Source organism: Triturus cristatus, chromosome 4_1 (assembly GCF_964204655.1).
Source record: "Triturus cristatus chromosome 4_1, aTriCri1.1, whole genome shotgun sequence".
In the NCBI taxonomy this organism is placed as follows: Eukaryota; Metazoa; Chordata; class Amphibia; order Caudata; family Salamandridae; genus Triturus; species Triturus cristatus.
In genome coordinates, this window is record NC_140585.1 from 683,649,274 (window position 1) to 683,721,362 (window position 72,089).

The following is a 72,089-nucleotide window of genomic DNA, read 5'->3' on the forward strand; positions in this document are numbered from 1 at the left end:
GATCACATAAATTCTCTTATAGATAAAATGACGAGACTACAAAGAGGTGAATCTCCACCAAACAAGGGTACTTACTCTTAACCATATAAAGTAAGTGCTTCTTTGTATGGTGGAGATATCCTCATATTCATTGCATCAAGGTGTCACCAAAATCAGCGGGAAACATGTTGGGAGACCTTTTACTAACCTGTCCATCATCCTGGCAAAAGGCAGGAAGTCCCTTGCATACTAAGGTGGATAGTGTGGGGCCAAATGGGCGAGGCTTTCAAGTTGTTTTGTACATTTGCATACTCATAGTAATTTAAGAGGACCATGCACTCTGCTCTCACCAGAATAGGAGAAGAAAGAATCCACTTGTTACAGTCACTACAGATTGCATTCCAGTAGATCAACAATACATTCACCTCCACCAAGGATTTCAGATAATTTTTCAATGTGGAATTGCAAAAAAAAAAAAACACTTTCTTTGTGTTCACCAATCCCAGGAAGTTTCTTTACAGGAGGGGGTGGGGGGGGGGGGCTTGTGGCCCCTCTCCTGGACTAATTTTGGCCCCAGGGACCCTATCCCCCGGACCTGGTCACTTGTTGCTGGGTACCCTAGAACCAACCCTGGGCGCCCAGTGTGTCCTGTTGGGGACTGTGGGGGGGGGGGGCAAAACCCCGCAGTCCCTGTCAGCTTTCAGAATCCATTTGAAGCCGGCATTGCTCTTGCATGCAGGGAGTAGCAAAACATGCTGCTTCCTGTGTGTGTGAGCAATATTTTCATCTGTTTTCCTGCCCGCTTGACAGGGGTAAGGAAAACCGATGAAGAGTCCACTCCCAGCGAGCAGAAGCAGTTCTCCTGTTCTCTCCCGTTGGGAGCGGCTTATTGTTTGCTCTTGCTTGGCGGGATAAGCAAAAGAAAACATCTATGTCCTGAGGGGGTGAGCACCTTGTGGAGTAGATTAGAGTGGTGTGGAGTAGAATGGCGTAGAGTGAAGTTGAGTAGATTAGAGTGGCGTAGAGTAGAGTTGAGTGGTATAGAGTGGTATAGAGTATAGTGGCATAGGGTGGAGCAGAGTGGAGTAAAGTAGCCTAGAGTGGCATAGCGTGGAGTAGAATAGAGTAGAGTGGCATGGAATAGAATGGGATCATGTGGAATGGAGTGGGTGTGGCGTAGAGGGGCATAGAGTGGCTTGGGATAGAGTGCCATTGAGTAGAGTGTTGTAGAATAGAGTGGTGTAGAGTAGAGTGGCATAGAGGGGGGTGGCGAGGGTAGGGTGGAGTGGTGCAAAGTGGAGTGGAATACAGTGGCGAGCCGTAGAGTAGAATGGCAAAGAGTAGGGTAGAGTGGAGTGGTGTAGAGTGGCATAGAGTGGTGTAGAGTGGTATAGAGTGGCATAGAGTAGAGTGGTATATAGAGGCATTCTATGGAGTGGAGTGGCAAAGAGTGGAGTGGCATATAGTAAAATGGCGTAGGGTGGAGTGCAGGGGCATGGAGCGGTGTAGAGTAGAATAGCACAGAGTAGAGCAGCATAGAGTGGCACGGAAAAGAGTCAGTGGAGTAGAGTAGAGTGGAGTAGCATAGAGTACAGTAGAGTGGAACAGAGTAGAGTGGAGTGGCATAGAGTAGAGTAGCAGAAAGTAGAGTGGCATAGAGTAGAGTGGCTTAAAGTGGCATATAATAGAGTGGCATAGAGTGGAGTGGCATAGATTGAAGTGGTGTAAAGTGCAACAGAGTGGCATTTAATGGAGTGGAATGGCATAGAATAGAATGGAGTGGCATAGAGTAGAGTGGCGTAGAGCGAAGTGGAGTGGTGTAGAGTGAAGTGGTGTAGAGTAGAGTGGAGTGGCATAGAGCAACGAAAAGTAGAGTGGAGTGGCATAGACTAAAGTGGAATGGAGTGGCATGGAGTGGCATACAGTAGAGTGGAGTGGCAAAGAGTGGAAAGCAGAGTGGTGTGGCAGAGAGAGTAGAGTGGAGTGGAGTGGTGGCAGAGTGGAGTGGCAGAGAGTAGAGTGGCATAGACTGTGGTGGAGTATTGTGCTGTGGCATAGAATGACAACGAGTAGAGTGGCACAGAGTGGCCTGGAGTGGCATAGAGTAAAGTCGAGTGGCATAGAGTACAGTGGCATAGAGTGGAGAGGCATAGAGCAGAGAGGCATAGAGTAGAGTAGGGTGGTGTAGAGTGGTGTAGAGTGGCGTAGGTAGAGTGGAGTGGCATAGAGTAGAGTGACAGAGTGGGGTGGAATGGAGTAGAGTGGTGTGGAGTAAAGTGGTATGTCATAGAGTTGTATTGTGTTGAATGGAGTGGCATAGAGTGGCATAGAGTAGAGTGGCATAGAGTGCCATACAATGTTATAGAATAGAGTGGCATAGAGTAGAGTGGCACAAAATGGGGTGGAGTCGAATAGAATGGCATGGATTAGAGTGGAGGAGAATAAAGTTGAGTGGCGTAGTGTAGAGTGACATAGAGTAGAGTTGAGCAGAGTGGAGAAATGTAGAGTGGTAGAGAGTGACATAGAGTAGAGTTGCATGGACGGGAATAACCTAGAGTTCAGCAGAGTGGCATTTTATGTAGAGAGGCATAGGATAAAGTATAATGGAGTGGCATAGAGATGAGTGGCACAAAGTAGAGTGGGCGGCGTAGAGTGGCATGGCGTATAATGACAAAGAGTAGAGTGGCTTGGAGTGGAATGGAGCAACGTGGATTGTCATAGAGTTGAGTGGTGTAGAGTAGAGTGGTGCAGAATGGCATAGAGTGGAAGGATGTGGAGTAGCATAGAGTGGGGTGTGTGGAGTACAGTGGCGTGAAGTAAAGTGGTAGGGAGTAGATTGGTATTGTGTTGAATGGAATGGCATAGAGTAGAGTGGAGTAGAATGGAATGTCATAGAGTGACGTAGAATATTGTAGAACAGAGTGGCATAGAGTAGAGTGGCACAGACTAGAGTTGAGTAGAGTAGAGTGGCATGTAGTTGATCAGCATAGAATGGCATAGAGTGGTGTGTCATAGAGTGGAGTGGCAAAGAGTGGGGTGGAGCGAAATAGAGTAGAGTGGAGTAGACTGGTGTAGAGTGGAGTAGACTGGAATGGTGTAGAGTAGAGTGGAGTGGCATAGAGTAAGCTAGACTGGAGTGGCATAGAGTGGCACAGAGTGGCATAGAGTAGAGTGGCATAGGCTAGCATAGTGGCATTGTGTGAAGTGGAGTGGCACAGAGTGGAGTGGCATAGAATAGGGTGCCATAGAGTGAAGTGTAGTGGTGTAGAATGGTGTGCAGTACAGTGGCATGTAGTAGAGTGGAGTGGCATAGAATGACATAAAGTAGATTGGCATAGGGTGGCCTGGAGTGGCATACAGTAAAGCAGAGTGGTGTCTAGTAGAACGAGTGGCATTGAGTGGGGTAAAAAGGAGTAGAGTGTTATGGAGTAGAATTGTATGGAGTAGAGTGGTATTGTATGGAGTGGAGTGGTGCAGAGTAGAGTGTTGTAGAACACAGTTGCGTAGAGTACAGGTCCCAGAGTGGGGTGAAGAGTTGAGTGGAGTGGCATGGAGAATAGTGGCATAGAGTAGAGTGTGGTTGTGATACATTTGAGTGGCATAGAGTAGAGTGAAATAGAATAGAGGAGAGTGGCAAAGAGTCAAGTGGTGTAGAGGGGCGTTTCAGTAGAGTGCTGTAGAGTCTCATTAAGCATAGAGTGTAGTGGTGTAGAGTAGAATGGAGTAGAGTGGCGTAGAGTGGAGTGGCATAGAGGAGAGTGGCATAGAGTAAAGTGAAGTGGCATAGAGTCGTGAAGAGTAGAGTAGAGTGGTGGAATGTAGAGTTGAGTGGCAGATAATAAGTAGAGTGGAGCAGCATAGAGTAGAGTGGCATAGAATAGAGTGAAGTGGCAGACAGTTGAATGGAGTGGTGTAGAGTAGAGTGGCATAGAGGGGGGTGAAGTAAAGTGTGGTGGAGTAGTGTGATGGGTTGAAGTGGAGTAGAGTGGTATAGAGTGGCAAAGAGTAGAGTATGGTTGAGCATGGCTCCTCTGCTATGGCGGAGGAACATCGCACCCACTGCTAAAACGCAGTAGTAAACGCAGCAGTAAAAATAAAATGAAAATAAAAATATTTTATTGTCATTTTATTTTTACTTCCAGCCCGCCGAGTCAGGGGAGGGGCGGGGCCAGGCAGCAGCATCACACAGCAGAGGGAGTGGTGGCAGGCTGGCACTAAAAGTGTGCATGTGGGTTTGACCGGCCTTCCCTGGCCGGCCAAACCCACATGTGCACTTGGATATCTCCAGGCTGTTCCCTTAGAGATATCCTAGTGCTCAGGGGGACAGGCTCCAAGACCATGCTGGAGCGCAAAAGGAGCTTATTCCGCCCAATCCCAGTGTTTCTTTCATGCCAGAAGAAGCACTGGGTTTGGGAGCCTGTGCACATGGTAATAGTAGTGTTGTCAGGACGGGAACAGTGTAGCAGAGGGGCGCATGAGGAGAAGATCACAGTGACCATTAGGAAAGGTACGTTTCTGTTTTTATTACTATTTTTTTCTTTCACCCCCCCACCTCAGATTGACAGCAGCTGCTCCTGGTTGAGTAGTGTGGAATGGCATTGAGCAAAGTGGAGTTGCATAGCGTGTCATAAAGTAGAGTGGTATTGAGTAGGGTTGTGCAGAGTAGAGTGAAGTGGCACACAGTAGAGTGGCATAGAGTAGAGTGGGGTAGCGTGGCTTAGAGGGAACGAGAGTGGAGTAGACTGGCATAGAGTAGAGTGGCAAAGATTGAATGGTGTAGAGTAGAGAAGTATTGAGTGGCATAGAGTAGAGTGGCGTGGAGTAGAGTGGCATAGAGTAGATTGGTGTAGAGTGGTGTGGAGGGGCGTAAAATGGTGTGGAATGGAATAGAGTGAAGTGGCATAGAGTGGAATGGCATACATAGAGTACAGTGGCATAGAGTGGAGTGGCGTATAGTGATGTGGCATAGAGTAGAGTGGTGTGGAGTGGAGCAGCATGGAGTGGAGTGGCATGGAGGAGAGTGGAATAGCATAGAGTAGAGTTGGCCTGGGCAGTGAATTCTGCTCCGTTGACAGATTTTGAGAAGCGGATTCGTTTTTTCGCTCATGCTCGCCAACGTCAAGTTAATGAGCACAAGCGAGAAAAATCCACCAACCGGTGAGATTTCTCAATGTGTGCGGTGAGATTTCTCAACACGGGCGGTCGCAGATGGTGGCGACTGCTCGCATTGACAAACCTTCTGTTTGCGTTGAGAAAGCTGCCACTTAGGTAGAAGTTAGACTCAAACAGCAAGAAAAAAAGCAGCACCCTCTTGCTCTGCACATGATGCAGTTTGCACTGAGTTTACAGCATGGGACAAACACCCGGCGCTGAATATCAATGCAAACGGCATGACCAGCTGCTCTCCACCGCTTGTTGAACTCAACGTAGCGCGGCAGAGTTTCTTGTTCACTTCACGGAGTTCCTTGTAATGAACTCCGCCCAGGCCTAGTGTAGAGCGACATAGAGTGGAGTGGCTTGAAGTAGAATAGAGTGGCATAGAGCAGTACAGTTGTGGGTGTAAGTAGCTAGGGCGTTAATTGAGGTGGGAGATAAGGTAAAAGCGACACAAATAAGAAACTGTGTGTCTGTGTTTAAAAGTTTGGAACTGGAAGCACATTGTATGTCCAGGAATAATACCAAATGTTTATAAAATAAAATAGTGCATTTCAAAAAGATGAGGAAGAAAAAAGATGAAAAAGAACATAAGTACTTGATCCATGCTCTAGGGAGGAGATAACCCAAGAAAGTAAGAGAAGCCTATGTGCGTTAAGAAAATAAAACATTGCAAATGAGAGTGACAATGAAAACAACCATTGACATGCTGTGGGTGGGTTGCAAGCCCACTGAATAGTAAAAATACATATCACAGAACAGCACATGCGCTGTGAAGGCAAGACCTAAAAAGAAGGACTACTTGGAGGCCAATAATGTTTTAGTGTACGCAAGGTTTTATATATGACCTCCTGTGAGAGTGACAATGAAAACAACCAATGACATGCTGTGGGTGGGTTGTAAGCCCACTGAATAGTAAAAATACATGTAGAGAAAGCTGCAGCTTGGGTAAAAATTCTACTCAAGCAGCAAAAAAAGAAGAACCCTCTTGCTCTACACATGATGCAGTTCATGCTGATTTTACAGCAAGGGACAAACATCCGGTGCTAAAAATCAATGCAAGCGGCATGACCAAATGCTCTCCACCACTTGTGGAACTCCACGTAGTGCGGCAGAGTTTCTTGGTCACTTCACGGCGTTCGTGAAGTGGAACTCTGCCCAGGCCTAGTGTAGAGCGACATAGGGTGGAGTGGCTTGAAGTAGAATAGAGTGGCATAGAGCAGTACAGTTGTGGGTGTAAGTAGCAAGTGCGTTAATTGAGGTGGCAGATAGGGTGAAATCAACATCAATAATAAGCTGTGTGTCTGTGTTTAAAAGTTTGGAAGCACATTTTATGTCCAGGAATAATACCAAATGTTTATAAAATAAAATAGCGCATTTCAAAAAAGATGAAGAAGAAAAAAGATGAGGAAGAACATAAGTACTTGATCCATGCTCTAGGGAGGAGATAACACAAGAAAGTAATGGAAGCCTATGGGAGTTAAGCAAATAAAAGATTGCAAATGAAAGTGACAATGAAAACAACCAATGACATGCTGTGGGTGGGTTGCAAGCCCACTGAATAGTAAAAATACATCTCACAGCACAGCACATGCCTGTGAAGGCAAGACCTAAAAAGAAGGACTACTTGGAGGCCAGTAATATTTTAGTGTACGCAAGGTTTTATATATGACCTCCTGTGAAAGGTAGAGAAAGTGTAAGTTACCATCAAACTGCCACGTCAAAGTACAGAAATGTTGAATGTGATACAGTCTACACATTTGATGTAAAAAGAATATGAGAGATTGCAGTGGGGAGTATATCGTTTAAGAACAGTTTTGTGTTTATTGAAAATATGGATGAATAAAACAGAAATTTGCATATAAGGTGGATATTACAAGTGAGTGAGGAGAAGGTTTATTTCACCAATTTTCCATGTTAAAAAATTGAGTCACGTATATTGTTCTGTTTAACTTATGAAAATGAACACAATAATAAATGGAAAGACATCATAAACAATGTTTATGTGTCCACACCATACATGTGTGGTAATAAGGTATAATATAAATACGTGCTATTCACTCTGGGCATGTGAATGACTGGGATGAGTTAACAATATTGAGAGCAGGGGCATGCATGGAGACACTCGTTTTTTATTTCATTCAATCATGGGGTTTATTGTTACTAGTACACATAAGAGGAAATCATAGACAGATTTGCCTTTACATCTCTGCAAAAAGAGATCTTCTGGTGCTGTGAATCATGCCACAGTCCACAATAGTATATGCTTGTTGCACTGATCCTCTTGCATGCATATTGATGCCGCTGTGTTGTGGCTGGCTAGTTTGTAGAAGGCCCAAGGCTGTGTTTTGAATATTTACAGTAGGGCAAAAGGGACAGGCAAATTCCAGCAAATTTTTATAGTACCATTAAACAAAAATCATTAGAGACATCACATATCATTCCCTCATTAGCATCATCAGCGAAATAACAGAAAGTGGAAGCAATGTATCTTTTCCAGGTCAGTTTGCTGATAGTGAAAATATAGCCTTGTTTCTTCAGGTATATTTTATGATAGTTTATCGGTTTTGAAAGTGATAACACAGCCTCCCGCCCACAATTCATGTATGTAAGCATAATACATATAACTATACAAGCTAGGTGGTGTAATTGTACATTCCTTTATAATTTACAAACACAAATGATATCACAAATGCAATTTTTGGAGAAATTTCAGACATTACATATCAAGTCATCATTCACATCATGAATAGCATCACTGAAATGAAAAATGTTTGCTTGTATTCCACATCAATTAGGTGATGTGGAAGTAGAACCTCCTCTTCATATGTGCCCACTTTAATATCATCTGGTAATAAAGTACAATCATGATCTATGTGGGTATGCCTTGATAGGAATATAATTGGTACTAACGACTACCCTTTCACAAGTGCCAATTTTAAATGTGCCATTTCTTTTCGGTTCTGTAAGCTCCATGTTAATATACTGGTTCCGTGAGTACTTTGGAAACCTCACAATGGCTTGACCGATAGTGACCTTACAGTGTACTGTTATGTTTTTGTTGAAAAAGAAGCCTGAGAGTTTGTTGTAGAGGACCTGTGAGGGAGTGACATTGTTAGAGTACCTGCAGGGGTGGCAAAATCTTTGAAGATGGCAAGAATCTCCTTACTTTTGCTGGAGATGGCGTCAATGCGGTTGGCAAGTGCAAACAGAACCTCCTATTCATTAGGTGGATGGAACTCATGGAGTTTCACTCCTCAGAATGTGCGGAGTTAATGAGATTGCGTGGAGTTCTATGAGAGGGTGGAATTCAGCTAGTTGCACTGCTCGCTCTGATTTTTAACACAGAGAGCTTGTTCTACATTGTAAAATCAATGCAAATGGCACCACTCAGCATGCCAGAGGACACTACTTCTTTCTTCCACTAGAGTAGATTTCCTACTCGAGCTGCAACTTTCTCAATGCGAACGGTCATGACCTGTCGCGACTGCCCGCATTGAGACAATCTTGCTGGGTGGCGTTCTAGCACCCGAGAATCCCACTAGGGGAACGCAAATTCTCGCTTGCCAACTTAATGTTGGTGAGCCACATGCGAGAAAAAACTCTACATGGCAGTTGGCAGAGTTTTGCAGGAACTCCGTGTTACAAGCTTAACTCTGAGTGGGGAAAACTCAACAAAATCTGCTGGTAGAGCAGAATTTATCACTCACCCCTACCTACTCTTCATATGTGCTGATATCACCTACATACTAAAGTAACTATAGTTCCAGTCTGTGAGGATATTTATTTATCATTAAGTGCAATTACAACAACCTTTACTCTCTCCATATTCTTTACAAGAATATGTTACATAGTGAGTGAGGTCATGTGAAGCATCATGTTGTAGTTGTGTATCTCACTGCACATTGGAAATTTCTGTTTGTTTATACATTGAGGAGATGTGGCAATTTTTCATCACACACTCTAATATTACGTCAAATGATGGTAGTCACAGAGCCCTTGTTGAGATGGGTGTTACTGGACGGGATGGAGTTGAAGTGAAGAGAAAGTCTTATACTTTTTCTATAACGCCAACAAATTATTTTCGAGTCACTTTATTGGAGAATATTCCTAAGATTTGTAAAAACATCCAGAAGTTATTTTCTAATATCCAATGGGGTTTCGTTCAGTGTGTCCAAGCGGGTGACACCATCTCACATAAGAGGTTAATATAGTGCAACTCTGAAACCTCCCATATTTGTCTCTGCATAATTGTGAAATACTCGATTACTCGTGTTGGATGAATGCACCCTGCAAGGGGTCTGTTAAACTAAAAGTTGGAGCATAATTGAAGTGGCAAAGCATGGTTTTTTTGCTATAGCATTTATGAACTCTGCTTGGGTAGGCATATACATTCTATTCGTTCCTAGTAATGTATTACAGAAGGGTCTCATTTTTTAGGTCTCGCGAGCCAAAGGCTCGAAGAGACATTTTATATCTGGGCTTTGAAAGTGCTGCCGTGGCCTAAAGCTACAGTGCATGTGCGCGGGCGCGCGCGCCGCGCTTACTTTCACTTTCGCGGCCGCTTTGATCGCGATCGCGATCACTTTCCATTTCGCGCAGACCCAGCCTCCTCTGCCGGCACACCCACAACTGGCAACATTACTAGCGCTTGTTTCCTCGCCCTTTCATGTTGACATCTTCCACGCTGCTCTGACTTGAGGCAGGTCCTAGAGTGGCTGCACTAGCTCCTGGATGCGTGTGCCCGACGGTCCATGCAGTGCGCGTGGTGACAGATTTTATATGCAAAATTACCGCAGGCCGTCGATCTTGTCCGCATTGGCACCCGACTACACCCGCCTGCCTCGTTTATCTCGCCTGTTTACCAGTGCATAAGCCCCGCCCCTGTAAGGGAGATGGTCTGGAATCAAAGTAGGTATTCTGGCGTAATACGAATGTAGTGATGAAAGTCTTCAGTCCCTTACACGCCTCTATTCCCTTATTCACAGCCGCCTCAATTGGATTCGCAAACAGAATGCCGTTTCATCCATATTTAATAAAGCAGCATACCTCCGATCCTACAAATGGCTATTCAGTACTGTACACGAGAAGTACATCCGTTCCAGCAGCAAAGCAGAAAACCTCTGATCGTAGGGCACTTGGTGTGAAAAAACACCTTCTGCTTTTTGACCGGACCGTTATGCCGTTGTTTCTTTCGACTTTTAACACCAGAGCTCAACAAGCTAGGACAGCCTTATCAAACAGGTTTTCAAAACCATCTCATGCTTACATAGAAACGGCTTCTTGAAGGGATGCTTTTAAAACACGAGGAGATGGCAATATTGAACCATATCCACCCAAACACAGAAGGTACCCCCTATAAATCTTAATTCTAGGTCTGGACTAAGGGGTAAAAACAATTAAGCAAGACAAAAATACCACCTGACCTGAATTTTTCGATTGTGTCTAAATATGTGTTCTGATCCGGAGAAGCGCTACACAATATACATGCTTTGTAGAAAAGATATTTTATTTAAAACCTTTTCAAACACATTCTTTTTTAATTCTGCCTAGTATCCTCAATAGATGTATTACTCTCATATATCTATTGACTGCCATATTATTCCATCAACATGTAGCACTTATTTAGCAAAACTTACACATGAAACCTACTCCACAGAACATACAAAAACAAGCATTGGCATAACCAATAGGTCTCGCCTTTGGGACCTTATAAGTGTTTAGCTATGCAACAGTTGCATAACTAAATACTTATAAGGTTCCAAAAGCGAGACCTATTGGCTATGCAAAGCGGCCGCAATCGCGATCAAACAACAAAGCGGCCGCGAAAGTGAAAGTAATCGCGGTAAAGCGCGGCGCGCGCGCCCGCGCACATGCACTGTAGCTCTAGGCTGGCCTGGCAGCACTTTTTGGAGCCCTTTCAATAAGTCTCGCCATTCTGCGAGGCTCCTCTGAAGCTCATTGAATCCTGCGCTCTATTCTAGACTCGTTCATGTAGTTTGATGTTTTGCTATACATTTAATGCAGCGTTATGAATATGAATTGCATGTAAGTGGCCCTAATACTTAGTGAGTTATGTGGAAAAGAACAATGGTTCGGGTTGGCCTGAGAAGGTCCAGTGACATGAACAAGCCCTTAGGAGGGCGAAATGATTTGGTATAGGTACAAGGACTCACAATTGGAGAATGATACTTAATATAGAGGAACAAGGGACAAGGGGGGTCAGTGTATGACACTTATTTATTGAATAAAGATTGAATTCAAAGTGCTCACATATTTAGTGACAAGAAAGCGTGACATGCAGGTGAGGGTGGGGTCTTTAAAAGAGAACATCGCATTGGCAACAATTGAGAACCATTTTAAATTAAATTAGTACAAAATAGGTTCGAGTTGCATAGGGTCGACGGCGTTTCGAACTCAGTTATTTGAGTTCATCATCAGGACAAAATGTGAGCATATGAACTCTAAAGGTGAGAAAATTACAGAAAAAACAAATCAATAACAAATAATCAAAACATAAATTAGTCCCTGGACTTTAACAAGCATCACAAGCAATTAATGAGCGTTACATAGTGTTCTCCAAAAAAGTGATGCAATTACACAAAAAATGAAAAAACGGTAACCTGGCAGAGTCAGCAGGGTAATGGAACTGAGCAGTTTATTGCCTTGAAGGAATGCGTAATTACATGAATAGGATGTGAGGAACTCCGAGCTCAAAGTGACGAAGTAACTATTAGCGCTAGGGGCGGAGATGGGGGCATCTTAACGCGCGCATGAAGTGAAACACTTACTGAGTATATGAGCGGTAGAGTGAACGGGTAGTCGTCAGCGAAAAACGAGTTCGTCGCGGGAGTGGACGTCTTGATTTGAAAACATTAGTCTAGAAAAATGGGGCACTTGGTGATTGAAGTAAGAATACCGCGTGGTGTCAGGGTAGTATAGACACTTACTGGAGTGATAGAATGGGTCCAGACTTCTCAATGAATGGAAGCGCGGTGTCAGTGCCGAAACATATTCAAGCAGGTATCAGGAGGAAGGTGCCTGAAGGAAAGGGGGGTTGTTAAGGGGGTGTGTACATGTAGTTACGGGCCGGTGTCAAACTTTTAGAACGAAGACACTTACTTGAGTTAAGATTGTAATCATGCCTGCTCTGCGAGTTTAGGCGAGTTATTTCGTTGCCGAGGAATATAATCTGTAGGGGAGGATGCGGGAGGTTACCTTCAGGCGGATAATAGAGCCGCGAGCAAGTGTAGGGAGGGGGTGTAGTTAGAAAAGTACTTACTTAATCCAAACGGCACTCGGTGCAATCAATGGGGGTCACGGGGAGTGGAGCGAATCCTGTGTGCGTGTGGTTACGCGCAGCGACTGGTCAGGTGGTGGGAGGGGGGAGGTTTTCTAGACTAATGTTTTCAAATCAAGACGTCCACTCCCGCGACGAACTCGTTTTTCGCTGACGACTACCCGTTCACTCTACCGCTCATATACTCAGTAAGTGTTTCACTTCATGCGCGCGTTAAGATGCCCCCATCTCCGCCCCTAGCGCTAATAGTTACTTCGTCACTTTGAGCTCGGAGTTCCTCACATCCTATTCATGTAATTACGCATTCCTTCAAGGCAATAAACTGCTCAGTTCCATTACCCTGCTGACTCTGCCAGGTTACCGTTTTTTCATTTTTTGTGTAATTGCATCACTTTTTTAGAGAACACTATGTAACGCTCATTAATTGCTTGTGATGCTTGTTAAAGTCCAGGGACTAATTTATGTTTTGATTATTTGTTATTGATTTGTTTTTTCTGTAATTTTCTCACCTTTAGAGTTCATATGCTCACATTTTGTCCTGATGATGAACTCAAATAACTGAGTTCGAAACGCCGTCGACCTTATGCAACTCGAACCTATTTTGTACTAATTTAATTTAAAATGGTTCTCAATTGTTGCCAATGCGATGTTCTCTTTTAAAGACCCCACCCTCACCTGCATGTCACGCTTTCTTGTCACTAAATATGTGAGCACTTTGAATTCAATCTTTATTCAATAAATAAGTGTCATACACTGACCCCCCTTGTCCCTTGTTCCTCTATATTAAGTATCATTCTCCAATTGTGAGTCCTTGTACCTATACCAAATCATTTCGCCCTCCTAAGGGCTTGTTCATGTCACTGGACCTTCTCAGGCCAACCCGAACCATTGTTCTTTTCCACATTGTATCACCCCAGGTTCGCATAAGGGGTACCCTTGTTCCTTATAACACCTAATACTTAGTGATGCAGGAACGCTACACAAGTCTGAATAATAGATCAATAAATAATAAAAGCGCTCAGGGCGCTATACTGACCTAGAATTTGCCATTACGCTCTGCGGATCAGTGTGAATGGCTCCTGCCATGTTCTGCTTTCATGCGCAGAAAATATATTTAAATAGACGTGGGGTTAAGCCACGTAGGTGGATAAAAACTCATTAAAAAGCCTTATGGTTAGAGGCCCATTCTTCCTTCTGTAAAGTGATTGTAACGTGAAATCTGCAAGACAGTAAGCAGTGAATTCTAAAGGAAGCGAAACGGGATTCTGGCAACATAAAATTTCTCCTTTGCACTCTGGTACCAAATGTGCAATCGTTAGGAGACTTTTTTCAACTAACAAGTTAAAATGGGCCACATTCGTCTTCACTTTCGCGGTACAGTGCCTGCACGCTCTACCCAGGAGCACACAGTTGCATCAAACAGTATATTGGCATTTGAGCCAAAGCATTGCTCCTCCTAGACAACAACAAATGCATGAGCTGTCCTAGATATATTTGGCTTTAAATATTAAAATGTGTTACTCACCTGGTTGCAAGACTCAGCCGGTCAGACGACTTCAGCGTGCATGTGTTTGTCCTTCCTGTAAACTCAGCGGTCAGATGCACTTTTCACTCCATCCCCTGGCGGGAAGCAAGCGGACTGTGTCCATAATTAATGAAAACAAGCATTGGCATAGCCAATAGGTCTCGCCTTTGGGACCCCATAAGTGTTGAGCCATGCAACAGTTGATGTTGTTGCACCAAGGATATTGTGCTGCATAACTAAACACTTATAAGGTCCCAGAGGCGAGACCTATTGGCTATGCCAATGCTTGTTTGTCTTAAATCCCGTCTTATAACGATTCATAGACAAATCTCTGACTCAGACCTAAGCTGTTAGATTTTCAATCCTGGAGTTGGAAACCAAAGCTTTAATCAAGTTGGACTTTTTATTAACACTGACCACATGTTCATTGTGCAAAACGGTGGTATAAAACTGCAGGTGTTTTGAAACTGTGGGAGATTCTAATACAAGTCATTTTAAATTTGCCCATAATTACTACATATAGCAATGTCATTACTAAAAATTATCTGAAATTGAATGATCTCTCCATTTTGTAATGAGCATACATTTTGTAGGCAAATCTAGACACAAATTCTTAAAATATTCAAATAGGTCCAGGTCTGGCACAAAAGCCAGTAGCATTATTTCTCTACAGCATTAGAACATGTATGTGCCTGTAAGTGGGCCACAGCCTACTGGTTCTTTTTTCTTGTGCCTGAATGACCTGTCCTGTCATGCCCACAAGGGTGGTTGCTGGTTGCTGTGCCTGTCTACATTCCACTTAACAGTAGCTAGTGCAGCAGATGCCAAGAACACAACATTCAAAACAATTGCCCCACATCCTCAGCTACATAGCTAAAACAGTATTCTCTGCACTCGTCCTCGGTAACCCTGCTAACTGCAATAGCCGTCCATTCAGCCTTCCTCAATACCTATTTCTACTACTTTGCATGGTGTGCTAGAAGAACTTTGTATAACCTTCTCATGCATACTCATACATCCTATGTTGTCTCCAAATCAGGCATCATATAAAATATAGCTACATAACTACCATGTCTGCCTTACTGTCTCAATATCTGTCTTCCACCAGCTATGCTTCCTAAGAAGTGTGCTTCCATCCATACACCTCTCTAGAAAAATGTGATCACATTTGTTGTGGCACTGAGTATTTGAACAGAGGCTTTAACACAGGTCTCCCTAGCTAATCAATCTAATCTATCTCCAAACTAGAAGCTGCCAACCTTCAGTTTGTTCCGCATCACTGTGATGGCATCTCACCTGCACTACGGTCCCTCCACTTGTTCCCAGTGAAGGAAACAGCTAATTTCAAACCCCCATTTCTTTTCCGTAGAGCACTGCAATGTTGGTCACTGGACTGTTTGCCTAAGTTGCTTATTCCTTACCGTCTATCCTTGTACAGTTCTTATAGAATAGCTTTGATCAAGGATTAGCACAATCCACTTTAAGTGTCCAAACATCAGTAATCAATGTTAACTGATCTCCTTCAGTGGAAGGGCACCGTGCCAATATGGAGTCACTGGGCAGTAGGCCTCTGAGAGGTTTTCTCTTCTACTTTCTCCAGTCAAGCCACCTTTTGCTACTACAGTCAGTCAAATAATCTTTATAGACCCTAAAAGATACATATATACAAACAATAACATATCTAGTATTTCCACCACTTAAAATTAAGAACACAATACAATTATTATGGTATATAAAAATTATTTGAAGTTAAAAAATATAAAAGAATAAAAAGCACTGATTAACAGTTCTTAATTGATTAATGACAAGAGGGAAATATAAATTAAAATAATTATAAAAAAGATCTTCTCCTGCGCCACATAGCATTAATAAAGCGCAAGACAGAGAAAACAAGAGGGGTGGAAGTATTAGATTTGAGAATTCTAAGCGCATCTTTATAATGACTGAACCCAAGATTTCTACAGAATTGAAGAAGCCAGCGTCGTCGTATAGATTGGTACCCTATGCAGAAAATAAAAACGTGGGACACGGACTCTTCCTTGGCCCCACAGGCTACTACAACAGCAGGCCTGTTCCACCTATGCACCCAGAAACGGGTACAACATTTTCATATCCATCAGGATCTCTCCAATACTGCTCCAATTAGTAAAGTGTTAATGGCTCACCTCTTTAACAAACACTACAATTCATTAGCTATCCTCAACCCAGCTTATCTCCTCTTGCTTGTTAACTTTATGCGTATCTTTGGCCATGTACAGCGCTCCACTGCCTTTTGGTTAGATTTGCACTATAGAAACACAATATATAGATACATAATGCATTCATCATTTCCTTGTATCTGCCTCTAGTCCTCGGGCTGCTACAGTCCCCATCCTTTGAATCTCTTTCAGACATTGACCTTTAACAATTAATGCCTCAAGGTTTTTTCTGGTGACTATCAACTCACCCTGTAGATTGGGGTAACTGCATTCTTTATCAAGTAGAAACACAGATTTATGAATCCTGCCAAACAGAATAGTTTTTCACCTGGGACCTGCATGTCACCACAAGGTGTTGTCCTTCAGGAACAAGAGATTATCCTTCCTTTATTTTCTCCTTCTCATTCTTTCCCCAAAGAAGACTTCAATGTAGCCACAGCTGTCAAGATTAACCTTGGTTGGTCTAAGGACTACAGACAATGTGAAAACTCCTTTGTTAATTTTGGTATCTTTTTGAAAGCATTTAAAACTTCTTTCTCTAGTTTAAATTGATGGATAAGGAATATTATTTCCTGAGGATCTACCCTTCCAGGATCAGTTAAGGGCAGGTCTATTGGAGGGATGGCTACATCTTGGACCGAGGCCTGTAAAGTCACCGCCTGGACCGCCCCATCCACTTATTATAGAATGAAAGTTGGAAGTCAACAATCTTTAAAATTTGGATCTAGATATAGGGGCTGCTATCTCTAGATACGATTTTTGTTTCTCCTGTGCATCTTTGCAAGATTTCTAGTAAATGCTAAACATGTTGCATCAACCAAGAGCTGTGCCTGTTTTGGGAAACAGATCACTATGCACACTCTGGTGAATCCTGATATAATAAATACTGAAATGAGATAAGAGTGGAGAGGTAATCGCCTTCTAACTTACTGATAATCTTCATTACTCCTATTGATTCTTCCAAGCTTGGAGATGACAGCAAGTGTTTGAGGCCTTCCCTCAATTTGTCCCCTGGTGAGAGGTGGGGCCAAGGAGGGGGAGGGGGAGGGATAAGGAAGGAGGTGGCTAGGTAGCTTTTGCTATTCACTGGATTTATTTGCTGCCTAGAAAGGGGAGGTGGAACTCTATATAGTTAGTACTGGTTTGAGTAAAGGGTAATCAGAGTAATGAAGATTACTGATAAGAAATCAGTAAATTCACAAAGACCATGTTTTACAAGTTTGCTCTTATAAAGAATGTCAAACAGTTTCTTCTAGCTAGCAATTTCAGAACTACTGTTTAAGCCTTCATACTCCTGCATCTGGATGATGGTAATGCCCTCCTCCATTGCCTCCACCCACCACATTGGCACCCCTTATGTGCATCCTTCACACCACAGCACGTCTCATTCAGGCCCTGAAGAAATATGATAACATCACCCCCATCCTGATGGAACCCCATTGGCTTCTTTGCCGGCCTGAGTAGAGTGGTGTGGAGTGGAGCAGCATGGAGTGGAGTGGCATGGAGGAGAGTGGAATAGCATAGAGTAGAGTTGGCCTGGGCAGTGAATTCCGCTCCGTTGACAGATTTTGAGAAGCGGATTAGTTTTTTCGCTCATGCTCGCCAACGTCAAGTTAATGAGCACAAGCGAGAAAAATCCACCAACCGGTGAGATTTCTCAATGTGTGCGGTGAGATTTCTCAACACGGGCGGTCGCAGATGGTGGCGACTGCTCGCATTGACAAACCTTCTGTTTGCGTTGAGAAAGCTGCCACTTAGGTAGAAGTTAGACTCAAACAGCAAGAAAAAAAGCAGCACCCTCTTGCTCTGCACATGATGCAGTTTGCACTGAGTTTACAGCATGGGACAAACACCCGGCGCTGAATATCAATGCAAACGGCATGACCAGCTGCTCTCCACCGCTTGTTGAACTCAACGTAGCGCGGCAGAGTTTCTTGTTCACTTCACGGAGTTCCTTGTAATGAACTCCGCCCAGGCCTAGTGTAGAGCGACATAGAGTGGAGTGGAGTGGCTTGAAGTAGAATAGAGTGGCATAGAGCAGTACAGTTGTGAGTGTAAGTAGCTAGGGCGTTAATTGAGGTGGGAGATAAGGTAAAAGCGACACAAATAAGAAACTGTGTGTCTGTGTTTAAAAGTTTGGAACTGGAAGCACATTGTATGTCCAGGAATAATACCAAATGTTTATAAAATAAAATAGTGCATTTCAAAAAGATGAGGAAGAAAAAAGATGAAAAAGAACATAAGTACTTGATCCATGCTCTAGGGAGGAGATAACCCAAGAAAGTAAGAGAAGCCTATGTGCGTTAAGAAAATAAAACATTGCAAATGAGAGTGACAATGAAAACAACCATTGACATGCTGTGGGTGGGTTGCAAGCCCACTGAATAGTAAAAATACATATCACAGAACAGCACATGCGCTGTGAAGGCAAGACCTAAAAAGAAGGACTACTTGGAGGCCAATAATGTTTTAGTGTACGCAAGGTTTTATATATGACCTCCTGTGAGAGTGACAATGAAAACAACCAATGACATGCTGTGGGTGGGTTGTAAGCCCACTGAATAGTAAAAATACATGTAGAGAAAGCTGCAGCTTGGGTAAAAATTCTACTCAAGCAGCAAAAAAAGAAGAACCCTCTTGCTCTACACATGATGCAGTTCATGCTGATTTTACAGCAAGGGACAAACATCCGGTGCTAAAAATCAATGCAAACGGCATGACCAAATGCTCTCCACCACTTGTGGAACTCCACGTAGTGCGGCAGAGTTTCTTGGTCACTTCACGGCGTTCCGTGAAGTGGAACTCTGCCCAGGCCTAGTGTAGAGCGACATAGGGTGGAGTGGCTTGAAGTAGAATAGAGTGGCATAGAGCAGTACAGTTGTGGGTGTAAGTAGCAAGGGCGTTAATTGAGGTGGCAGATATGGTGAAATCAACATCAATAATAAGCTGTGTGTCTGTGTTTAAAAGTTTGGAAGCACATTTTATGTCCAGGAATAATACCAAATGTTTATAAAATAAAATAGCGCATTTCAAAAAAGATGAAGAAGAAAAAAGATGAGGAAGAACATAAGTACTTGATCCATGCTCTAGGGAGGAGATAACACAAGAAAGTAATGGAAGCCTATGGGAGTTAAGCAAATAAAAGATTGCAAATGAAAGTGACAATGAAAACAACCAATGACATGCTGTGGGTGGGTTGCAAGCCCACTGAATAGTAAAAATACATCTCACAGCACAGCACATGCGCTGTGAAGGCAAGACCTAAAAAGAAGGACTACTTGGAGGCCAGTAATATTTTAGTGTACGCAAGGTTTTATATATGACCTCCTGTGAAAGGTAGAGAAAGTGTAAGTTACCATCAAACTGCCACGTCAAAGTACAGAAATGTTGAATGTGATACAGTCTACACATTTGATGTAAAAAGAATATGAGAGATTGCAGTGGGGAGTATATCTTTTGAGAACAGTTTTGTGTTTATTGAACATATGGATGAATAAAACAGAAATTTGCATATGAGGTGGATATTACAAGTGAGTGAGGAGAAGGTTTATTTCACCAATTTTCCATGTTAAAAAATTGAGTCACGTATATTGTTCTGTTTAACTTATGAAAATGAACACAATAATAAATGGAAAGACATCATAAACAATGTTTATGTGTCCACACCATACATGTGTGGTAATAAGGTATAATATAAATACGTGCTATTCACTCTGGGCATGTGAATGACTGGGATGAGTTAACAATATTGAGAGCAGGGGCATGCATGGAGACACTCGTTTTTTATTTCATTCAATCATGGGGTTTATTGTTACTAGTACACATAGGAGGAAACCATAGACAGATTTGCCTTTACATCTCTGCAAAAAGAGATCTTCTGGTGCTGTGAATCATGCCACAGTCCACAATAGTATATGCTTGTTGCACTGATCCTCTTGCATGCATATTGATGCCGCTGTGTTGTGGCTGGCTAGTTTGTAGAAGGCCCAAGGCTGTGTTTTGAATATTTACAGTAGGGCAAAAGGGACAGGCAAATTCCAGCAAATTTTTATAGTACCATTAAACAAAAATCATTAGAGACATCACATATCATTCCCTCATTAGCATCATCAGCGAAATAACAGAAAGTGAAAGCAATTTATCTTTTCCATGTCAGTTTGCTGATAGTGAAAATATAGCCTTGTTTCTTCAGGTATATTTTATGATAGTTTATCGGTTTTGAAAGTGATAACACAGCCTCCCGCCCACAATTCATGTATGTAAGCATAATACATATAACTATACAAGCTAGGTGGTGTAATTGTACATTCCTTTATAATTTACAAACACAAATGATATCACAAATGCAGTTTTTGGAGAAATTTCAGACATTACATATCAAGTCATCATTCACATCATGAATAGCATCACTGAAATGAAAAATGTTTGCTTGTATTCCACATCAATTAGGTGATGTGGAAGTAGAACCTCCTCTTCATATGTGCCCACTTCAATACCATCTGGTAATAAAGTACAATCATGATCTATGTGGGTATGCCTTGATAGGAATATAATTGGTACTAACGACTACCCTTTCACAAGTGCCAATTTTAAATGTCCCATTTCTTTTCGGTTCTGTAAGCTCAATGTTAATATACTGGTTCCGTGAGTACTTTGGAAACCTCACAATGGCTTGACCGATAGTGACCTTACAGTGTACTGTTATGTTTTTGTTGAAAAAGAAGCCTGAGAGTTTGTTGTAGAGGACCTGTGAGGGAGTGACATTGTTAGAGTACCTGCAGGGGTGGCAAAATCTTTGAAGATGGCAAGAATCTCCTTACTTTTGCTGGAGATGGCGTCAATGCGGTTGGCAAGTGCAAACAGAACCTCCTATTCATTAGGTGGATGGAACTCATGGAGTTTCACTCCTCAGAATGTGCGGAGTTAATGAGATTGCGTGGAGTTCTATGAGAGGGTGGAATTCAGCTAGTTGCACTGCTCGCTCTGATTTTTAACACAGAGAGCTTGTTCTACATTGTAAAATCAATGCAAATGGCACCACTCAGCATGCCAGACGACACTACTTCTTTCTTCCACTAGAGTAGATTTCCTACTCGAGCTGCAACTTTCTCAATGCGAACGGTCATGACCTGTCGCGACTGCCCGCATTGAGACAATCTTGCTGGGTGGCGTTCTAGCACCCGAGAATCCCACTAGGGGAACGCAAATTCTCGCTTGCCAACTTAATGTTGGTGAGCCACATGCGAGAAAAAACTCTACATGGCAGTTGGCAGAGTTTTGCAGGAACTCCGTGTTACAAGCTTAACTCTGAGTGGGGAAAACTCAACAAACTCTGCTGGCAGAGCAGAGTTTATCACTCACCCCTACCTACTCTTCATATGTGCTGATATCACCTACATACTAAAGTAACTATAGTTCCAGTCTGTGAGGATATTCTTTTATCATTAAGTGCAATTACAACAACCTTTACTCTCTCCTTATTCTTTACAAGAATATGTTACATAGTGTGTGAGGTCATGTGAAGCATCATGTGGTAGTTGTGTATCTCACTGCACATTGGAAATTTCTGTTTGTTCATACATTGAGGAGATGTGGCAATTTTTCATCACACACTCTAATATTACGTCAAATGATGGCAGTCACAGAGCCCTTGTTGAGATGGGTGTTACTGGACGGGATGGAGTTGAAGTGAAGAGAAAGAAGTTATTTTCTAATATCCAATGGGGTTTCGTTCAGTGTGTCCAAGCGGGTGACACCATCTCACATAAGAGGTTAATATAGTGCTACTCTGAAACCTCCCATATTTGTCTCTGAATAATTGTGAAATACTCGATTACTCGTGTTGGATGAATGCACCCTGCAAGGGGTCTGTTAAACTAAAAGTTGGAGCATAATTGAAGTGGCAAAGCATGGTTTTGTGTGCCACCATTAAATCATTATGTGTACAAATGCCTATCCGTGTAATGCCAAATATTTGCAAAGTGTTGTCTTACTGACCTACAAACCTTTCTACAGAATGCCCTATTCATATGTATATTAAAAAAACAAATAACGACTTGTCTTTCAAGGGTGCCACTTTAAGATGCCCCGTGTTTTTGTCAGGGATTCTGTAAACTCAGTGTTAACATGCTGGTTCTTTGTTTTTAAAACAATCAATGAGTACTTTAGGAAACCTCAAGATAGCGTGCACGGGAATGACCTTCCAGTGTACTGCTTAACAATTTGAAAAGACAAACCGGCGAAACGCATTCCTTTTCTGTATTAAGAGCTGCATTCTCAAATACAGCTGAAAATGACTTTAAGCCAAAAATATTTGTCCACACACACCTTCAGCCCAACCTCGGAATTCCATTGCTGACTAAAGGGAAAAGAAAACATAATTTTCTTGTGCTCCTGCCACAAAATGCTTGACTCAGTCTTGACTTGTTGCAGTAGGTGGTCTTGTAGGAACATTACCAAAGCATCTGTGTGACCTGGGAGTGTCCTATAGAAGCTCAGCGTGGAGATCTAACCTCAGGAGCGTTACCAGAGAGTGTGGGCAGCAGGCATTGGGTTGGGCTCAGGCATGTTGTTTCCCTTAAGAGCTATTTGGAAAAGCAACCGGGTTCCAACAAGAATATTAACCAGGGAAGTCCGCTTTTGTACCACATGAAATCAATTCTTCAGGAAATATGGAAATCTTAAGAGGAACAGAAATGTTGTAGTGCAAGTTGTATATGCTACAGCAAAACACTCCTTTGCTAATTCACAATCTGGTGGTCCTCCATACACATACCACATTTTCTCTATAGATTTACAAACCCTATACAAATAGGAGTGCTTCACACCCTCACCGTGGGCATGACGCTCTGTATAAATAATACAATCGCACCACTCCTAAAGCTCTTTAGTACTCAAAGGGGACGTATGTCAGAATATTGCATAGCATATCATCCCACAAAAAAACTATTGCCAGAATTTCGTCTATGACAATATCGTGCAGGCATATATAAATAGGTAGGCATTGATTTATATATATGCACACACACACACACACACACACACACACACACACACATATATATATATATATATATATATCATCAAGGTACATATATGTGGAGTTAAGAAAAAACTCGGCACTAATATATAACTCGTCTTCACAATATTGTGATAGTTAATATTTTGTCTATGATATTTTTATAGGATGATATTAGTAGTAGTAGAAATACTTTATTCGATAAAAATTTCATCATAAAAGTATACAATACAGTACAATAAGAAAAACAAAAAATCACCATCCTTGGAGTATATACTCATAAAATATGCACAATAGCTAATAATAAAAAATTCATAAAACAACTAGCAGTGGCGTTGGTGATGCCTATCGGAGGCCCCATAACCATTAGATTAAATGCTGGACGACTTAATTCTCCTCATACGTGTCATCCAGGCACTACCCAGGAATTTTGCTACACCACATACCATAGCTATTGAGGACGTATCAGTACAGAGGACCCGCAGGGCCATTATGTGACATCTTAAGCCCAGCCCCTGACAGAGGGGTTTTAACCATATCCTCCTGGCAACCCTGTAGGCGGGGCAAGCAAAGAAAAAGTGTGCCAGGGACTCTTTAGGGGCTGCACAGCCCGGGCAAGCCTTCGATGTACCACTCTGGAAATTCCACCCGGCCGTAAAATCATTCACTGGAAGGATCCCAAACCTGACTTTAAGATAGAGTGATCTGTCTAAGGGTTTCTCAATAAAATCAAAAAGCGGTTCAAATTTCCTGGACCATTTAAACTCCAGGAATCGCTCAGTAAGAGAACCCCCTACACCTCTACAAATGGCCTCCGTCTGGATCCAATCCCAGTACAACTTCTTAATGACTTGCTTGGGTGGAGGAGATTGGCTCTTCCAGGAATCGCTCAAGCCCAGTTGCACAACCAACTGCTTCAAGTTACTCAGCCACTTAATCTTATTGCCTTTATCAATCAAAATAAGCTCATCTAGGGCGGCAGCATATTTGTTAAGCTCCCCGGTCCTTCTCAATCGCACCCAAAAGAGCAAGGGACGGAGGCGCACTAAGTCGTTTAGGGGGCGCCTGCCCATGTCAAGACGAAGGGGGATTAGCGGAGTAGAAACAGGAAGAGCCACCAGATCTCGCAGAAACTTATTTTCTAAAGTAATTAATTCCGGTATGCTTTCAAACCCCCAAAGTTCAGATCCATAAAGGGCAGAGGGTAGGACTTGACCCTCGTATATTGCAAGCGTTGGAGCCACGGGTTTACTCAATGACTCCCGATGTTCTCTCAGGACCAACCCAGAAACTCTTTTAAAATTTAGCGACATTTTGGCCAGATGGTCTATCCAGCTCATCCGGCTATTTATCCTGACACCCAGATAGTCAAAGGAGTCTACCAACTCCAGAGACTCGCCGTTAAGCTAGAGATTATTCCTAAATCTCTTAGAGGGTGCAAGGGCCATAAGCTTAGTTTTGGAGGTATTGATGGTAAGCCCTCTGTCAATACAAAACGCACTAAAGCAATGCAAGAGCTTTTGGAGGCCTGCTGGGGATTTGGAGATCAGAATGGTGTCATCTGCAAAGAGTAGGGTAGGTGTTTTTTCCCCTGCCAGGGATGGGGCGTCAGCCGATACCTCTCTTAGATGGTCCACCACCCCGTTCACAAAGAGAGAGAATAGGGTAGGTGCCATGACACATCCCTGGCAAACTCCCCTCCTTACGGGTACCCTCTCAGTCAGTTGTCCCTGAGAGCCCCATCTGATCCTCGCATAATTCCCCTCATGGAGCTTAACAATAAAGTCCAAAAGTGGACCAGGGAAGCCCATCTTCCTCAAAACATCCCATAGCCTTGTTCGAGGAACCAGGTCAAACGCCATCCTGAGGTCTATGAAAGCCAGGTAGAGACTACCCTTATTGATGGTCACAGACTTCCAATAGATCGCAAAAAAGCGGAAGACCTGGTCCATCGTGCCCACCCTTTGGCGAAAGCCGGCTTGAAAGTGAGACAGAACATGCTCCTCTTCCATCCAGGCACCCACCCGCATGATGATGACCCTGCCAACCACTTTCTGGATTACATCGATCAAACTGATTGGTCTGTAATTGGCAGGGTCATCTCTAGCACCCTTTTTTAACACAGTTATAACCTCAGCACCCTTCCATGAATCAGGGACTGGATGTCCCCTAGAGATCATATTCATTATCAGGGCAATAAGTTTGCCCCAGGCCGCGGGTTCCTCCAAAAGGAGGTCCCCCGGAATGCCATCAGGGCCAGCAGCCTTCCTCGGGGTAAGGTGTCTAATAGCCACCATTACCTCGGAAGCCAAAAATGGGTCTTCGACCAATGGTATAGGGGAGGCCTTGCTAACTATCTCAGGAGGAGAGGGGCAGGTCGTGTCCTGTACACCATACAAGGCGGAGAAATGGGAATGCCATTGAAGACTAGTTATGTGATTAACTAAAACTGGCTTGGTACGCTGCCTTGCTTTGTTAATCAATTTCCAGAACAGAAAAGCATTCCTTCTGCTAGATGCACATTTGAGGTCCTGCCAATGCTGTTCCTCCCAATCTCTTTTAGCCCGGGCCATTTCCTTCGCATACTCCTTCCTCACTGATCTGACTAGAGGTTGGTTTTTATTTCGCAAGGCAACAGTTAACTCCTTCCTTATTGCCTTGCACTGAGCGGAGTACCAAGGATTACTAGATTTGGGCAATATATTGTTCAGTCTGCCACATTTACCCTGAGATAGGAAGTATTTACCTACTTCCTCAATGGCGTTTTTGTAGACCATGGCAAGGGATGTCACCTGGGTACTCTCTAAAACCGAATCGAGACCCGCCAACTCCAACGACATCTCTTCAATGTGCACCCTGATCCTTGCCAGGTTCTCAGTCTGTAGGTGAACCTTATCCCATTTCAACCTGCGGTTACCATTATAAGGGATCACTTCTTTGGTTAACCTCAATGGGGCACTTCTCGAACCACCATTACAATTGGACCACAGTATCTTCATACATAGAGGGTTGTGATCACTATCCTGTGAGGGAACCACCTCCATGTCTATTAAATCGCGCCAGAGTGTAACATCCAGTAGAATATAATCAATTCTGGAAGGTCCGCTTAGTCTATTAAAAGTCATAGCACCGTCTCGGTCAGAAGGTGACCTGCCATTTAAAGCTCTTAATTTATATTCCACCGTAAGGGCATTTATCTGGATTGCCTTGGAAGACCATTTTTTAATCGGGGCTAATGACAGAGGAGGGATAGACCATCTAGAGTCCTCATCTTCCGTGCCCAGGGGATCATCACCACTAAGAGGTTCAAAAGTACAATTAAAATCCCCACCCACAAAAAGTTTAGAAGTAGGGGGGCAATTGGCCAAAGCCTGTTCTAAAAGAGTAAAGGTGGACGGAATATTATCTCCCGGGGACCCTCTAGAATAGATGTTATATAGGTCAATCCTACTGTCCTTCTTACAGCCTGCAAATGAAAGATGTTGGATGTCTCTGGAGGCAGATTCGTGTGTAGAAACCACCCAATCTAGTTCTATTTTTATCCAAACGTGTAAACCACCTGCAGGTCTGCCCTTCCCGCAACTATAAACGGGCTGCCAAAAAGTTGCGTAGCCAGATTTATGTACAGGGGACATGCACCATGTTTCTTGGAACAAACAAACATCGAACTTTTCAATAAAGTTGTTCCATTCTGGAAGCTCTATCTTTTTTTTTAATCCGGCCACATTCCATGAGATCAGATGGATGACCTCCTTGTCACCAATATGCCCAACCGAACTGACCCCCTCAATACCTACCAACCCACTAGAAATAGGGTCGATGGTAACTGCGAGTGGAATTGGTGAGTTTAAAAGTTGACAACCATCTACTCTGGACCCTAATGACGGATCGTGGGTGAGAGTTAGGGCACTAAGGGAGTCGAAACTGGGATATGGCATTGCAACCTTATTTACACTAACAGAACCCGTGACCGCTGCAGGAACCTCTGGGCTATTTCCCTCTAAACTAGCTGCACCTGAACAGCCCGAAGAACCCGGCATGTACTGTAAACTTCAGTCGCACTCGTCCATGCCGGAAAACACCTCAAACCTATTCCCTATCTCCAGGGGGGTGAAGGGTCTCAAATGATCCAATCTTCGGATAATTGTGCTATTGGATCTGGGGGGAACAATGTTCCACCCCTGCGAATCTAATGCTGTATGGCCAGTAAAAGGTCCCGGGGAAAGAGTGGGTAAAGAGGAGCATAATCACTTGTGTTGGATGGTGGAAATACCAGTGATCTAGGATAGAAATATGTCAGGGCTCTTGGGTTAATGCAGTTAGTACCATATCCCATTGGGCAGTTTAATATATGAATAACTGCAACTGGATCTCTAATGTTGATCACCACTATATCCCCCTTAATATCTTTAGGTCTACCTCCAAGCCAGGGGAGACGCCTAACGTGGAGTATCTCGCCATTGATGCTCTTATCAATCGGTCTATATGTACTTAACCAGTGAATGGTTTTATTTTTCAACTGGGTAAAACTTTCCCTCTTATTAGCAGCCAAGATGGGCACACCCGTCAGGACAACCACCAGGGGAACAGCTTCTGGGGGTAGTTCTACCTGCGGCCCAAGGTTCCCCAGAACCCCTTTATGGCCATTACTCCCCCACACCTCCCGAATATTCCCTAGGGGTGCCAATGAATTCCCCCCCACAGAGTCACTAACAGGTTTTGCGACCGCTGTTTTATCAGTAATGAGAGGCACCTGCCTATGATGGTTTGGCTCTCTCAAGTTAGATGACTGAGGGATAACTGCACTAGATTGGGGGATGTCCTTAGGTAGATTAATAGTAGAAAGGGAAATAGGAGGGGAGGGAGGGACGGCCCTATATGGCTGAGCTTTAGCCGGGTTACCCTTACTTTTTAGTATAGATTCAATGTCCAACAATCTCTGCTCCACCCTCGTCAAGGTCTCGATAATAGGGGAGATGAGGGAACTAACCAAGACTCTCAGGGAGTCTAAAAAAATGGGAGAGAGTACCGCCTGCTGCGACGGTTCAACAGAGTTAGACGATGCCTCAAGTCCGTTAACAATTGAATCAAGGCCAACAGGGGCAAAAGAGGGGGCCGATTCAGGCAGACTACCGAAGGCAACCGCTAACACTGGGTCGCTTTTGGTCATTATATGTTTCCCAAACTCAGAGTAACTTTACTTGGGTTTGACCTTGCTCACCCCCACCTTACGTCTTATTTTCCGTGGGGGAGGGCCATGAACCTTACCCAATTCTGGATTATTAGGTTTCTTCCTGGGCACTTTGCCACGGCTAGGGAACTGTTTTATGGGATCTGCATGTACACTAATCGAGGTGGGGGGAGGGGTTTCAATCGGGGTACAGATTGAGGAAGGACGATCCCGTGACACGGGAGGGGTATTCTCCCGTACAAAGGGATCCTCATTACCGGTCAAGCTACCGCCAACCCTGGGGGCAGCGTGGACGATATAATCCTGTGGAGCCCTTAGTTTTAGGTTTTCAACTGAGCGACGACGCTGTCCTGTCGTCATCCGACTGAACCCTCTTAAAATAGTTATCCAGGCAACCATTTAACAGCCCCCGACTTTATCCCACTACCTACGTCATGACCTGTCGCCATAGGAACACTGTTCAACTAACACACATGGAACAGGAAAATGAAAGCTAAATAACCAGGCCCCGCCCAGCCTCACTCGGCCTCTGAGGGCCTAAGAGGGCCCACCCTTTGCCCAGGCTACGCCCCAGTCTGCGCCCCACTAGGAGGGGCGAACAAATATAGCAATCAGGGGAAGGGAGGGGTCGGGAAGAGGCACCAGCTGCAATAAATGTCAGAAGAGGCGCAAGGCCCGCTGGTCCCGCTGGCCCTCGCAGTCCCGCGAGTACAGTGGAGTGGTAGAATGAGTACTGGTCCCTCTGAACCCCACAGCAAGCTCCTCCAGACAGACACGGCAACACAGGCAAGGTCAGCAAAAGAGGTCAGCCTCCGAGCGGCACCTGCGAAGCAGGAGCCGCGAGGCGTTAAGTATCGTGGGTGGCGTTAAGTATCGTGGGTGGGAGGGAACGGGAAGAGGCACCAGCTGCAATCAATGTCAAAAGAGGCGCAAGGCCCGCTGGTCCTCGCAGTCCCGCGAGTACAGTGGAGTGGTAGAATGAGTACTGGTACTGAGTACTGGTCCCTCTGAACCATACCGCAAGCTCCTCCAGGCAGACACGATAACACGGGCAAGGTCAGCAAAAGAGTTCAGCCTCCGAGCGGCACCCAATGTTAATATCACCAAGCTCGTGAGTTTAAACGACACCTCCCTGCCTGAGTCAAGTTGTTGCCTTCATTCTTAAGAAAAGTTACCTCAGCGTGCATGCGTATCAGCTGGCCGTCCTCTAACGCTATTTTCAGGCAGCTCAACCGAGCCACCTACGGCGTATCCGAGGCTCGCACCAAAGTCCACACGGGAGCTGAATTGCTGAATTACTTTATCGTTGCATTTCCGCTGGTCCAGTTCTTTTAATTTCTTGTTGTGCAAACACAGGGGGCTCCGTGGTTTCCCGACCGGGAAAATTCGAAAAGGTCTCCGCTCCTCCTACTGCCCAATGCCGCTCACGTGACAGGGAAGTCAAAAAGGATGATATTTAAAGTACGATGTTCAGGGAAAATATTCTCCAGCATTATGGAAAATGCATGAATACAAGTACACTACAATAAAGGCCCTTCCCATTTTTAACAAGTACAGAAATGTACCACTGCAAATAGCGTGTCCTGGGAGAGACCCGGGTCCCTTTCACATGTTCATAGCATGGCGACTACTTAGTGAACACAACTCCTCATTTGAGACAGACAGTGCTTTTCTTACATGTAGTATTCTTAAGGAAGTATTGCTGAATTTATGTGACCCGATAGACAAAGCCTTTTTCCAAGAGTAAATAGTACCTCAATCAGGACTAAGACACATCTATATTGAGAACAAGCCTTGGCAATATCACGAGGTCTGGCTTTAACATGCTAATGCATTTGTGTATGGCAGTGTATCCTTACGTGGCAATATTGAAGCTAGATTTGTTGGCTTTGTCAATATTTGTTTTGTTTTTATCAGCTGAAGTCTGCACCCATCTGCCTTTGCATTTGTGGGTAAAAATATATGCGTAAATGAATGTGTGACTCACACATGATTTCGAACATATTGTAAAAAAACTGCTACAGTGCAACAAAACCATACGATTGTTTTCTACATACCATGCTTGAATGAAACACATAGTTGACTATGTGATGACCAGGGGTGCTTTTGAGATGAAAAAAGTCATTCGTGCATTCGATGTAAGCACTCCATTGGAGGAGGAATCGTATATCTAGCTGCCAATAGCATGAGGTGAGAGAGAAATAATCTTCTGGCTGCAGCCTAAGCCCACTCAATATATAGTTCAGAGAATTGTTAACAATACATTTGCAAGCCGCTCCGCTGTCTAGTCAGACTTAAAAGGTTGGTGGATCTTGCCAATGATTGTCAAGGTGGGGGCGAGAAGACAGAAGTGAGAATGAAATGCAAAATTATTCAAGGAATAATACTAGATGACAAGACTAAGGTTTTTATTTAGTTTGGCAGATAGGATATCTCTCAAAATGTGGTTAATATTTTGGTCTTCTAAATTACAAATGCCACAGATTATAACGCGCTTGTAATGTGGTAGACAGGATACCCGCCTCATTTGTGACAGGGCATCCCATCCGCCAAATGCTAAATAAAGCCCCAAGTATGAGAGAAACACCATAGTATGTGGCAACGAAATCCATAAAAAAGAAATGGGTACATGAAAGAACAATAGCAGAGTTTGCAAAAACAAATGAACTTCCACAGGAGCTGGTAAAGAGAAAATGTGGGGAAAGGGGAGACGTAACATTGCAAGCAAAATGGAAGGAAGACAAAAATATAGAGGAGGAATGACTGGTAAAGGCTGGTTTCTATGAAGGACATTTCTTCATTTCCACCACTACGTTCAGCCAATATTTGCATCAAAATGGATAAGTCAATCACCTTCACACAGTTTTTAATGAACAATATTCAAAGTGAGCAAAATACCTTGAAGATTTCTCTTATTCATGAATGAGGTGATTGATGTCAATGGGGCATATCCAGCATTGCCATAAAGATGGAGCCATGGAGATGATAAACTAATTAAATGACGTAGATTGAATGATTGTTGAATCCCTCCACCCCTTCACTCTCGATTGCACTCTTTGCTTCAGGCTCACATGCTTTCCAATCTAAACCTTGAGTCTTGGTACCTAAACGCATACTGCTATAGCATTTATGAACTCTGCTTGGGTAGGCATATACATTCTATTAGCTCCTAGTAATGTATTACAGAAGGGTCTCATTTCTTTGTCTTAAATCCCGTCTTATAACGTTTCATAGACAAATCTCTGACTCAGACCTAAACTGTTAGATTTACAATCCTGGAGTTGGAAACCAAAGCTTTAATCAAGTTGGACTTTTTATGAACACTGACCTCATGTTCATTGTGCAAAACGGTGGTATAAAACTGCAGGTGTTTTGAAACTGTGGGAGATTCTAATACAAGTCATTTTACATTTGCCCATAATTACTACATATAGCAATGTCATTACTAAAATTGATCTGAAATTGAATGATCTCTCCATTTTGTAATGAGAATACATTTTGTAGGCAAATCTAGACACAAATTCTTAAAATATTCAAATACGTCCAGGTTGGCGCAAAAGCCAGTAGCATTATTTCTCTACAGCATTAGAACATGTATGTGCCTATAACTGGGCCACAGCCTACTGGTTCTTTTTTCTTGTGTCTGAATGACCTGTCCTGTCATGCCCACAAGTGTGGTTGCTGTGCCTGTCTACATTCCACTTAACAGTAGCTAGTGCAGCAGATGCCAAGAACACAGCATTCAAAACAATTGCCCCACATCCTCAGCTACATAGCTAAAACAGTATTCTCTGCACTCGTCCTCGGTAAGCCTGCTAACTGCAATAGCCATCCATTCAGCCTTCCTCAATACCTATTTCTACTACTTTGCAAGGTGTGCTAGAAGAACTTTGTATAACCTTCTCATGCATACTCATACATCCTATGTTGTCTCCAAATCAGGCATCATATAAAATATAGCTACATAACTACCCTTGATGAATATAGGCCCCAGCTAGGCCTGCAGGACACAAGGGTTCGCTCTCCTGCAAATGGAATCTACAAGGAAGTTGGCACAGAAACTGCAAAGTACAAAGACAAAGTTTATTAACCCTTAAGGGTGGTCCTACAATCCATACAACACTCTTCAGTATTGCATAGAGTAGCACACCGAACTTGCATACACGGTCCCCTTTTATACACAACAGAGGGGTTCATAAGTGGGTGGATACAACATGAGGCAAAGAGTATTACCTTTTATGGTCATTTTTGATACAGAATCAATATATGGGCGGAGTTAACACATTCCTTAAGCCCGCGAAAACATGGTCAAGCAAGGACTAACTGATAACAGATGTGGTCAAGTCTGGGCATGCGCCAGACGGACAAAGGAGCTATTTATAGACTGTTACTAGGCAGATTACAAGAGCAACTAACACGAAGATAGGACTCTTCTCGTGCTACGCACGTGGAGGCATGACAATACAAAATGGAGTCCAGACTTTAGTCAACATAACGGAAGAAACTCGGTCCTAAAGGGGAATTCATGTCTTCAGTGAATGCTTACTCACATCGTTATTTCAATTTTCAACAGACGACCCTTTCAGCATTTACTGAAGACATCCGGTTTATTAGAATAATCATCGTATATATCAATCTTCATCATTTCTTCTATTTCTTTAGTCAGATGTTTCTGGTAAGTGACATTGGCAATAGCTTTCTTATCAGGAATGCAGAGTGACACACATAGGGAACAGAGTAAAGGACCACATTGGATACAAATGCAGCAGGAAAACAGAATTGCTACAATGATACAGAGACCAGTTAGAACCTTCTATCCCCATGTGGTGATCAATGCCCAAAACCATCCAGAAAAGGTCCAAGCGCCATTTTCTGTATGGATTTCAGCTGCAATTTTATGTAATCTGTTAATGGCATTATAAACTGATGGCGTGTGGTCAGGAATAAACACACAACAACTACTTCCGATAATTTTACAAGCTCCACCTCGGTCAGCTAACATAACATCTAACACCATACGATTCTGCAATGCAACAATTCTAGTAATTTGCAATTCTTCCGTAAGATTCCCAAGAGCAGCAGCGGTTTGATTTGACACAGCCTCTACAACTCTTGTTAACCTTCGAACTTTCCTACTATTTAGGGCAGCTCCAACAAAGAAGAACAATCCTAAATTAAAATCAATATACTGCTGCAGACTAGTATCGGTTTGGTCCACGTCATCAATCGATAGAGTACGTTTATACCTATTTACAGTCACATTATTCAACAACTTCAAATCTTTATGATAAGATGCAGGTGCCAAGAATACAGGAGGTAATAAAAATGCTACATAACATACTCCAGACCAACCGGCTGGCAAGCGGTAATAACCTTTATTTCCACATACGAAGTATGTATTATGGGATGCTAAGAAGGTACTATTATTCAACCCGTCGATGTTTAAGATAGTGATGCAATCACTAACACCAACAGGAATATAACCCACACTCTGGACACACAGGTCCGCTTGAGCTTGTGCCACTTGATTCACAAATCGGTCTTTCCCCCAGTGTCTCTGGTGTTCGTGAAAATATAGGGAATCGATTCATTGTCCGGTCGATACTCTTCCCATTCCCAAATTGTCCCATTCGCTTGTGGATATCCATCTTTATCTTGATGACATTCCCTATTAAGTCTGAAGAGTAACCGTCCCACTGTAGGTTTCCGGGTGGCAAAAAGCAAAGTGTACCATGCTCTACAAGAGCCATTATGAGAAAAAGGAAGGGGTGTGAACGGAGTTCCTCCTTTCTTCTGGTGAGCTGGCATCATGCCACATATCCAACAGTTCGTAGCATTGGTGGCAACATGGGTATGATGCAGCATCTGGATGAAAGTGTTATTTAAATAAGACTGGCGATGCTTCAACTCCTGATACAGAAGTGTATAAAAGTAGTGCTCCTCAGGCACTGGAGTAGTCAAAACAAGCAACTTTCGAGCAGGAGTCACATCCTCCACAAACCATGTGGTTATTCCAACAATAGCTACTGTGAACATAAAACCTGTTGCACAAAGGATTTTCTTTTTCTCCATGTTAGAATGAAAAATCAATATCTTCCTGAAACTAAAAGGTTGTCAGAACTCTTCCCCTTAGGCAGCGGTTGATTTCTTCACCAGCGGGCCAAGACGGGTGTCGCTACACTAATGCAGGGCTGATCCCCCCCCCTTGCCTCATTGGCTCTCCGTTTCACTAACCCAAGGGCCGTTCTGACAACGTGTCCTGATACTGAAGAATTCACTTCCTTGGTCTGAGATGATATCGCCTTCCTCCAGGAATCACGTGGTCCGGAAAGAGCTCCTCAGTGTCGTTCGGTTCCACAGCACGGCCTTTCTCTGCAGTCAGAATTTCTCGATGGTCGGTCAATACAGCAGGCTCCACCAATCCGGGCGGCACTTTGCGACAGTGCAGGGAATGGATCCAATTCTTTCGGTTGGAAACCCGCACAGCCGTCCTCGTTGCAAGTAGGACTTGCTCAGGACCAACCCATCTCGGCTCCAAGCTGTTCGTCCTTTCAAAAATCTTCAGCATAACATAGTCTCCAGGTCGGAGACTGTGACCTTCGCCGGTGGACCGATCAGGGAGCGCCTCCCGGACCTGTTGATGAATAGAAACCAAGTTATCCGTTAACTGTGCCAGATAATCATTCATCATTACACAAGGTACATCATACACAGCCTTAGGCCGTGGCGGACCCCAAATATTCATTGGGCGCCCAAAAACAATCTCGTACGGCGTAGGACCGGTTCGAGAATGCGGTATCGATCTAATTGACAATAATGCCAGCGGTAAAGCATCTGGCCAAGTCAAAGAAGTTGAAGCTTGGATCTTAGCGATCTTGAGCTTCAGTGTACCATTATACTTCTCGACCAGTCCTGCAGACTGAGGGTGAAACGCTGCGTGAAACGTCTGGGTGATGCCCAGACCCTTCAGAACATACTTTATAACATCCGCTATAAAGTGGGGTCCGTTATCACTCCACAGCAGTCTACACACGCCATATCGAGGGAAGAACTCCTTCAATAGCATTTTGGCTGTAGTCATTGCAGTATTATCTTTCGTAGGATATGCCTCAACCCATTTACTAAAGGCACACACCACTACTAGAACATACTTCAAATTGTTACAGCGCTCAAGCTGAATGTAATCCATCTGTAAAACCTCAAAGGGTGCAGTAGGTGTCGCAAATCCTCCTACTGGAGTTCGAGTACCCTTTCCTGGGTTGTACCTCAGGCAAATCATGCAGGTCTGCACTACCCTCTTTGCCGTGCTAGCAATCTCTGGATGCTCCCAGACTTGAGTAAGCAATTTTACAATTGCTGAAGCTCCAACATGTGCTAGCCCATGTGCCATCTGAACCATAGGTTGTACAAAAGCTGTGGGTAACTTCCATCTATCCATCTGCTTATTTCTCCAACAACCCTCATCATCCAATTCTCCATCATTGGACCATTGCTCCTGTTCTTTGTCAGAAGCGGTCCTCTGTATTTCCAGCACTTCTCTTTTCGCATCGTGCCATCTTTCTACCTGCGACTTTACTACATACATGGCAGTAGCACCGGGCTGCATCGCAGTCTCCCGTGCCACCCGGTCTGCCAAAGCATTCCCTTCTCCGACTTTATCAACCACTTTCTTATGGGCACTACATTTAATGATAGCAATTTTCCTCGGATATGTCAATGCAGTCAAAAGGTTGTGAACTAACTCTCCATGCATTATTTGTACTCCATGCGACGTTAGAAACCCTCTCTCCTTCCAGAGTAGGCCGAAATCGTGCGCTACTCCGAAAGCATAGCGGCTATCTGTATAAACATTCACACACAATCCTGTGCTGAGCTCACATGCTCGTGTTAATGCTATCAGTTCCGCTGCTTGAGCTGATTTCTGTGGTATGCGTGCTGTCTCCACTATTGTTTGCAGTGTGGTAATTGCATACGCTGCTGAAGTCGTACCATCTGGTAGCTTCAGGCATGATCCATCCACCCACAATTCTCCATCTACATCTGGAAAGGGCGTATCTTGGAGATCAATACGACCCTTTGTCTGTTCCTCAGTCACAAGAATACAATCATGTGCTTTCCGTGCCTCAGACTGAGCTTCCGGGAACGGCAACAATGTAGCCGGATTTAACGTTACACACCTCTTTAACGTAATATGAGGAGCCAAAAGCGTCAGCTCATATCCCGTTAAACGGGCACTGGTCAAATGCTGCGTCTTTGTCTGATTAAGCAGGGCATCAACAGCATGGGGGACTAATACCAACAGGTTATGAGATAACACAATTCCCTCGCTTTGGCGTATTGACACAGCTGTCGCCGCAACCGAGCGAAAACAACCAGGCAATGCTCGGGCAACAGGATCAAGTACAGCCGAAAAATATGCACAAGGGCGCTGCTTGTCGCCATGCATCTGCACTAAAACTGATAATGCACATCCATCTTTCTCATGCACATACAGCGGAAAGGGTTTTGTATAATCAGGGGTCCCTAACACTGGTGCTGAACAAAGGGCCTGTCGCAATTGCTGGAAGGCAGTGTCACACTCATTTGACCAAGGAAGCGGAATAGGTGTGTCTTTTGTCAAAAGGGCTAATAATGGCTTGGCTATGTGTGAAAACCCTAATATCCATTGCCTACAAAAAGAAACAAGACCCAAAAATGCACGCACGTCCTTCTGCGCGGAAGGCACTGGCGTGTCCAAAATTACTTGAATACGATCTGGTGTGAGTGCACGCCCCTCCTTAGACAAAAGGTGACCAAGATAAGTCACCTTTGGTCTACAGAACTGCAATTTCTTCCTCGACACTTTGTGATTGTGAGATGCCAAAAAGGAAAGCAAGGATAACGTGCTTTTCTCACACAGCTCCGGAGTGTCAGCCGCCAACAAGATGTCATCGACATATTGTATGAGGGCGACACCCTCGGGCAGAACAAAGGAGTCCAATTGTCTTTTCAAGGCTTGACTGTAAATGCTAGGGCTTTCTGTGTAGCCCTGAGGAACTCTACAAAATCGATAAGACCTGTTATTCAGAGTGAAACCAAAAAGGTATCGGCTATCGGGATGAATAGGAATCGAAAAGAAAGCATTTTTCAAATCAATAACCGAAAACGTGGCCGCCGTTGGCGGGACCAAAGTGAGCAACGTCGTGATATCAGAAACCACTGGATACTGAGGTATCACGATCTTGTTCACCTCCCTCAAATCAATTATAAACCGATAAACGTTGGCATCCGTATCCTTCTTCAAGATGGGTTAAATTGGACTGTTACAGACGTTGTAGGGAACTTCCTCCACTACTCCCACCTTAATCAAATCCTGCACAATCTATATAAGAGCCTCCTCACCCTCCTGGGAAATACGATACTGCGGGAGGCGTGGTAACACCGCCCCCTCCTGGACACTAATATGGACAGGCGGAATCACCATCTGTCCCACATCGGTATCCGAAATGGCCCACAAAGTACGAGGGAGAGTTGCTAACACAGTATCCTCTGCAACCACACACATCCGTTCAGACAGAGGGTGATTATCATTTAATATCACACGCACTCCAGCGGGGGAGCAGCGGTCGTAGCTCTGAAGTGCTTGAGCATATCAAGACCCATAATGTTGTCCGGCGTATTCGGGGCAAGCAAAAACGGAAAGGGTGCAGAAAAGGAATCAACCTGGAATGTGAGGGGTCGAGAAAGAGGGCTTCGGGAGAGTGTACCGTCAAACCCTACCGATGTAACCATTAAGCCAGATGGGGGAGCCCTCGGAACCAATTGTTTAGACAGCGCGCTACGAGTCGCTCCTGTATCCACTAGGAACTGATCAGTAGAACCCAAAACCTTCGCTGATACATAAGGACCCTTCTGATCAACCGGCACCTCAACTGATTCTAACCCCCATCCAACGCATTCCTATGCATGCTGTGAATCATGGTACCCAGAGCGGTCAGTCCCTGACACTTGATACTGGTTTTGTCGATCAAAGACATTAGGTCTATCTCGTTGCTGCCCGGTAGGTTCAAAACGAGCGTGATCATTAGAATTCCCTCTAAAATTCGAAGAACCCCCTCTACCTCTTGGTCCACCCTGTTTATGCCCCTGACGCGATGCATACAACGCCGGGCAATCTCTGGCCCAGTGTCCCGATTGTTTACAATACGCACATTGATTCCTATTCAAATCGGATCGGCCCGAAGGAGGACCATAGAATCCTCCCCTACCTCTATTGACACCCCGACGAGGCGGACCATACACTTGCGCTAACATCACCTTCGTTTTTAAATCTTTCAACTTCTTCTCCTCCTGCCCCTTCGCTTCTTGCTCCTGACGCTCATAATACTGAGCTATAGTCAGGAGGGCTGTCGGAGACGCGGTGGACCAAGAACTTTCACTCGCTTTTAGGCGGGCTGCTATTGCCGGTAATAAATTTGCCACATATTTATCAGCAAAGAGGTGTCGACCCGTATCATCCGTAAGTGACTGACCACTAAAATCATGAAATGTCTCCTCAAAGCGCGTAAAGAAATCTGCAACTGATTCATCAACTTTCTGTTTACACGAAGCTAACATATTCCAGTCAATCTTTTTAGGGGGAATGATTGTTTTTAACTTGGTCAAAATAGCAGCGGGGAGATCTAGGATAATCTGAGGTGGTTTCTGCGCGGGCTTCCTCTCCCTATCCTCATCCTCAAGCTCAGACCACCGAGCCTTAAAAGCGGCTTGATCATCCACCTTCCGTACGGATCGCCACATATCCGGTGGTAAAATAAGCCCAAAGAACAGATCTATATCTGCTAAGGTCATAGTACAAGAATTCAAGGCCCCCTCGACTTCTTCGTAAAAGGCCGCTGGATTCTTGCGGGGATCAGGCAATGCATTCTTTAATGCCATAACATCAGCCCTATGCCAGGGAGTATAAACCCAATTGTACACAAAATATCCCTTAGCATCGGCGGAGGTAATATCCGCACTAGTTCCCGCTCCTTTAGGAGGAACATACAAAGGTGCCGCCTCTCGCATTGGTTTAGCATGCACTAGTTCGCTCTTATCTGAGTGGGAGGTAGATGATTGGTCATCACCGATACGTGAATCCGACTGCTTTTCCTCCTCTGCTTTTAGGCGCGCTCTCTCTTTAAGGTCACTCGCCGCGTCCCGTAATGCAAACAGCCGTCGAGCCGCATCAGGCGCCTTAGAGGGAGAAAAAACACCGTTACGCAATGCTTTAGCATCTAATACTACATCATCAGGCTCAAAAACTTCCGAATATTTCCAAAAGACAGAAATCACTTCATCAGAAAAGTGTCCCAAAAATTACAACTTCTCTCTATCCTGCCACTTTTCCCAAGAGTCCAACAATTCAGCGAGGGATAACTTGCCCTTAAGTGCACGAAAAGAAACTTTCCGAAGCTCACCCATTCGGTCAACCGATAACATGGACCGCGTGTCTACCTTATCCGAAGCCGATCCAGAATCCTGTGACCTCGGGGCAGACGCGCCAACATAAGGGGGCGGAGAGCGATCTAATAAATAAAAATCATCGTCAAGATTAGTAAGGACAGGATAAAGTGGCTGACGGACAGCATATTGACCCGAGACTTGCAACCTACGCTCTTTCTCTTGTCTCTCCGCCAGTTCTCTTTCTTCCCGGCGCTTCGCTTCCTGCGCTCTCACATGATCATTTTTCCGTTGCTCTTTATCAAACAGCGCTTTCTCACGTTTCTCTCGCTCACACACTTCCTTCACCCATAACCGGACACACTCAAACATATCTTGACGAGCACGCCGTTTACACATACACTGTTCCACATACTCAATCTTACGCATATCAAACGATCCATACAAAGGCCATTGTAACTCAGGATCCTTTTTGGTGTATTTCCTCCATACCGTGCTGTACATTATGGAAGAAAGACCATGCTTCACATACATATCCCTATTAGGCGTCCCCTCTGGGGGGGCTGGAGCAGAGTCCTCGAGGTCTAACCGGTTTCCAAAGCAGCAGCACCACTTACGGAGTGCGCTAAAAGCAGGCATGCTCAAAAATAATGCAAAATATGCAGTATTATCAAAAATGGCACTTAAACGTTGTGCCGTTCAAATTTACACAGCTCCGGAGAAATATCTCCACATTACCTGCCTATATGTGTTGCAACGCATATATTCTCACAGTAATCAATACAAAATATGACCGGTCATCACAAATCAAACTCAAATAGCCAACCCAGGCTTCAAAAACTCGGAGCAAGTACCGTACAGCGGTTCTTACCAATCAAGAGTGTCCAGATTCCAACTGCCAAGCTCCAAAATTCACCCAAACGGCTGTCACGGCAGGACCGACAGAAGAGGTCTCAGTCGAGGACCGGCGCCACCCAGATGGTCAGCTCGGAAGGGAAGGAAGAAAACCTCGGGATGCCAGGACTAAAGTGCCTCTGGCAGTGATCACATCCCCGGCCAAATTCCTCACCTTCGTCACGACCAGTCCTTCGAGCATCCGAGTCGCCGATGAGCCCCACGTGACGGGCGCCAATTGATGAATATAGGCCCCAGCTAGGCCTGCAGGACACAAGGGTTCGCTCTCCTGCAAATGGAATCTACAAGGAAGTTGGCACGGAAACTGCAAAGTACAAAGACAAAGTTTATTAACCCTTAAGGGTGGTCCTACAATCCATACAACACTCTTCAGTATTGCATAGAGTAGCACACCGAACTTGCATACACGGTCCCCTTTTATACACAACAGAGGGGTTCATAAGTGGGTGGATACAACATGAGGCAAAGAGTATTACCTTTTATGGTCATTTTTGATACAGAATCAATATATGGGCGGAGTTAACACATTCCTTAAGCCCGCGAAAACATGGTCAAGCAAGGACTAACTGATAACAGATGTGGTCAAGTCTGGGCATGCGCCAGACGGACAAAGGAGCTATTTATAGACTGTTACTAGGCAGATTACAAGAGCAACTAACACGAAGATAGGACTCTTCTCGTGCTACGCACGTGGAGGCATGACAATACAAAATGGAGTCCAGACTTTAGTCAACATAACGGAAGAAACTCGGTCCTAAAGGGGAATTCATGTCTTCAGTGAATGCTTACTCACATCGTTATTTCAATTTTCAACACCCTGTCTCCATGTCTGCCTTATTGTCTCAATATCTGTCTTCCACCAGCTATGCTTCCTAAGAAGTGTGCTTCCATCCATACACCTCTCTAGAAAAATGTGATCACATTTGTTGTGGTAATCTCCTGCACTGAGTATTTGAACAAAGGCTTTAACACAGGTCTCCCTAGCTAATCAATCTAATCTATCTCCAAACTAGAAGCTGACAACCTTGAGTTTGTTCCGCATCACTGTGATGGCATCTCACCTGCACTACGGTCCCTCCACTTGTTCCCAGTGAAGGAAACAGCTAATTTCAAATCCCCATGTCTTTTCCGTAGAGCACTGCAATGTTGGTCACTGGACTGTTTGCCTAAGTTGCTTATTTCTTACCGTCTATCCTTGTTCAAATCTTATAGAATGGCTTTGATCAAGAATTAGCACAATCCACTTTAAGTGCCCAAACATCAGTAATCAATGTGAACTGATCTCCTTCAGTGGAAGGGCACCTTGCCAATATGGAGTCACTGGGCAGTAGGCCTTTGAGAGGTTTTCTCTTCTACTTTCTCCAGTCAAGCCACCTTTTGCTACTACAGTCAGTCAAATAATCTTTATTTCGGTCATAGACCCTAAAAGATACATATATACAAGCAATAACATATCTAGTATTTCCAGCACTTAAAATTAAGAACACAATACAATTATCATGGTAAATAAAAATTATTTGAAGTTAAAAAATATAAAAGAATAAAAAACACTGATTAACAGTTCTTAATTGAATAATGACAAGAGGGGAATATAAATTAAAATAACTATAAAAAGTACTTCTCCTGCGCCACATAGCATTAATAAAGCTCGAGACAGAGAAAACAAGAGGGGTGGAAGTATTAGATTTGAGAATTCTAAGCGCCTCTTTATAATGACTGAACCCAAGATTTCTACAGAGTTGAAGAAGCCAGCTTCGTCGTATAGATTGGTACCCTAGGCAGAAAATAAAAACGTGGGACACAGACTCTTCCTTGGCCCCACAGGCTACTACAACAGCAGGCCTGTTCCACCTATGCACCCAGAAACGGGTACAACATTTTCATATTCATCAGGATCTCTCCAATACTGCTCCAATTAGTAAAGCGTTAATGGCTCACCTCTTTAACGAACACTACAATCCATTAGCTATCCTCAACCCAGCTTATCTCCTCTTGCTTGTTAACTTTATGCTTATCTTTGGCCATGTACAGCGCTCCACTGCCTTTTGGTTAGATTTGCACCATCGAAACACAATATATAGATACATAATGCACTCATCATTTCCTTGTATCTGCCTCTAGTCCTCGGGCTGCTACAGTCCCCATCCTTTGTATCTCTTTCAGACATTGACCTTTAACAATTAATGCCTCAAGGTTTTTTCTGGTGACTATCAACTCACCCTGTAGATTGGGGTAACTGCATTCTTTATCAAGTAGAAACCCAGATTTATGAATCCTGCCAAACAGAATAGTTTTTCACCTGGGACCTGCATGTCACCACAAGGTGTTGTCCTTCAGGAACAAGAGATTATCCTTCCTTTATTTTCTCCTTCCCATTCTTTCCCCAAAGAAGACTTTAATGTAGCCACAGCTGTCCAGATTAACCTTGGTTGGTCTAAGGACTACAGACAATGTGAAAACTCCTTTGTTAATTTTGGTATCTTTTTGAAAGCATTTAAAACTTCTTTCTCTAGTTTAAATTGATGGATAAGGAATATTATTTCCTGAGGATCTACCCTTCCAGGATCAGTTAAGGGCAGGTCTAATGGAGGGATGGCTACATCTTGGACCGCCCCATCCACTTATTATAGAACGAAAGTTGGAAGTCAACAATCTTTAAAATTTGGATCTGGATATAGGGGCTGCTATCTCTAGATACGATTTTTGTTTCTCCTGTGTATCTTTGCAAGATTTCTAGTAAATGCGAAACATGTTGCATCAACCAAGAGCTGTGCCTGTTTTGGGAAACAGATCACTATGCTCACTCTTGTAAATCCTGATATAATAAATACTGAAATGAGATAAGAGTGGAGAGATAATCGCCTGATAACTTACTGATAATCTTCATTACTCCTATTGATTCTTCCAAGCTTGGAGATGACAGCAAGTGTTTGAGGCCTTCCCTCAATTTTTCCCCTGGTGAGAGGTGGGGCCAAGGAGGGGGATGGGGAGGGATAAGGAAGGAGGTGTCTAGGTAGCTTTTGCTATTCACTGGATTTATTTGGTGCCTAGAAAGGGGAGGTGGAACTCTATATAGTTAGTACTGGTTTGAGTAAAGGGTAATCAGAGTAATGAAGATAACTGATAAGAAATCAGTAAATTCACAAAGACCATGTTTTACAAGTTTGCTCTTATAAAGAATGTCAAACAGTTTCTTCTAGCTAGCAATTTCAGAACTACTGTTCAAGCCTTCATACTCCTGCATCTGGATGATGGTAATGCCCTCCTCCATTGCCTCCACCCACCACATTGGCACCCCTTATGTGCATCCTTCACACCACAGCACGTCTCATTCAGGGCCTGAAGAAATATGATAACATTACCCCCATCCTGATGGAACTCCATTGGCTTCCTTGCCGGCCTGCACCATCTTCAAACCCAACTGCATCAGCAACAAAGGCTTCACAAACAGCACCCCCACTTACCTTGTAGACAAGCTCACCCTCTCTGATGGTTCAAGGGACACTGACAGCCAGGACTCCATAAGGCTGTAGTCTTTGTGTAAAAAAGAAAAAACGAGACAACAGGCTTTTTCCATTTGTGCACTCTGGACCTGAAAGAACAAACCCTTACCCATCATGACAGCCCCCACACTGCTCCAATTTAGGAAAGAGTGGAAGACTCACCTTCTTTAAAGTACACTACGTCACAATCCATTATGATCCACAATCCCACTTCCTCTCCTATTATGACTTAATGCTTGTCTTTGACTGTGTATAGCGCTCCACTGCCTTTTGACTAGGTTTGCGCTATAAAAAGACCTTATATATGCATAGATTCACATTCATATGGCAATCCATAAAATTATGTTGTACCCACGCATTACGGCTCACCAGCACAGACTTGATGAGGTAAAGAAAATGTTAAATGCAGCAAACATACTTTTGTGGAACGTCGGACACTTCCACAATTTAAGCTAAACCAAATCTTAACTTCCATGCAGCAAATGTTCTTTACTCCTGTTCTTAGCACACGTGCAGGACAGAAGCTCATGCCACACCTACAACATCTGTTCCATGAGAAATGAGCTTTCTACTTGCTGAAAGAAAGTAATCAATTTTGGTACTTTGGAAAGCTTCTGAACCCATCTATCATACCACAGCTCAAAGAAAATGGCACTGTTTCTCCTGAGGAAATTCCGCCCTAGCCTGATTTAGGAAACATTCTTTGGTATGCAATTTTACTGCTATACACTTCTCTTTACAGCATCTGCTGCCCTTACTTAGGGCATAACTAAAGTGTGTGGGCTTGGAAAAATGCACAAATTCCTACTTTATAGAGGGACTAGTCATGGAAGACAAGTATGGGACTCGAATTTTTGATAAATATGCAAATCTCAGGGCAGAATTAAACATACACGCACACAAACCCACACACTAGAAGGGCGTGTAATAAATATTTGCAGTTAAACGGCTCAGATCACGCAGATAAAAACGCAGCAATAGATTACCTGGTAGAGAAAATTTGATGAGAAAAATGTAAAATACGATTGAAAACTTCCTTCAGACAATAATACAAGTGAAAATATAAATAAGGCAAGAAATTGCAAAATGATTTGCAGTTTCTATTTCCTGACACAGTATCAATTCGCAGTGAAGTGTCCTTCTTCAGTGTCGGTTCCTTCTGAATACATTTCTCTGTTACTCTCCTTTCTTCCACCGTCCCTGCCATGTAAGAAATTAGTTCTCTAGCTGGGATACACTTACCTCCATCACAAAGCTCTACCAATAAGTACGTCAATAAAGCACCTTTTTCAAAGCTTACTCAATGTAGACAAAAATGTAGCAATATACAGACACTTCACAAACATGAGCCAGGAGGATAAATAAATCTAGGAATTGCTCTGTGTTCAAAGATGATCTTCGCCACTGAGGAAAAGAGTACAGGAACACAACTGAAATGCGTTTTAGAAATAAAAAATGTAAGATCCAAACACTGGCATCTCTAGAGGGGTAGATTTGGCCTGTGTCCCAGCCCAAATTGGACTGTCCCCACCTTGGATCCCACTAATGCAGCTGTTGGGGAGGGGGCTGTGCCAATGTTTTGCACGCAGGGCCTGCGGGCTATCAAACCCACGTCGCACACAGCCTTCGACCTTGCATAGCGTGTAGCTGGTCACAAGAACTGGCCAACCCATTGTTATAGCACCCCTCCCAAGCATGCAACCCCTCTCCTGAACCATTTAGGCACATGGAACCTCAACCCCAAGTGCCTCTTTCCCAATCCATTAGTGGCCATGTGTACCTCATCACCTGGGACCAAAAGATATTCTTAGAGGGGAGAGAGGAGTAAGGCCCCCTTCCCCAAGACAAAATGGACCCCGGGGACCTCATAGCCTAGGGCCTTTAAGGGGAGTGGCCACATGCCCCCCCCCAAGCCAACACTGGACCTGGGCACCCCATCCCCTGGGGTCATAAAATATTGGTAATGATGGGAGTGCCTGGACCTCCTAAATGGGATAAAGGGGCCCCAGAGACCCCATCACCAGGGTCAAAACATATGTTTTCCCCCACCCTCCTCCCGAGACAATGTTGGCCCCATGAACCCCATCCCTCTGGGACAAAACATTTATATCAAGAGGAGGGTGGCACAAGGCTTCCTGCCTCAAACCTTAATAAGCCCTGTGGACCCCATACCCCAGGGCCTAGGGAAGGGGTGCATAGCACCCCTCCCCGAGCCTAATAGGCACTGGAGGCACATCCCCGGGGCCGAATGCCAAAAACAGGGAAGGAGAGCATGGCCCCCTCATTAGCCTTAGTAGGCCTCAGGGACCCAATTACCTTGGGCCGAATTCTATTCATAAGGGAAGGGGGCATGCAGCCCCTACTTCACAAGCCCTAATAGACCTGAGGGGCCCTGTTCCATAGGGCCAAACATCATAAATAAGAGGAGGGAGACCACACGACCCCCCCTCCCCAAGCCATAATAGGCCCTGGGGAACTCATCCCCGAGAGATGAATTCCATTTTTAAGGGGAGGGGACATGCTGCTCCCCTACCTCAGTCTTATATGCACCAGGGACCACAGGTCCTGTGTTTATTTTAGGTGGGTGCCCAACCGGGGCACCCACCAAATAATACGTTGATGGCTGTGGGAAGAGCCTGGGCCTCCACCATCAGTCAGTTCCCCTCCCCTCATGCTGCGGTAGCCAGCATTGCTCCCACCTGGCGGGAGCAGATGCTTTTTGCTTGGGCAGGAGCAATGCATGTTTTCTCTGCCCTCAGGAAAGTGGGCAGGGAATTAGAAGTCTGCTCCCACCGGGTGGAAGCATTTTTAAAGCTCCTGCCGTGTGAAAGAAGACATGCCTTTCCTGCCTCGATTCCTACTGGCAGAGAAGACATATCTGCCAGTATATGTCATGAGTGATGTCACGGACCATGTCATGAGTGATGTAATATATGACATCATCAGCAGTGAATTGGGACGCGTGAGTTATAGTTAGCTGAACTAACTATAACGGGGAAATTTCTATGGTTTTGTATGAATGAAATGTCCAACTAACTATAACGCCCCTGAAACCTATGTTTTTTTCTGTGAATTTCTATGGTTTTTTAAATGCTAATTTCTAACTATAACGTGCCTGAAACCTATGGTTTTTGTCAGTGAATATATATATATATATTTATTATACTACTTTTGCACATTGCCTTCCAAAGTCACAAGTCTGTTAATGATTGTATGCATTCGTGCAGTTATAATGAATGAATTGTTTACATTTTTTATAAATGTGAAATTGGATTTATCCAGGAATTTTTATATTATCGCTTTGTATTCCCTACATGGGGTATGTTTACGAAGTCTGTTTTCTATGTCATTCATTAGTTTTGTATCATGTGACTATTATGGGAAGGGCATATTATTTAAAAATGGCGAAATCCACTGCAGCCTTTATGTGAGCAAGGGCGCTTGAGCCCGAAACGCGTCATCTGTCGAATGCTGCTGGGTATGAAATAAAACATCTTGCCTGAGAAAAGTGGTTCGTATCTCTTTCTTCGCTGCCGTGGTAGAGGTGGAAGGAGTAATTTTCGCAATTTATTATACTATGTATACATGTGAAAATGTCTCGGTCCGCCTTCTTGCCTCGGTGGCACAGAAAAAATGGGTGGAACTGACGTCAGCACGCCGACGAGGTCCTCTTATGGCTACGATGACATCATACGGTGTCGCGAGCGGAGCCGTGCTAATATGACGTCCTCGTTGACATGGGAGAGTCAGGAAAGAATTTCCGTGGAATGCTGATGCAGGGAAATTTCACCTAAGTGTTCAGGCTAGTCCTTTGGGAGCAACTGTTTATGTTGCCACTCCAGAAACCGAAACCAGTGATCCAGGGCAGAGGCCCTGCAGATGGCACATGAGGTGGGGTGCCCAGTCATGTGCACCGGCGGGGCAGCGAAGTGACAAGCACCACAACCCACAAAAAAGGTAACAAGGGCATTGAATAACACAGCATCTACCCTTTGTATCTGGCAGGAACAACAAAGTTAAAATGCCCTAGTACCAAAATGTAGAATTAGTGCTACAACAGTCTTCAAGAGGACCTGCGATGCCGCTTCTGCCTCCCGTACCCTGGATGCGGTACATGGGTCACGCGGTACGGTCATACTGCGGTGGGATGCACACTTGTTGACCTCTCATGGCACTGCTCGACACTTCAGGGAGGACTCTTTCCATTAGCTATGTTTTCTGATTACGTGTCGTGTCAGCCCCGTCCAACAACATAACTCCTTTAGATCCAAACAGACTCTTCCACTTTCTCACCGGAAGTGAAACCAGGCCACACGGACACTTTCACAATATAACAGCTGGGAATGCTCTTTTTGGTAAAAAAAACACATTCCTTCCTCCTAATTAATCAAATAAACGTCTCACTGAAGAACAGGGGCCAGCTTCGATCGGTAAACAGCTGTTACAACGACTTTTTTACTTCGCGATACCATTACAACGCATGCATTACCACACATGCGTTGTACACCACAAAGTCATTACTACACATTTTTTTAGAATGCATGGTCATTTACCACGCATGCCTTTACAACAAATTTTGTTGTAAAGGTATTTATGGTAAATGACCATGCATTCTAAAAAACATGTAGACGATCCACATTGTTGTAAAGCAACAGAGGCTGTTCCGTTTTCTCACAACGACGTGCACCGCCCCTCAGAGACAATGTGAAGCAGGAACCACGAGGAGAGAGGAACCATGAGGAGTGAGAGGTAAGGGGGATTGGGCATGGGGTGGTTTATTTTTTCTAGGGTTTAGGGTAGTGCAGGGGTGTTTGGGTAGTGTAGGGGGTCATGCTGGGGTAGTGTTTTAAGGTTTAGGGTAGTGCAGTAGTGTAGGAGGTCATACTGGGAGTAGTGTTTTAGGGTTTAGGGTAGTGCAGTGGTGTATGAGTAGTGTAGGGGGTCATGCTGGAGTAGTGTTTTATGGTTTAGGGTAGGGCAGTGGTGTTTGGGTAGTGTAGGGGGTTGTGCTGGGGGTAGATTTAGGGTTTAGGGTAGTGCAGTGGTGTTTGGGTAGTGTAGGGAGTCGTGCTGGGGTAGTGTTTTAGGGTTTAGGGTAGTGCAGTGGTGTTTGTGTAGTGTAGGGGGTAGTGCTGGGGGTAGTGTTTTAGGGTTTAGGGTAGTGCAGTGGTGCTTGTGTAGTGTAGGGGGTACTGTTTTAGGGTTTAGGGTAGTGCAGTGGTGTTTGTGTACTGTAGGGGGTCGTGCTGGGTTCCAGTGTTATAGGATTTAGGGTAGTGCAGTGGTGGTTGTGTAGTGTAGGGGGTAGTGTTTTAGGGATAGGGTCGTGCAGTGGTGTTTGGGTAGTGAAGGGGTAGTGCTGGGGGTAGTGTTTTAGGGTTTAGGGTAGTGCAGTTGTGTTTAAGTAGTGAAGGGGGTCGTGCTGGGGGTAGTATTTTAGGGTTTAGGTAGTGCAGTGGTGTTTGTGTAGTGTAGGGGGTCATGCTGGGGGTAGATGTAGTGTTTAGGGTAGTGTAGTGGTGTTTGTGTAGTATAGGGGGTCGTGCTGGGGTAGTGTTTTAGGATTTAAGGCAGTGCAGTGGTGTTTGTGTAGTGAAGGGGTCGTGCTGGGGGTAGTGTTTTAGGGTTTAGGGTAGTGCAGTGGTGTTTGTGTAGTGTAGGGGGTTGTGCTGGGGTAGATTTAGGGTTTAGGGTAGTGCAGTGGTGTTTGGGTAGTGTAGGGAGTCGTGCTGGTGGTAGTGTTTTAGGGTTTAGGGTAGTGCAGTTATGTTTGGGTAGTGTAGGATGTCGTGCTGGGGGTAGTGTTTTAGGGTTTAGGGTAGTGCAGTGGTGTTTGGGTAGTGGAGGGGGTAGTGTTTTAGGGTTTAGGGTAGTGCGCCAACCAGCCACAATATCCGTGGACAAAGGGGATCTTGACTCTTTCGAACGCTCCGCAAATTGAATAGTTTGGGTCAAGGGCCCTACCATGTCCAAGACCTATCAATTCCTTTCTTGAGATTCCTCATATACTTGGAGAAAAAGGTACATAGTTTCTCATCAATTTCAGGCGTGTGTGCCACCTTCCCCTTCAGTGAGGGCCTGGGGCATTCTCCCCTCATCTCATTCCTGGCCTCCCTTTCAAGGGGTTCATGGATTTTCCCCACCACATACTCTGCCACTTTGGTGTCAGGGGTCCACTCCGCCGACCTAGGATGGTAAATTTGGGTAGGCTCGAATATGTCCGAGTGGACCCCGTCCCCAACCCAGGACTGAGAGGAGTAGGACTCTGGATGCCAGGGATGCCCCGAGTCCTTATCCTCATTGGAGGAGAAATCGTCCTCTGATACACCCTATCCCTGTAAGGGAAACCCGCCGTCAGGGTCTACAATAGTGGTGACAGCATCGCAATTTTCTCCGGACTCCTCCTCCTCCCGGCAGGGTGCATGTTTAAGCATTTGCGCATTCTAGAGGAAGGTCTCTCTAAGTTTAACAAATCCTTCCAAGTGCCCCGCGTTATGCTTAACTGCCCTTTTATTCCTCATCTGGGAGCTACTGGGACCCGCATCCACCAGATCTGGGTCACTGAACACCCCAGGGATGCTTTTCACCAGCTTATCAACCTGCTCCCTAAGAGGAGCCAGCGCCCTAGAAGTAGCCAGAGAAAGGGCTTGGTCCACTGCTGAAGGGAGAAGTTGGGGGGCCATTCCTCCTCCACTTATAGGTAGGAAGAATAAAAATGGTCTTCTGGAGAAGACATGATAGCAGAGGGTGTGAGCACAGAACAAATGCCCTTAAAATCCTTAATGCAAAAACAACAATTGATGGACAGAATGCAGAACAATGTCATACATTCACCCCAGTACAGAGATCTGGGCCTAAATCCATCGTTTTTTTACTCACCATGCCATTCCAGTTTGAACCCAGCCATATGCAAATTAGTCTTGACCCTGTGCCCCATAGGAACAGTCCAACCCGAACTGCCAAGCCAGGTCCTCCCTGGACTGGAAACAAGCATCCTAGGACCGGTTTCGGGCTTTCAGCCCTCGTCAGCCAGGATAGCTTGATTCCAGTGGCATGGAGAGCAAGGGACTCACGCCTGAGCATACCCTTCCCACTCGGGGTGACAAATGCAAAAACAACAATTGATGGACAGAATGCAGAACAATGTCATACATTCACCCCAGTACAGAGATCTGGGCCTAAATCCATCGTTTTTTTGCTCTCCATGCCATTCCAGTTTGAACCCAGCCATATGCAAATCAGTCTTGACCCTGTGCCCCATAGGAACAGTCCAGCCCGAACTGCCAAGCCAGGTCCTCCCTGGACTGGAAACAAGCATCCTAGGACCGGTTTCGGGCTTTCAGCCCTCGTCAGCCAGGATAGCTTGATTCCAGTGGCATGGAGAGCAAGGGACTCACGTCTGAGCATACCCTTCCCACTCGGGGTGACAAATGCAAAAACAACAATTGATGGACAGAATGCAGAACAATGTCATACATTCACCCCAGTACAGAGATCTGGGCCTAAATCCATCGTTTTTTTGCTCACCATGCCATTCCAGTTTGAACCCAGCCATATGCAAATCAGTCTTGACCCTGTGCCCCATAGGAACAGTCCAGCCCGAACTGCCAAGCCAGGTCCTCCCTGGACTGGAAACAAGCATCCTAGGACCGGTTTCGGGCTTTCAGCCCTCGTCAGCCAGGATAGCTTGATTCCAGAGGCATGGAGAGCAAGGGACTCACGTCTGAGCATACCCTTCCCACTCGGGGTGACAAATGCAAAAACAACAATTGATGGACAGAATGCAGAACAATGTCATACATTCACCCCAGTACAGAGATCTGGGCCTAAATCCATCGTTTTTTTGCTCACCACGCCATTCCAGTTTGAACCCAGCCATATGCAAATCAGTCTTGACCCTGTGCCCCATAGGAACAGTCCAGCCCGAACTGCCAAGCCAGGTCCTCCCTGGACTGGAAACAAGCATCCTAGGACCGGTTTCGGGCTTTCAGCCCTCGTCAGCCAGGATAGCTTGATTCCAGTGGCATGGAGAGCAAGGGACTCACGTCTGAGCATACCCTTCCCACTCGGGGTGACAAATGCAAAAACAACAATTGATGGACAGAATGCAGAACAATGTCATACATTCACCCCAGTACAGAGATCTGGGCCTAAATCCATCGTTTTTTTGCTCACCATGCCATTCCAGTTTGAACCCAGCCATATGCAAATCAGTCTTGACCCTGTGCCCAGTAGTGGGCAAAAGAACGATGGATTTAACCCAGATCTTTTGACTGGGGGAGAATGTATGCATTGTCAGCATTCCGTCCATCATTTGTTTGTTGTAACGCTTTTCGCCCTAAGTGGGATGGGTATTCCCAGACGTGGGACCCGTGCTCACTACGCCACTGGAGTCAAGCTATCCTGGCTGATGACGGCTGATAGCCAGAAACCGGTCCTAGGATGCTTGATTCCGGTCCAGGGAAGACATGGCTTGGCAGTTCAGGCTGGACTGTTCCCATGAGGCACAGGGTCAAGACTGAATTGCATATGGCCATGTCTGAACTGGGGTGGTGTAGTGGGCAAAAGAACGATGGATTTAACCCAGATCTTTTGACTGGGGGAGAATGTATGCATTGTTAGCATTCCGTCCATCATTTGTTTGTTGTAACGCTTTTCGCCCTAAGTGGGATGGGTATTCCCAGACGTGGGACCCGTGCTCACTACGCCACTGGAGTCAAGCTATCCTGGCTAATGACGGCTGATAGCCAGAAACCGGTCCTAGGATGCTTGATTCCGGTCCAGGGAAGACATGGCTTGGCAGTTCGGGCTGGACTGTTCCCATGAGGCACAGGGTCAAGACTGATTTGCATATGGCCATGTCTGAACTGGGGTGGTGTAGTGGGCAAAAGAACGATGGATTTAACCCAGATTTTTTGACTGGGGGAGAATGTATGCATTGTCAGCATTCCGTCCATCATTTGTTTGTTGTAACGCTTTTCGCCCTAAGTGGGATGGGTATTCCCAGACGTGGGACCCGTGCTCACTACGCCACTGGAGTCGAGCTATCCTGGCTGATGATGGCTGATAGCCAGAAACCGGTCCTAGAATGCTTGATTCCGGTCCAGGGAAGACATGGCTTGGCAGTTCGGGCTGGACTGTTCCCATGAGGCACAGGGTCAAGACTGATTTGCATATGGCCATGTCTGAACTGGGGTGGTGTAGTGGGCAAAAGAACGATGGATTTAACCCAGATCTTTTGACTGGGGGAGAATGTATGCATTATCAGCATTCCGTCCATCATTTGTTTGTTTTAACGCTTTTCACCCTAAGTGGGATGGGTATTCCCAGACGTGGGACCCGTGCTCACTACGCCACTGGAGTAAAGCTATCCTGGCTGATGACGGCTGATAGCCAGAAACCGGTCCTAGGATGCTTGATTCCGGTCCAGGGAAGACATGGCTTGGCAGTTCGGGCTGGACTGTTCCCATGAGGCACAGGGTCAAGACTGATTTGCATATTGCCATGTCTGAACTGGGGTGGTGTAATGGGCAAAAGAACGATGGATTTAACCCAGATCTTTTGACTGGGGTGAATGTATGCATTGCCAGCATTCCGTCCATCATTTGTTTGTTGTAACGCTTTTCGCCCTAAGTGGGATGGGTATTCCCAGACGTGGGACCCTTGCTCACTACGCCACTGGAGTCAAGCTATCCTGGTTGATGACGGCTGATAGCCAGAAACCGGTCCTAGGATGCTTGATTCCGGTCCAGGGAAGACATGGCTTGGCAGTTCGGGCTGGACTGTTCCCATGAGGCAAAGGGTCAAGACTGATTTGCATATGGCCATGTCTGAACTGGGGTGGTGTAGTGGGCAAAAGAACGATGGATTTAACCCAGATCTTTTGACTGGGGGAGAATGTATGCATTGTCAGCATTCCGTCCATCATTTGTTTGTTGTAACGCTTTTCGCCCTAAGTGGGATGGGTATTCCCAGACGTGGGACACGTGCTCACTACGCCACTGGAGTCAAGCTATCCTGGCTGATGACGGCTGATAGCCAGAAACCGGTCCTAGGATGCTTGATTCCGGTCCAGGGAAGACATGGCTTGGCAGTTTGGGCTGGACTGTTCCCATGAGGCACAGGGTCAAGACTGATTTGCATATGGCCATGTCTGAACTGGGGTGGTGTAGTGGGCAAAAGAACGATGGATTTAACCCAGATCTTTTGACTGGGGGAGAATGTATGCATTGGCAGCATTCCGTCCATCATTTGTTTGTTGTAACGCTTTTCGCCCTAAGTGGGATGGGTATTCCCAGACGTGGGACCCGTGCTCACTACGCCACTGGAGTCAAGCTATCCTGGCTGATGACGGCTGATAGCCAGAAACCGGTCCTAGGATGCTTGATTCCGGTCCAGGGAAGACATGGCTTGGCAGTTCGGGCTGGACTGTTTCCATGAGGCACAGGGTCAAGACTGATTTGCATATGGCCATGTCTGAACTGGGGTGGTGTAGTGGGCAAAGGAACGATGGATTTAACCCAGATCTTTTGACTGGGGGAGAATGTATGCATTGTCAGCATTCCGTCCATCATTTGTTTGTTGTAACGCTTAAAATCCTTAAGGCAGCCCCCTCGCCGGTGCTCCAACAGCTGGGCCTTCCCCGAAGCTGTTAAAAGAATAGACTGAGGCGCAATACCAACGCTGGTCAATAACGTGGCGGTGTGGGGAAATCACCGCGTAGCGGTGTCAAAATTAGGCGAGGGTTGGTCGGAAATCAAGCGGACACTAAAGGAGTGACTGGATTCCCAAACGCGCGTAAAGACCAGCGAGAGCGCTCAACGGAGCTGCCTCGCTCAGACCAGACGCGCCTGACAGGATCTCACTGCGTGCAGAGCGCACAGTGGGAGAAACTGCGAGGGGGAGAACGCTCTCGGGCAAGAGCCTGCGGCGCAGGGAATATGAAACAATACCAAGGCAATAATGCTAATAACGTGCACAAGAAACCGCTATACAAGCAGCAACAACATCAGATTAAGCCAAGAATGTAAGGAATGCACTTAAGTGACGAGCAGTGAAGAAAGAGGAAGCGGAAGGGACGCCACAATATTATATACGATGGACTGTGATATGATTGGACTATAGTTGCCTTGGAGACTACCCCCCTAATAATTCATGGGTTGTGAAGTCTTTTGTTTAATGATTGTTGTGTTAAGTTTTCTTTGAACTGCTATGCAAATAAAGTGCGGAAAGATATGCATAATCCTCACCTCCGTCCTGCCATAGAATTCATTAAACTTAATTCGATCTGATTTAGAAACATAGATCATAAAAGTGTACATAAAAACAGTAAATCCTCTTTCCTAATACAATACAATACAGTGAAAATTAATTAAAACCAGGAGGTAAAAACGGGTGTTACAAAGCCTGGTTCAGAGCAAGATCAATCTCATGTACTGCGTGCAAAATACGCAATAAGGGGTCCAAGTAAGATGTAACGCTCCAACCAGTCTGCACTATATAAAGCTGCAGAAAAACTTTAAAAAAAAGTGTTTCTGCACACTTCTGTCGTTGGGCTATATGCAGGCTACATCTGGGTGATATTTGTGCTACATATGGGCTCTTTTTTCTCTGGTGGCCATCTTGGGAGACATATTTGTTATGAAGGTTCCTAATTTCCTCATTTACTGCAGTCTCCTCAGTAGGAAATGCTTTCAGTTTTTTACTTTGATTCCATCAAGAAGGCATTCAGATGTGTCACACATTTGCCATAAATTCAGAATATTAGCACTCTAGTTGTTCATTAGATCACTGTAGTAAAGCTACTGCTCACCAGGGATTTAACTGGAAGTCTACTGCTGGTATTGAAAGTGATTGTTTCAGTCTGCATGTCAGAATTTTCTAATGAACTAGAAGAGGATTTGAGATCTCACTTAAAACATTCCCTTAATATTCTTTCTGCAGCACCAACCATAAATTCTATGGCAAAATGAACCCCCTCATTTTGTTGCTTTTTAAATAAAATGTTTTAAGTGTTACCAGTCATTTTCATTTCATGAAGCTTTATTCGGTACATATAAAATGACCATGAAAGCACAACAATAATAAATAAAAAAAAAAATACATTTCAATATCAAATACAGCAGATTACAATTCGAAAACTATAGATAACAAATGTTATAAATTTAAAAACACATACTTTTCCTGGCCTTGATAGATTGGGTTAAAAACATGGCAGTAAAAAACAGATATCGACGTATTGTAAGTTAAAAACTAAACTCATAGCTTGATTAACTGTACGTATACCATATTTACAAAACATAGGTTTTAAATAGGCAATACCAAAATTCATATACAGTTTGCAGATGAAGAGAAAGTGCACAGTGCTCTGTTTGGAGACGCCATCACACATACAGGGCCCCTGCGGATATTTCTTTAGTGTTAGCAGTGCCACTAGATGATGGACGATACCAAACCTCAGTCTGGTCAGCACAAACTTATGGGATGGCCTCGTTACCCATACTAAATAAATGGGTAAACCTTCAACAAGGTTATGCTTATTATAAAACATAACAGTAGATAGAGAACCGTTAGCAATGGCCCGTTTCCTTGCGGCAAATGCCCAAAAATTTGTTTTCAGCTCTTGTTTCATTATTAAAGACGCTGCGTTAGGGTCCACCAAGATGTTTAAATTAAAAATCTCGGAAAAACATGTGACGACATATTTTAACCATGGTATATTTAAGAATTTGTCCAACAAGAGACAATCCTCAATAACCGATCTATTGAAAGTTTTTTCTTCTTGGAGCCAAATAGAACGCCAAATCATAAGTGGCCTCAGAGATAGTTGATCGGTAGGAAAATTAATATCAGGCTCTCGATGAGTGAGGTCAGTACATGCAGTGGGTGGTAATGACAAAAGTTTTTAAAAAAAGCATTTTCCTCTAACTGCAAGAAATGGGCAGGAAAATGTCCCCAAACACCCGCCCCATACAGAGCGATACTAACACACCTAGCTTGATAAATCTTAAGCATATCCCTGGTGCATCGGTCCCCAACCTTCGCAGCAAATCTAAAAACACCATGGGCATTTTTGGCCATTTTAATACGGATATTTTTAAATTCGTTGAACCATTTTCTATCATTAGAGAAGGTTATACCAAGATAACAAAAGGTATCTACCTGAAGCACCTTGTCCTTATCTATAAAAAAGGAAAAATTAACAGATTTACTTTTCTTTTTACTTTTGGCCCCACAAATCATGATATACGTTTTCTTCTTGTTGATAGTCAACCTCCTATCCTTAATAAAGGAAAAAAATCTATCAATCAGACGCTGCAGTCCTAATGGAGTTCTAGAAAGTAGGACGGCGTCGTCAGCGTATAATAACACTGGCACAGGGGAACCTTGGATCAGTGGGGCATCTGCTTGGATTGTTTTTAAAATTGCGTCGATTGCGTTGATAAATAGGATAAAAAGAAGGGGGGCCAGTACACAGCCCCGTCTAATACCTCTTTTTACACTGAATTTAGGAGTACATTCTCCTTTGGTCCCAAAGCGCACACAAGTTTTTAAATTCCCATACAGTCTGGCCAGAAAATAAATTATACCTTCTGGTGCACCTAACTGTAACAAGGTTGACCATAGAATTGAATGGTCAACCATATCAAATGCGCTGCTAAGGTCTGCAAAACAAAGGTAGAGTGAACCTAACTTAGCATCGGTATATTTCCCGATCAGTAGATCAAGATTTAAACACTGGTCAAGTGTGCCCCTACCCTTTCTGAATCAGTACTGACTATCATCTAGAATACCCTCTTGCTCGGCCCATTCCTCTAACCTCACCAGCATAATTCTGCTCATGATCTTAACAGACGAATCTAGAAGAGAGATGGGTTGATAATTTTTAACATCGGACCTACTACCTTTTTTATGTATTGGAATGATAATAGATTCCCCCCATGTTTCGTGGGGCACAGTACATATAGCAGCATTAAAAACTATAGCCAACAGGGGGCTCCACATATCGAGGGCCGCTTTATACACATCAATAGGCACCCCGTCTGGGCCCTGAGCTTTGCCCCCCTTACTAGCACAAATGCCGGATTCAACCTCACTAACAGTAATATTTAAGGGTAAAACAGGCCAACTATTATGGCAGGTACCAATACAACTGTTAGAATCAAAAATATTTGAAAAGTGGGTAACCCAGCCATCACGAGAAACATTGGAAGTTAACATTGGGGTATTCTCATACCCTGATAAAAGGGGAATTAACAGTGGCCCAGAACAAGGTACTGTTAGATAATTCAGCTGCCTGGTTAAGCGAGTCCCATGCCAACTGCTCTAGCTCACTCTTCCTTCGCCTTAGAGCAAGCTTGCATTCCAGCCTTAATTTCACAACGGACTCAGTATCCCTAGGTTTTTTGGCAAGCGCCACTTTTAGTTCAGATAATAGGCGAGTGCATGCATGGTCAAACCATCTTGGAGCATTGCTACGCTGGCCCCCCTTGGATTTGGTAAATCTGGCCTCAATAATTAAATTCATATCCATAAAAGCTTTTAAAACCTGCAATTCATTAATAGGGGTTTCGAAAATAATACTAATACTGGGTAAGCAGTCCCTCAAGATAAAGCCAATTAAATCACTAGCTTTATCCCCAACCCATCTCAAACGAACACCATTTGGTCTATATGGTTCAATATTAGAGACCACAACGCCCGTTTTGACACAGCTATCGGCCCAAAAAGTTGTTTCCAAGATAATACACTTGTGATCGCTTAAGGTAGTTACTTCAACCCTAGGTGAAGCACAACAGGAAGCAATATTAGAGGAAACAATCACATGGTTAATAACTGAGCAGGAATGATGACCCTTAAAATTAGGGATAATTTGTCCCGATTCCTCTCTAGGAAGACCTAGAATTTCTAAACCATAGTAACCCAAAAAATAATTTTATAAATCTCCATAGTTGTTATGACAAAAATGTAGGTGTTCCACTCCCATATCGTTGATAAATCCACAAACGTTTTCGATTGACAGTTCACATAATGGGATATTAAAATCACCAACCCAGATATAATCAAAAGAAATGTTAGCTTCTGGGTTCAGATTTTCAATGGCATTAGCCAGATCACGGACGACTACATCCCTAGAACTATCAAAAATATTATTGTAATAGTTTATCAGTAAGATATTATGGGCATGTTCCTCTAACAACCAGAGAATCTGGGCATGTTCACCCACTGTTATATACCCTTTTACTATGATTGGGCGGTGGATTGACACTAATATCAACAAACCCCCTTTTGCTCTGCCCGGCCCAATGCCCTTCGCCACCAGATTATATGAAACAAACCCATCATAATTAATTTCTTCCCTACACCATGTCTCCTGAAAACATGCGATATCAAAGGAATTAATGAAATTCTGCCAGCCCAAGGCCTTCCCCTTGGATTTTAACCCTGCAACATTCCAACTGGCTATAATTATTCCTTTACCCCTTGCATTAGCCCTAACTGGTGTAATAGATATGGTTGGATAATTGCCTTCCCTTGGGTTTTCATTGACTGACCCCCTACAATCATTATCGGGATAAACCTCCGCCTTGGTTGGCTCCGAAACCAGGTTAACCTTAATAGTTTCAGTACCCCGCTTTTACATAACCTTATCCAAGGAAATCGGGCTCTCCTGGTTGAGTCAGTCATTAGAATCTAAACTGTTAAGGGCATAAAAACGATTATGCAAAGGAATGGCTAAACCCCGCTGCTGAATCGACGGGGGTAGCCAGGAAGAGTTATAATCATTAGGGGGCATATTAATGAGATGGCTATAAAAAAAGCCAAGCGGGCGTACACAAACGCCATAATCGGTAAGTGGTAGGGAGGCTGATCTAAGCAGAACTGTTGCGACGTGTTGAGGATATTTAAAATTAACAATAACACAGTCCCCTTTACAGATCTTTCTAGAATTACCAACCCAGTTGACCCTTCTTGTAGTTAATATATCATTAGAGAGGGCTGTAGGGAATCCACATTGCTTATGCAACCAGGCAACAGTTTTATTTTTCAGGGAATCATGAGATTCATACTGAGTCTGGGGCATAAAAGAGTCAACCCGTGGTACGTTAGTTAAAACCACCACATAAGGGGCACAATCTGGCGGAAGGTTAACGAAACCCTTTCTCCTTACCTCGGTCCAACCCGCATTGCTTTCAGCTACCAAGGTAGCCTGGTTCTCTTGACTCGCAGGGTGCGGTTGGGCTGGTACGACTGTTTGGTCAGCCCTAATCGCCTCAAAAATTGGTACAACTATTTGGTTAATCTTAGTCCCCTCCACAGATGGAATTACTACCTCTTTCCTTACGTTGTGACTTAAATCAGTGGTCATTGGGTTGCCAACCCTAGTGGTATAGGTATCCAAAAGATGGGCCAGTCTAGTTACTTCTACCGAAATCTGATCTAATTTGGCCACCAACGGTAAAATGATCTTATCGAGCTTGGCGTCAATAGGACTAACCAACAAATTAAATTGCTCAGGATTCAACTGGGCATGGCCCTCTATTCCTTGGTTCTCCTCCCCCCCAGCTATACTTTTAGGTGGTAATTGGGTTCTCTTAGCCTTTTTGTTCCCCCCTCGCTTAACAGGTATTTTCCGACATGCCCTAACGGCTCTACACATTGGGGAAAAATCTCCAGGATAATCAGGGGGGTCATTTACCACCGACTGATCAAAAGTCATTAACACTGGGTCATCACTGTTGATCAGCTGTGGATCATGATCAGGGCTAACATCTAGCACTAGTACACCGGGGGGTAGACAGGGTAGACGGGGAAGCAGAAGGGCTACCCTGACTAAGGGAGAGTCGACGTTCATAGTTGATTTTATTAACAACTTTCACTAGATAATTATCCAGTGTTGCAGGCGCTACAGAGGTTTTAGAGGAATTTTGTTTGGACATGCTTACAACTCCGAACACAACCTGCTGCACAAATGCTAAAATTGATGCACCCAAGCTATCATGAATTACACAACAGACAAAATAAAAGACAATGTATTGCCAATAAAACTAATATAATATCCCAAACACAATGATTAGCATTGGTTAAATAGACGGAGTCTCACAATAGTGCATTAACCCTGACAACAAACACCAAAGTCCGTGGCCCTGCCCTGCCACGTCCTGCCCCGGACGGCCACAGACGGCCCGCCCTTTGCCCGGCACCCTCCCGCGCGCGTCCCGCGATGCGGGAGATGCGAGGTGAATAAATGCTGGCCCCGGTGTCAGTGGGCGGAACCTCAGTTATCGGCGCTACCCCTCAGGCTCCTGGGGCTGGTAGTTCTGCTGGCGTCACGGTACTCGGTCCCAAATGCAGACGCTGCATCTCCCGCGAGGCGGGAGATGCGAGGTGAATAAATGCTGGCCCCGGTGTCAGTGGGCGGAACCTCAGTTATCCGCGCTACCCCTCAGGCTCCTGGGGCTGGTAGTTCTGCTGGCGTCACGGTACTCGGTCCCAAATGCAGATGCTGTTACCAGTCTATTCCAATCAAGATGGCTTCAGGTGTGCCATAATTTTGTCATAAGTAAGACTGTTAGCTCTCTAGTTGTTCTTTAGAACACTCTGGGAAGCTGCAGTAGAACACAAAGGCATCAACTAACAGGCTGCTCCTGTTGAAATATAACAGGAAGATATTTGAGATCACACTTGAAACATGTCCTAATTTTTCTTTCTACGGCACTAATCATAATTTCTATGGCAAAATGAACCCCCTCATTGTGTTCCTTTTTAAATTAAATGTTTTAAGTGTTACCAGTTTATTCCAATCAAGATGGCTTCAGGAGTGCCATACTTTTGTCATAAGTAAGGCTGTTAGCGCTCTAGTTGTTCTTTAGAGCACTCTGGAAAGCAGCAGTAGAACACAAAGGCATCAACTGACAGGCTGCTCCTGTTGAAACATAACAGGAAGATATTTGAGATCACACTTGAAACATGTCCTAATTTTTCTTTCTACAGCACTAACCATAATTTCTATGACAAAATGAACCCCATCATTTTTTTCCTTTTTAAATTAAATGTTTTAAGTGTTACCAGTTTATTCCAATCAAGATGGCATCAGGTGTGCCATACTTTTGTCATATGTAAGGCTGTTAGCGCTCTAGTTGATCTTTAGAACACTCTGGGAAGCTGCAGTAGAACACAAAGGAATCAACTGACAGTCTCTGCCATTTTTGGATGTACATGATTTACTGAGAATGACAGACTTCATTCTCACATGACTGAGAAAGATAATGTGAATTTACAGAAAATATGTTCTCATTTTAGCTTCAGTTTTCTCTCAAACATGATTCATGATATCCCAGCAGAATGTTTTTCACAGGATTAAATCACCTTAGAACACACCACAATTCCTGAAATTAGTATGGTACCATCAACAAATGATATCTAATGTAACTAAAGTCTGTTATCACCCTTTATAGTTCTCCTTTTGGTAACCCTCAAAATCTTCGATTAACTACAATGCATTTCAATGGGGTACTATCATGTATATTGGTCCCAAGATGGCTGCCAGCAATTCCAGGATGAAGTGCTGACAGCCAATCAGATCTCACGATGAGATGTGTCGTTAGGCTCCGCCCAGATATTGAAACTTTTTCTTTTTATAATTTCTCATGAACTACTGAACAGATTTACACCATTTAACACAAAGGGATCTTTCTGAACCAAGGGCTACCTTTTCGCCAAATTTGGTGTAATTCCGTTCAGCAGTTCGGGCTGTAGCCGTGTCTAAAGTTTCCTATGGGAATTAATATTGAGAAAACACATTTAGGGACCCCCCTTTTTTCTATGCCCCCGCTTGCCGAATCACCCCGAAACTTTTAAGATAGGAGCTGACCGGAGTGCCCCACAAATTTTGAAAATTTCGCGAAGATTCGTCAACCGACGTCAAAGTTATTGGGAAAAAGAATGTTACGATTTTCCTATGGATGATAGGTCCTAACTATAACTACCTACTGGTGATGGCCAGTAGGTAATATAAATATATATGTATATATGTATATATATATATATATATATATATATATATATATATATATATATTCACTGAAAAAACCATGGGTTTCACACACATTATAGTTAGGAATTAGCATTTAAAAAACCTTAGAAATTCAATGAAAAAACCAAAGGTTTCACACATGTTATAGTTAGCTGGACATTTCACTCGTAAAAAACCAATGAAATTTCCCCGTTATAGTTAGTTCAGCTAACTATAACTCGCGCGCCCGCAATGCACTGCTGATGACGTCACATATTACATCACTCATGACATGGTCACTGACATCACTCATGACATCACTGATGACATCTCAAATGACATCACTGATGACATCACTGATGCCATCATCCAGTGAATGTGTGTTTTTCTGAAAATTAAATATGTTTTATATTTATGTATATCTCAAGGTCAATGGAAGAATAAATGGGTATATAATTGTTTAAATGGATAATTTTTTAAAAAAAAAAAATTGTGTAACTGACTGATTAAGGGTATTATAGTGAATACATGACTTACTGAGTAATGTTTAAATATGAAAATATCTGTATCAGTCTCTTACTTTGTGTATAAGTGGCTGCATGGGTTGGTGAGTAGCTTCATGGGTATCTATATAGGTAAATAGTTCTTTTTTTAAGTATCAGTCTGAGTGTCTGTATGGTTCGGTGGGGGGTATTATGTAGTGCATTGGTGCATGAATGAGTGATTCACTCTTTGCATGTGTTGAAGACAACATGTGTGCAGGACTGTATGGGTGGATGAGTGTGTGTATGGGTGTGTTAGTGAGTGAATGACTGTCTCAATAGTGTCTTTATGAGTAACTACATATCTATTAAACTAGTATATGTGAATATTGGTGTATATAAGTGAGTATATGTGACAGTGAGAGATTGAAAGAGTTCCTGTATGAATAAGTATGTGTTTCTATAAGTGTTTGTTTTTTAGACTAACTATGTGTAAGTTTCTGTAGAAGTAAGTGTGGTGGTGTGTGTATAACTGTATAAGCTAATTATAGCATGAGTGACTATGTGTGAGTAACTCTATGGATGAGTGGCATTGTGTCAAAGGATGTATAGGTGTATGAGTACATATGAAGAGTGAGTGCATGTATGAATGACTGTATAGGACTGTTGGTGAATGAGTGGATGTGTATGTGGTTCTAAGAATTACTGAATAGGTTGTTGTAACTGATATTGGTATGTCCATTTTTTTGAAAATTTTAGTTTCTATTTTTGTATGTGTGTATCAAAGGTTATATTAGGGTGAGAGGAGGTCTGCCACTCTATCACAAGGATGATGTCATGAGTGATGTCATCAGTGATGTCATTTGAGATGTCATCAGTGATGTCATGAGTGATGTCAGTGACCATGTCATGAGTGATGTAATATGTGACGTCATCAGCAGTGCATTGCGGGCGCGCGAGTTATAGTTAGCTGAACTAACTATAACGGGGAAATTTCATTGGTTTTTTACGAGTGAAATGTCCAGCTAACTATAACATGTGTGAAACCTTTGGTTTTTTCATTGAATTTCTAAGGTTTTTTAAATGCTAATTCCTAACTATAACGTGTGTGAAACCCATGGTTTTTTCAGTGAATTTGCAAGGTTTTTTAAATGCTAATTTCTTTTTTTCATTTTTTTTTTACATATTTTTATTATAATTTTCTATCCTTTTTTAAAGACTATGGTTAAATTTTATAAATTCTACAATATGTTTTTTTTTTACCATTTTTATAAAATAAACAGGTAAGATTTATTAGTATAACATATTGGTTTTTTTGTCTTTTTTTTTATTTTTTTTTTTTAACGTGCGCGTACGGTAAGCGCACGTCTTGCTTTCATTACGTTAGATTTCTACGCTGTTTGCGTTCATTTACGCAATTTGCGTAGACGTACGTCGCGCGCGCGCAGCGTGTAATGCGTACGCTGCACGCGCTTGTTACGCGGAAGTGAAGGGGCGTGCCTGTTTTGCGCATGCGCGCGAGCGCGTGTCTTTTTTACGCGCATGCGTACTTTTACCGTAAGCGCACCGTAAGCGTAACGTACGCGCACGGTGGGTCATGTGATCATGAAACACAACTTTTGATTGGTTGAAACTACTTTCAGTTCTAGAACAGTCCTACACCACACCCATTCCCCTCATTTCTGCTTGTGATCCCTTAGGAGAAGGAGCTGAGTTGTCTTTGTGATACGATGGCAGAACAGCAGAACTCTTCTGAGAGTGAGGCTAGCAGCACTACCTTGGGGCAGAGAAGGAGGAAACAAAAGAGCTCTTTCATATGGGAGTATTTTTCTTTTTCAGAGGACAAGAAAAAGGTAAATGCACCCTTAGTGACTTGTAAGCTTTGTGGCCGTGTACTTTCAAGAGGGAATCCCAACAAGAAGTATTCCTTCGGGAATCACACCATGTTGAGACACCTTCAAGATGTACACGGTAGGACATTTGCTCGACATACTGAAGGTAACCCTTCAGTAAGTCAACCAAGCACATCCACAGCAGCTCAGCCTGGTCCATCATCTGCAGTGCCGAGTCCATCTTCGGCAGGTCAGCTGAGCCCTTCATCTGTGGGGGGAGCATCTCCTTTTTCTCCTCCTCTGGAAATCAACCATCGGTTTTCGAGGGTTTTAGTTCGGTACGCCACTTGTCATGATCTAATTGCTCATAGGGAGACCAGTGTTGCCCTAGTGAACAATTTAATAGATCAGCACATTTGTCGTAGAGACTAATATTCCCACTCTTTCTTTCCTCTGTCCCTGCATGAACACAACGGCTCTTTTAAGAGCCAACCTTACCTTTTAACTTTTTTTAATATATTTTTTAAAACTTTTTTTTATTTTTTTTTACCGTACGCGTACGGTACGCGCAATTTTTTTTTTTTTTTTTAAAAACACTAAAAATCAATCATCACATTACAAGGTCCTTGAGAGACTACAATGATAAACTGAAAATGTGATTGTGGAGAAGTGGAAAAAAGGGACCATGAAATTGTTGACTTACCATACCCACTCAAAAAATTATTTATTAATTAAAATTAAATTTTTATTGCTTTAAAAATGGTTCAAGTTTTCGAAAATGTTCTATCTCATTCTGAAAAAAAAGAAAAAAGTATTAATATTTAATAAAACATTTTATAATACAGTACACATATTTACATATTTTCCCAAAAAATGTTTTTGCCTTTTTTTTGCTGTTTTCAGAATATATTGCATTTCACTATAAATTGTGAAAGCAATTGCATTCATCATTTAACAGCGGGCAAAAAAAAAATAACAATCTCAAAGATTGTTTTAAAAAAGCCCAGAATCTCTTTTAACTTAAACATAACATTATAGAAATGCATAATATTCTTAAAAAATATCATCTAATATCAATACCTATTTCTTTAAAATACCGTCTGACATTTTTGTTTCAGAAGTATAATCCCAAAAATATTATATCTCAAATAACTCCACAATACATCTGGTTCCATTTCCTTTAGGCCAAATAGTAATTTTAAAATTCTTTTTTGATTAAATTTCCAATGGTAATCCAATAAAATTCTAAAGTTTAAATTGTACAAATCTCACCGATTCTCTGTAACATTTTGGTTTCTGAAAGATTAAATAATAATTAAATAAGTCCACAATACAATTGTTTACTTTTCCTCATGGCCAAATAGTAATTTTAAAAATCTTTTTTGAATAAATTTCCAATGGCAATCCAATAACATTCCAAAATTTAAATTGTGCAGATGTTACCGATTTTGTCTAAATTTTTGGTTTTCCAAAGTTTCATTAAAAATTTAAAAAGTCCACATTACAATTGGTTACCTTTCCATTAGGCCAAATGATAATTTGAAAAATCATTTTTTTTGAAAATTCCAATGGTAATCCAATAAAATGGTAAAATTGTTTTGTACACATCTTGCCAAGTCTCTCTAAAATTTAGGTTTCAGGAAGATTAGATAGGAATTTGCTAAATCAAAAGGCAAACGTTGCTTGAAAATCAATTGGGAATAATTACACAGTGTCCAGCCTTTTTCACATTTAAGATAAACTGTGTAATGTCCAGAAGTAACAGTAGGTCCTTCATGGAAAATTATTGCAACTGTTACAAAAGTTTTTCCTGAAATTGATAATTGCTGTCCTGTAAACTTCTTTATTAAAGTATCTAATTTTGAACCATCAGCTTTACATCGTTGCATCATTAAAATTACATATTGTCCGTATTCCTTTAAAATTAACGTTGAAAACATTTCAGATTTACACTCACTGCATTCCATGCTATGATTAGCATCTTTAACTAATTTAGCAAAAGTGACTGTTTTACTTTCTGGCAATGTTAAATAAATAAACCTTTCAGAATCAACATTAGAGCCACATATATTGTAACAGTTTTCACAACTATGTTCCCATTTATAAGAGAGACCAAACAAGTTATCAATGGGAACCCCTTCTTCTTCCAGTACCTGAAGAAAAAATATCAAGAATTCCTGTGCGTCTTGCTGTACATTTTGAGAAAACTGTGTTCGTCCTGAACATACATCTAAAAGTTTTCTAATTTCAGTAGCACTTTCTATTTGAGTTTTATCATTACTCAGCTTTTGAAAAAGGAGACTCAACTCAGAACAGAATCTTTTTCCCTGATTTACTATTATCTGCTCTTGCACACTTTCCAGATAAAAAGCAACATTCAGCACTACATTAGCGTAGCAGTTGAGACCAGAGCTATTTTCAAAATGACATCCTACAACCTGTTCTTCATTTTCCTTTTTCTTTTTGCTTGCAATTACATCACTCCTCTTTTTTTTCCTCCTCTCTACATCTTCATTACAGATATTCTCATTTCTCCTTTTACGAGAAACTACACGTTTCTCCAACACAGGATACTGACCTAAATGAGGAGCATAGCTTCTTCTTAATCTATTATACTCCTTTACACAATTTGTATCAGCACTAACTTTAGAGTCATCAAAGTCTATCATGAATAAACCAGATAATGTTTTCACTCGTGACAAAGCTACATAAGCCATACCTTCTTTGAACACAGTTGAACCAATGTTCACAAAAGCACAATCTACAGTCAATCCTTGAGACTTGTGAATAGTTACAGCATATGCTAGAGAAAACGGAAACTGCTTCCTACGTACATATAAGTCTTTCACAAGCATGAAACGAACTGAACAACGACAAATATCTTTAACTTCTTCTATCTGATCAAATTTTATTTTTAAACATTCAATTCCATCTTTTTTCTGATAATTAATAAAACCCACAACTCTTCCCATAGCTCCATTAACTAAACCCTTTTCAACATCCAAATTTCTCCTTAAAAATACTCTACAGTTCATGCAAACTTATAGATTTTTTTCTAATCCAGCTGTTTTGGAAATGTTCTTCTCTAGTGAATCCAATTTATTTTTCAGTGTGCCTGTTAATGTGATAGTAATTCTTCCATCTTCAATTTTGTCCACTGCTTCCAATTTCCTGATATCTTCCTTTTCCAATTTTAAAAGCTCCTTATTGAATATTGAGCATTCACGTAGAGTTGGCATTAAGCAGATGGCACTTTTCTTTTCTGCAATGTTCTTGTATATCTTCTCTGCAACTATTTCTTCTTTTGGAAATAAATTATGTAGCAGCCGACTCTGTAATGCTTTTTTGCCAACTTCTGTGAGTAGTCCAATCCTGATATCTTTCAGAATACTTCCATATTCTTCATCGTTTGCTTGCCTCATATTAGTAGTAAGTTCCTTGTACTCAAAGAAGGACCAAATATTTGCATTACCAATGCTTCCCAATGACTTCTTTGTGTCTTCACGTGTCACAGTATTAAACACTGGTTGTCCTTTAACTGGAGTAAGCTGTAGAAGATCCCCAAATACAATGACATGTTTTCCACCAAATAACACGTCATAGTCTGTCCTTAGAATTTGCTGCATTCTTAAATGCACAAAGGCAAGCATTAAGTTTGATACCATGCTCACCTCATCAATAATGAGAACTTGCATCTTCTTCAATACTCTTGAAACTTCCAAGCATGCTTCTCCAGTTAGCTTGTTGTATTGTATTTTGTTCTCATGCTCCACTGGTAACATTAGCAAACGATGTAAGGTGATTCCTTTTATGTTATATGCTGCTAACCCAGTTGGAGCAGTAACCACACAAGACAAAGTAGAATCCGTTTTTTGCTGTAGGTAGCTTCTGATGACTTTTATTAGGAAACTTTTTCCAGTTCCAGCTTGTCCGCTTACATACATCCTGATTGGATGAAATGATGTGCATGAGCACTCTTTTTTTTCATGTAGAAATCCGTGATCAATTTTGTTTCTGATCTCTTCATACATTTGTTGCTGCTCTTCGTTCAGTTGTCTTTCCAAATTTTGTAAGTCTATAAATTCTTCTTGAGCTTGATTCATAGCCGTTTCCACTTCATTCATGGCTATTGATGCTTCATTTTCAACGATTGGTTGTCCTAGGGGATCTTGACTGAGTGTTCCTGAACTTTGGCTGTCCTGAGAACTGTCTCTAGCTACTTCTGCTGCAATTGTAGTTTCCTGTTCAATTTCTTCATTTAACATTTGCAGATAAGTTGTGAATGTATTGCATTGTATGCTGTCTTTGCAAGCATTAAATGAATCTTCATAGCTTTGAAATTATCCCAGTAGTTCATCCTCTGTACGCCATGGTTTAAACAGCTGTAAAAGAGCCAAGTAGTAAAATTCCTTTTTGTCAGTAGTGTCGCAACTCAGCTTCCGGTGATTTATCAAACTTCCTTTTGTTTGCTTCACCAAACATCCTTCCTCACCAATGACTTTATATTTTCCATTTTTGATGTCTTCTGCGGCTTTCCGTGAATAAATGTAGTTCTGCAGCACTTCATATAGACACATGTTCTCCAGATGTTGACTTCTCTTGGGATAATATGTGTCCAACATGTTTGATTTCAAAATATCTGTACTTTCTGGGTCATTCTCGGCCAAATATTCAATTTCTCCAACAGATTTCAGTACCCGATTTCTCATTGCTGCAAGGCCTAAACTTGCCCAAATTATTCTTCTTGATTTCGAGTAGAGACTTGCAGAAGATAACCTATCTGAACATTCGTAGGATCCAATTTCTCGATGCGATAACATCTTTAAACTGAAACTGTACAGCTTCTTACTGACAGTCTTCTCGTGAGAAATCTCTTCCCACATTTCCTTCAATTCCGTTTTCTCAGATTTAGTAATGTAAGACGTTACATATCGAGCAACAGCAATGGAATTGTCAGCTACATACTGTATATCCATGTTAGCATTCCACATGGATAAAATGACTGGGTTGTAGTCATTTATATTTTTTGATTCTTCTTTTCTTTTTAGGTTGTAGGTATTCTTAGGTGATTTTCTTGTAATAGTATGTCTCACAGATGACATAAAACTGTTTACTCTTCCATTTGAAAGAACAGGTCTAGGAAATCCAAATCGACATTTAGTGTAGTATTTTTCTTTGCTCTTGTATTTCCGTCGACAGTATTTTCCACACCGATGACTTTGGAAACGTAAAACTTGCTCCTTTAACTTTTTCTCTTCTGTGCTTTTTGGTATAGCACATGTTGCATATTCTTTAATGTAAGATAACACTGCTTCATCAGTATCTGTTCCAAACTTTGGGGCATCCTTGATCCACAACAGCATATGAATATGAGGAGCACCTCTTGCCTGGTACTCTTTTCTCCAAAAGAAATCCACTACTTCTCCAAGAGGTGGATTTTTTTTATTGCAGATGAAGGACATCATAGCCTCAAATCTATGATTGAAATATCTGCAAACATTAACCGGATCCAATGAGCACAGTTCTCCTGCTGTCTTGTATTCGATGTTTTTAATGTTTGAATTTGCCTCTCGTAGAAAATCCAGTAAATCATCCCAAGCGTACTCGGCACAGCTTAGGGTAAGGAACCATGTTGGTGTTCCTAAATTCCGTAACATGCATTTTAATTCACCATGGCGTCGGTACCAATATTCATTTGTCCCACGCTGACAAGCCATCAGATTGATCAGTTGTGTTTCCAAATGATCATCTCGGTGCTGCACTTTCTCCATAAAATCCTTAGCAGACACATTTTGTAAATGTACTCCACTTTTTAAAATGTGATTTACTGCATGTGATAATGCAGACAAGTCGCTTTCAAATAAAAGATGGAACAAATAAGGAATACTTTGTCGAAATCTGGGATCTTCTGCATATAGTCTTGTAGTCCGATACTCAGAAGCTGGAATCTGTTCTGGACGTTCATCGTATCGTCCTCCTTTTCCTTTAGGAAACAGCTGGGGAAAACATCGAGCTTCCAAGCTCTCCTCCCATACACTCACGGGAGTTCCTTTTGCTTTCTTCATCTGAAACAGATCAATATTGTCTCCCATAGCTTCTTTTGAATGAAGAGGATGTATGCTAAAATGTTCATAAATTTCTTCTTCCTTTGACTTGTCCACTTTTTCAATTTGTCCAGTTGGTGTTTCTGTGTCTTCTTGTAAATCTTCTTCTTCTTCTTCTATATAAATTGATTCATACCATTTGTTATTCCTTTTCAAATACAAATTTGCTCTTTGTACTTTCCGTACATCTACCAGCTCCTGCCAAATCTTCTTATTCTTTGTAGGTACACCATTAACCAGAATAACTAATGGTTCAGTTTCCAAAGTATCTGCATCAATAGTTTCCATATTTTTTTTCAAATCCAAAGGCAAATACACCACTCTACCTTTTAAACCTCTCAGTTAATCTGAAGGAGGTAATTTACCAGTTTTGGGCTCCATATGTACTATGGTCTGGAACGGATGAACACATTGAATAAGTATAGACTCATATGTATTTAATTCAGAAAGTT